This window comes from Melanotaenia boesemani, chromosome 19, assembly GCF_017639745.1.
Source record: "Melanotaenia boesemani isolate fMelBoe1 chromosome 19, fMelBoe1.pri, whole genome shotgun sequence".
Taxonomy (NCBI): Eukaryota; Metazoa; Chordata; class Actinopteri; order Atheriniformes; family Melanotaeniidae; genus Melanotaenia; species Melanotaenia boesemani.
This window is the reverse complement of record NC_055700.1, coordinates 852,704-923,398: the sequence shown is the minus strand read 5'-3', so window position 1 is coordinate 923,398 and position 70,695 is coordinate 852,704. Positions and strand designations below refer to the sequence as shown.

Genomic DNA, 70,695 nt, shown 5'->3' with positions numbered 1-70,695 from the left:
GGAACTGGTTCATTGTGTTGGTGGAACTGGTTCATAGTGTTGGTGGGAACGACTCATCATTTTGGTGGGAACGGTTCATCATGTTGGTGGGAACGGTTCATCGTGTTGGTGGGAACGATTCATTGTGTTGGTGAAACTGGTTCATCGTGTTGGTGGAACTGGTTCATCGTGTTGGTGGAACTGGTTCATCGTGTTGGTAGGAACGGTTCATCGTGTTGGTGGGAACGATTCATCGTTTTGGTGGGAACGGTTCGTCGTGTTGGTGGGAACGATTCATCGTTTTGGTGGGAACGGTTCATCGTGTTGGTGGGAACGATTCATCGTGTTGGTGAAACTGGTTCATCATGTTGGTGGAACTGGTTCATCGTGTTGGTAGGAACGGTTCATCGTGTTGGTGGAACTGGTTCATCGTGTTGGTAGGAACGGTTCATCGTGTTGGTGGGAACGACTCATCATTTTGGTGGGAAAGGTTCATCGTGTTGGTGGGAAAGGTTCATCGTGTTGGTGGGAACAGTTCATCGTGTTGGTGGGAACGATTCATCGTGTTGGTGAAACTGGTTCATCGTGTTGGTGGAACTGGTTCATCGTGTTGGTGGAACTGGTTCATCGTGTTGGTGGGAACGGTTCATCGTGTTGGAGAAACTGGTTCATCGTGTTGGTGGGAACGGTTCATCGTGTTGGAGAAACTGGTTCATCGTGTTGGTGGGAACGATTCATCGTGTTGGTGAAACTGGTTCATCGTGTTGGTGGGAACGGTTCATTGTGTTGGTGGAACTGGTTCATCATGTTTGGTGGAACTGGTTCATCGTGTTGGTGGAACTGGTTCATCGTGTTGGTGGAACTGGTTCATCATGTTGGTGGAATTGGTCCATTGTGTTGGTGGAACTGGTTCATTGTGTTGGTGGGAATGGTTCATCGTGTTGGTGGGAACGATTCATTGTGTTGGTGAAACTGGTTCATCGTGTTGGTGGAACTGGTTTATTGTGTTGGTGGGAACATTTCATCGTGTTGGTGGGAACGATTCATTGTGTTGGTGGGAACGTTTCATAGTGTTGGTGGGAACGTTTCATCGTGTTGGTGGGAACGTTTCATAGTGTTGGTGGGAACGGTTGATCGTTTTGGTGGGAACGTGATGCATTTTTCTGTATTTTTGTTTGCTACATGATTGTATCGTCCGCTGTAATCTGTGGTTTAGGCCTGATTAAATAAACCGATTTTTATTTCTTCTATCAGGGCAGCGCAAAGGAGGAGACGAGCTTCACTGTGCCGGAAGAATCCACTTTTGCTTATGGGCTGACGGAGATACTGTTCCAGGATGAGAAGCTGGGTGAGAATTAACACTGAATTTATTAAGTGTCTGTGTTTCAGAGTATAATTCTTTTCTTTGTGTTTTCTAGAAATCTCATACGAACCCTGGACTAACAAACAAAGCCCTCTGGGTAGGTTGTTGGAAATATGATCTTTTTGTTGATTCCAGTGAAAATCAGATATCTTGTCAAACACAGGATGTGAATCATGAACCAGCCAAATCCTCCAGACATGGACACACAACATCTTTTGTCTGACTGAGAATCTGTTTCCCATTAGTGTGAACATCAGCATTTTTGTTCAAATGAACAAACATGCTTCTCTTAATGCCTCTCAGATTATTTGATGATGTTTCTGTCCTCTTAGTTTCCTTCATTTTCAAAGCAAACATAAGTTTGTTTGACAGAGAGGTTTTCAGGATGTGCACAAGGTCACTCTTATCTTAGAGCTCCCTCTGCTGGAATACAAGACAAACTACTTCTGATACATATAACTAAAGATTTGATGGACGGCATTGTTCTGAGTTGGAACACGTTACTGATGTTTGACGTTCCCAAACACCTGCTGCAGCATCCTCAACAGCTCCAGCTGAAAAAGGTCACGAGATCAGGGTTCTGTGACGGTGTGGGGTCGGATCAGGGTTTTGTGAGGGTATGGGGTCGGATCAGGGTTTTGTGAGGGTATGGGGTGGGATCAGGGTTTTATGATAGTATGGGGTGGGATCAGGGTTTTATGATGGTATGGGGTGTGATCAGGGTTTTGTGATGGTATGGGGTAAGGGTGTGGGGTGGGATCAGGGTTTTGGGAGGGTATGGGGTGAGGGTATGAGGTGGGATCAGGGTTTTGTGGTGGTATGGGGTGGTATCAGGGTTTGGTGAGGGTATGGGGTGGGATCAGGGTTTGGTGAGACTATGGGGTGGGATCAGGGTTTTATGGTGGTATGGGGTGGGATCAGGGTTTGGTGAGGGTATGGGGTGGGATCAGGGTTTGGTGAGGGTATGGGGTGGGATCAGGGTTTTATGGTGGTATGGGGTGGGATCAGGGTTTTGTGATGGTATGGGGTGGTATCAGGGTTTGGTGAGGGTATGGGGTGGGATCAGGGTTTGGTGATGGTATGGGGTGGGATCAGGGTTTTGTGATAGTATGGGGTGGGATCAGGGTTTTGTGGTGGTATGAGGTGGGATCAGGGTTTTGTGAGGGTATGGGTTGGGATCAGGGTTTTGTGATAGTATGGAGTGGGATCAGGGTTTTGTGGTGGTATGGGGTGGGATCAGGGTTTTATGGTGGTATGGGGTGGGATCAGGGTTTTGTGATGGTATGGGGTGGGATCAGGGTTTTGTGAGAGTATGGGGTGGGATCAGGGTTTTGTGAGAGTATGGGGTGGGATCAGGGTTTTGTGATGGTATGGGGTGGGATCAGGGTTTTATGGTGGTATGGGGTGGGATCAGGGTTTTATGGTGGTATGGGGTGGGATCAGGGTTTTGTGATAGTATGGGGTGGGATCAGGGTTTTGTGGTGGTATGAGGTGGGATCAGGGTTTTGTGATGGTATGGGGTGGGATCAGGGTTTTGTGGTGGTATGAGGTGGGATCAGGGTTCTGTGATGGTATGGGGTGGGATCAGGGTTTTATGGTGGTATGAGGTGGGATCAGGGTTTTGTGAGGGTATGGGGTGGGATCAGGGTTTTGTGAGGGTATGGGGTGGGATCAGGGTTTTATGGTGGTATGGGGTGGGATCAGGGTTTGGTGAGGGTATGGGGTGGGATCAGGGTTTTATGGTGGTATGGGGTGGGATCAGGGTTTTGTGATGGTATGGGGTGGGATCAGGGTTTTGTGAGGGTATGGGGTGGGATCAGGGTTTTATGGTGGTATGAGGTGGGATCAGGGTTTTTGTGATAGTATGGGGTGGGATCAGGGTTTTGTGAGGGTATGGGGTGGGATCAGGGTTTTATGGTGGTATGAGGTGGGATCAGGGTTTTGTGATGGTATGGGGTGGGATCAGGGTTTTGTGAGGGTATGGGGTGGGATCAGGGTTTTATGGTGGTATGAGGTGGGATCAGGGTTTTATGGTGGTATGAGGTGGGATCAGGGTTTTATGGTGGTATGAGGTGGGATCAGGGTTTTATGGTGGTATGAGGTGGGATCAGGGTTTTTGTGATAGTATGGGGTGGGATCAGGGTTTTGTGAGGGTATGGGGTGAGATCAGGGTTTTATGGTGGTATGAGGTGGGATCAGGGTTTTGTGATGGTATGGGGTGGGATCAGGGTTTTGTGAGGGTATGGGGTGGGATCAGGGTTTTAGGGTGGTATGAGGTGGGATCAGGGTTTTATGGTGGTATGAGGTGGGATCAGGGTTTTTGTGATAGTATGGGGTGGTATCAGGGTTTGGTGAGGGTATGGGGTGGGATCAGGGTTTGGTGAGACTATGGGGTGGGATCAGGGTTTTATGGTGGTATGGGGTGGGATCAGGGTTTGGTGAGGGTATGGGGTGGGATCAGGGTTTGGTGAGGGTATGGGGTGGGATCAGGGTTTTATGGTGGTATGGGGTGGGATCAGGGTTTTGTGATGGTATGGGGTGGTATCAGGGTATGGTGAGGGTATGGGGTGGGATCAGGGTTTGGTGATGGTATGGGGTGGGATCAGGGTTTTGTGATAGTATGGGCTGGGATCAGGGTTTTGTGGTGGTATGAGGTGGGATCAGGGTTTTGTGAGGGTATGGGTTGGGATCAGGGTTTTGTGATAGTATGGAGTGGGATCAGGGTTTTGTGGTGGTATGGGGTGGGATCAGGGTTTTATGGTATTATGGGGTGGGATCAGGGTTTTGTGATGGTATGGGGTGGGATCAGGGTTTTGTGAGAGTATGGGGTGGGATCAGGGTTTTGTGAGAGTATGGGGTGGGATCAGGGTTTTGTGATGGTATGGGGTGGGATCAGGGTTTTATGGTGGTATGGGGTGGGATCAGGGTTTTATGGTGGTATGGGGTGGGATCAGGGTTTTGTGATAGTATGGGGTGGGATCAGGGTTTTGTGGTGGTATGAGGTGGGATCAGGGTTTTGTGATGGTATGGGGTGGGATCAGGGTTTTGTGGTGGTATGAGGTGGGATCAGGGTTCTGTGATGGTATGGGGTGGGATCAGGGTTTTATGGTGGTATGAGGTGGGATCAGGGTTTTGTGAGGGTATGAGGTGGGATCAGGGTTTTGTGAGGGTATGGGGTGGGATCAGGGTTTTATGGTGGTATGGGGTGGGATCAGGGTTTGGTGAGGGTATGGGGTGGGATCAGGGTTTTATGGTGGTATGGGGTGGGATCAGGGTTTTGTGATGGTATGGGGTGGGATCAGGGTTTTGTGAGGGTATGGGGTGGGATCAGGGTTTTATGGTGGTATGAGGTGGGATCAGGGTTTTTGTGATAGTATAGGGTGGGATCAGGGTTTTGTGAGGGTATGGGGTGGGATCAGGGTTTTATGGTGGTATGAGGTGGGATCAGGGTTTTGTGATGGTATGGGGTGGGATCAGGGTTTTGTGAGGGTATGGGGTGGGATCAGGGTTTTATGGTGGTATGAGGTGGGATCAGGGTTTTATGGTGGTATGAGGTGGGATCAGGGTTTTATGGTGGTATGAGGTGGGATCAGGGTTTTATGGTGGTATGAGGTGGGATCAGGGTTTTTGTGATAGTATGGGGTGGGATCAGGGTTTTTGTGAGGGTATGGGGTGAGATCAGGGTTTTATGGTGGTATGAGGTGGGATCAGGGTTTTGTGATGGTATGGGGTGGGATCAGGGTTTTGTGAGGGTATGGGGTGGGATCAGGGTTTTATGGTGGTATGAGGTGGGATCAGGGTTTTATGGTGGTATGAGGTGGGATCAGGGTTTTTGTGATAGTATGGGGTGGGATCAGGGTTTTGTGAGGGTATGGGGTGGGATCAGGGTTTTATGGTGGTATGAGGTGGGATCAGGGTTTTATGGTGGTATGGGGTGGGATCAGGGTTTTGTGATGGTATGGGGTGGGATCGGGTTTTTGTGATAGTATGGGGTGGGATCAGGGTTTTGTGATAGTATGGGGTGGGATCAGGGTTTTGTGATGGTATGAGGTGGGATCAGGGTTTTGTGAGGGTATGGGGTGGGATCAGGGTTTTATGGTGGTATGAGGTGGGATCAGGGTTTTGTGATGGTATGGGGTGGGATCAGGGTTTTGTGAGGGTATGGGGTTTTTATGGCAACATTTCATGTGGACTTGTTTCTGTGGCAGGACGTCTGCAGGGAAAGATTGTGTTGTTATTAGAATTTAATAATCTTCATATCTTCTCTCAGCTATGTTCATTCATGACAGCGGCGACTCTGAAATCCTTCAGCAGGTGCAAGAAGGTACGTTTTACTTTCTCAGATTAGTTTCCTTCTTCACCAGCACATCATCACCATGTTGCTGCTGTTTCCTGCAGGGATCCAGATGAAGGAAGCCCTTCTGCAGCCGCTGGCAGACCTGCCCGAGTCCAGCCGTCCTGATGTGCTGAAGGCGCTCCGAGCCGTTCTGGAGGACAGGGACGATTTGACTCTGCTAGAGGAAACGGTACTTTCTGCTCTGGATCAGAAACATTGGGTCACATGGAGCAGAGATAATCTGGATGTTGTTCTTCCTCCTTTTCCCCTCAGCTGGAGCAATGCAGCAAAGGATCCTACAACCGTCCTCAGTCTTCAGCCGTTGCTTCCTTCATGGACCTTCTGGATGCCGCCTCCTCAGCCATGAAGGACGCCTTCTACCTGTTGGTCAGCTCAATGGACAGTAAGTTAGCTGATCTGGTCCAGAGAGTCTCAGATGTTCCTCAGCTGGAGCTCAGACTGTCGGCTTTAACGTGTTGTTGCTTTGCAGCGCTGCCAGATGGAATGCCACCACGTCTGATGTCCTGCAGCCCGGAGACACTGAGCGTCCTCAGCCAGCTGGTCGGTGCATTCAATGTCCACCATGATTGATCCAGGAGGCTTTGAGTTTTATCCAGTAAAGTGGGTGTAGCATCGTTAGCAGCCCAGTTGACGTAGGGTTGGGATATACTTTCTGTTAACGCAAGCGTACACGTCAATGTTCTGCTGCGTTTGTGTATATTCTATTCTATTCTATTCTACAGTCATTTAGCAGACGCTTTTATCCAAAGCGACTTACATTTGAGAGTAAGAACAACACAAGCATGAATTCAAACAAGATGGGACGTCATAATTAAGTGATAGTCAGACCGCTTTGAGTCCAGTTGGACCCAGGTGCTGTCATGTAGTGCTAGAGGTAGTGCATATATATATATATATATTTATTTAAATACAAGATCACGATTTCATCACACAATATCAGCTTGGTCGTAAGTGCATGATTTCAACACACAATAACAATAATATATTTGCTGTAAATGACGGAAGCACAACGCCACCAACAACTTCAATACTGGAGGTCACCACTAGGGGCAGTACACAGTACCTGGACTCTGAAATGGTGAAAAGGTCAATCTACCGGTCATCTAGTATTACAGTACATCAACCACTAAAATAATTCTAACCTAATGCCAACTGTTAAGGGTTAAGATTATCACTGTGCAATGGGGAGGAAACATGACGATGCTGATAGATGCAAAAAACTAAAAAAGCAGCAAACCCCCTCAAGGGGACATCAAGACATCCATCCACAGACAAAAAACATCATGGCTCTCTGTCTCCGTCTGTCTCCAGGTGGACGGTCTGAAGCAGGATGGCCAGGCTCAGCTCCCAGAGTCACTGCCCGCCCCCCTGCAGGAGGACGGGGACTTCCGCTGGGCCGCCGACCTCCTCTGTTCCACCAAAGAGATGCTGGCTGAGCTGAACCAGAGCTTGGACAAGCCTTCTGAGGTTCTGCTGGAGGTTCTGGGTCTAACTGTGCAGGGTCTCAACATGATGCAGCCCAGAGATTAAACATGCTTCATCATCAGCTGATCTGTTACCGTGGAGATGGTGTGAAGATGCTTCTGTCTCACTGATGTGATGTCTGTCCACATAGTCCATTAAGACAATAAAAACTCTGTTTTCTCGTCTAGCTAGAACGTCTCTGATTGGATGAAGGTCTGAGATTCAGAACTTCTCTGATTGGTTGAAGGTCTGAGCGTCAGAACATCCATGACTGAGGATGGGTTCTGTCTTCCTGCTTTTTTCTGCCCTCTTCTTGGATTTATTTTGCTATGTGGTCTGACCGGTGTCCTCTTACCTGTTCCTTTGTTCTGGATTTCAGTGGACCTCGTTCTGGTCTCTGGCTTTTGTTGGGTTTTCTTGTTTAGGGAAGCTTGTCGTGTTAATAAAAGTTCCTGATTGTCATTCATATGATGGTCAAGAACCCCCCACCTGATAGAAAAATGGATTGGCCACTAATCAGAATATTTGATTTGAAGTTCAGCACGATCAACATGTCCAAGTCTGCTGCTCAGAAAAAACAAGAAGAAAATGCAGGCTTTAGAGATGTTCTAAACAAATATTTAAAAGGAAAAAAAGTGGTGACAGTGAAGCTGGGGTCTGACCAGGGTGGACCAGAAACCGACCAGAAACCGACCAGAGACTGACAGGAAACCGACCAGAAACCAACCAGAGACCGACCAGAGACTGACCAGAAACCGATCAGAGACTGACCAGAGACCGACCAGAGACTGACCAGAGACCGAGCAGAAACCGACCAGAAACCGACCAGAAACCGACCAGAGACTGACCAGAAACCGACCAGAAACTGACCAGAGACTGACCAGAAACCGAGCAGAAACCGAGCAGAGACCGACCAGAGACCGACCAGAGACCGACCAGAGACCGACCAGAAACCGACCAGAGACCGACCAGAGGCTGACCAGAGGCTGACCAGAGGCTGACCAGAGACCGACCAGAAACCGACCAGAGACCCACCAGAGACTGACCAGAGACCGACCAGAAACCGACCAGAAACCGACCAGAGACCGACCAGAAACCGACCAGAAACCGACCAGAGACTGACCAGAGACCGACCAGAAACCGACCAGAGACTGACCAGAAACCGACCAGAGACTGACCAGAGACCGACCAGAGACCGACCAGAGAGCGACCAGAAACCGACCAGAGACTGACCGGAAACCAACCAGAAACCGACCAGAGACCGACTGGAAAACGACCGGAGACTGACCAGAGAATGACCGGAAATTGACCAGAAACCGACCAGAAACCAACTAGAAAGCAATCAGAGTCTGATCTGATACAGTCTCAGTGATCCTGCATTGCAAGGTGACCAAGCGTCCTCTTTTACCCCGACATGTCCTTGTTTTAAGAACTAAAAATCTCCAAACAGAATCTTAAAATCGTCCAGGATTTTGTTCTGCTGCCTCAAATATGTTACATCAGATTTGTGTTTCACTCCCCACACTGGCTTACTTTATCAACAGGAAGAGAGGGGAGGAGGAAGCAGAGTAACTAGTTATCTGGTCATGACAGCACCTACTCTCAGCTGTTTGGAATTAGAAGAAAACTGGAATGCATCATAACTTTGTGTTTTCAGCACCTCGTCTTCACTGCGTCTCATTAAGCTGTGCAGCAACACTGGAAAAGTGTGCGTGAATCTCCCTGCTCGTGTTGTCTTGGATGGGCCATTCAGACTCTTCCTGGTGAGAGGTTCAACTCCTTCACTTTCTCCGTAGTTTAGACGGACGGCTGAAAAATGACGAAATGAAGATGGATTTCATGTTTTTGGCTGACAGCTTTGACAACTTGAGGAAGAAACTGTTCAGGAGTTTTAGATCTGAGTGTCCAGTATCAGAACCAGAATACTTTAAAAGGAACTCTGACTATCAGCACAAGTTGGTGCTAATATGTTGTTATTGTTCTGTTTGTCTTAATGGTTACTGGCACATGAAAACCTCTAATTACTTTAAAAATCGCATTTGTTTACTACGTTTTTACCTTATGGCGGTCGCCTCTTTTTACCCGTGGAGCACTTTTCAGGATGTGACGTAGACGGATTGTTGGTGAGACGAGACGAAGAAACGGCATCTAGAAAGACTTTCTGTTCTACTTCACTTTAAAAAGTAAAGATACCAAGAAAAAAAAAACACACTTGCTTTTGGCTGTTTTAATCAAGCTAAAGGCAAGAAAAGTGCCGTAAGTTTTCATGTCTTTCCGAAAGACAAAAAGAGACGAGCTGAATGGGAAAAGGCCTGTGGACAGACACAGCTACCTCAGGACCTGTGGTTATGCTCTCAACACTTCTCTCTGATTTGAGTTGTTTTTTCGGCCATTTTTCTCCACAAGCCGCCTAAACGCGGCAGACCAGCGTGAGGAGAGACGTCGGAGACGCAGGAATCTCTCCTGATAAAATCCACACAGCCCGTTCCTTCTGTCACGCCTCCGAGTCTGAAACATCGGACATGGCACGGGACACGCAGGAACCTGCCAATCCGACTCCTCGTGTGTTCCAGTCATCTGTAAACGTCCAGTTTTCACCATCTATGACGGGCGCTGCTACTCAAACAGATGACAGCATATCGGATGCAGTGGTTCAGTGGCCGGAAGACTTCCTTCAGCCTGTAACTATGGATCATGTGTATGCAGGTAAACAGCTGGACAAACAAGAGGAAGACTGTCATTCAGAGGAAATGTTTCCGTCAGATGAGGAATCTAGTGAAGAGAATGAGTCCAGACAATCTGATCCAGAGTATAGTGAAGGTTCATGTGAGTTTTCTCAAAGAAGCCAGGAATCACAAGCATCCACAGATACCTGCACAAAAGACAGAGTTTTTCTAGTCTTTGAGAAACAGCAACACCAGATGCTTTCTTACTGTTGAAAGTGTGGCGTTTTGCTTGTCAAGGAAGACGTCAAAGAGCTGCAAAATGAAGGCTCACAGTTAACGTTAGACTCCAGTGTTTTAATGGCTGTAAATACAGAAGCAGTCTCAGCCGACTGTAGGAGGAACAAAAGGAGCAGCCAACCTTCTTCTGACAGCCTCAGTGTTCTTCAGTGGGATCCACTTTATAAAATTTAGTCAAACATGAACCTCAAAACAATTAGTGAAGATATTCTATGCTGAGGAAGAAGTTTGTCTTTCGTATTATTGAAAAGAAGTGGACCAAAGAACAAAGGGCTTTAATAACCACCAAATAGATAGATAGATAGATAGATAGATAGATAGATAGATAGATAGATAGATAGATAGATAGATAGATAGATAGATAGATAGATAGATAGATAGATAGATAGATACTTTATTGATCCCGAGGGAAATTCAAGCATCCAGTAGCATATACATACATTAAAGGTTAGTACTTGACATTAGGGGTTAGTACTTAAGCATAACTAGACTAATTTAAAATTAAATAAAGGCAACGGTAGATAAAGGAGACAAAATGGTAAAAACTATTGTACACTCATTGTAATGTCTACTCAGCTAGATGTGCTGTGAAGCAAAAACACACTCCGAGTTGGACCGAACAAGAGTCATTATTATGGTCTATGTACATATATACTGTACAGCTGATCAAGTATGTACATATATACTGTACAGCTGATCAAGTATGTATATATACTGACAGTAGTAATCAAACAAGGTGCATGAGTGAAAAAGTGCAGGATGTGCACAGGATCCGCAGGCGAATCTTAATAATCACAGGAAGCTGAAGCAGTGCTTCAGTGTGATTCTCCTGGCTGCTCAACCAAATACTGTACATACACCTTTTTAGATGTGCAGAGTCAAAAGGTAGTGGACTTCAAAATGATTAGCTGCAACCAAGTGTCTAGCTCCAACACAATGGAAGTGAAAGACTTTCAGGAAGCTCTTAAAAGTATAGAGGAGAAAGGAGTGAAGGCGTCAACAATTTCTACTGACAGACATCCACAAACCTTTTTTTTTAACTTGTCCTGTCCAGCATCATAGCAGCAAAATGATAATCTGTTTGCTGTATCGTGCTGAACAAATTTGCTCTGCCAAGGGGAGGCCTATGGGTAAGGCTCCTCTTGATAATGTGATTAATTTATTTATTTATTTACTTTGAATCATGGAATCTATGTAATCTTGCTGGACCTGACCGGAGGGGACAGAAAAAGATGGAAAATAGCAAAAAGATGCAAAAGGGAAAGAAGAAAGGAGACAAAAAGATCACAGACAGAAGGAAACGACCCTTCAATCCACACCATCACCAGACAACAAACTGTTACACCTGTACATGAACACACCAGAACATTTCCTACAACTTCTACAAAAGCAAAAACACACACACACACACAAAAAAAAAATCAGAAACCAGAGCTGCTAGTCATTAAGAGTTTTTAAATAATAAACAAATCAAAAAAACATAAAAGCGACCAGATACTAACTCACAGGAAAAATAAAAAAAAAAATTATCGCTTAGCATAAAAACCCACTGGACAACTCAGTGACTGTCAGCATGCAGAGGATGAGGAAGAGGAGTGATCAGTGAAGAGTGGTGAGTGAGATCATGCAAATGCGAGCATGCCTCCACGAAGGCCAGAGGCAGACCAGGGCCAGAGACCCGGGCCCTCAGCAGCAGCCCCGGAGCACCAACCCAAGCTACCCCACCACGAAGACGACTCCAGCCCCACCCGAAGGGCAGCAGAGGAGAGCCCCAGCAAGAGCCCTCCACAGTCTTGGGGCACAGGTCCCAGTGGGCCAAGATCAGCAGCCACCAGCCCCGCCAGGGACCGGTCACCAAGGGCAGTCCAAGCGAAGGGCCCAGGGCCCCAGGAGCCCAGAGGCGGCCGCCCCGCCCCCCAAAGGCAGAGGGCCCGCAACATGCCTAGAAGGACCAGGCCCCCCCCCCAGACAGCCACCCGGCGTGGGCCAGCACACACCCCGATGTTCCAGCCGCACACCCCGGGAACCAGGGCGCCATCGACCCCCTCCCCCCACCCCCTACCTACTCCAATCTGCACCTTACATAACCCCACACTCAACCCTGAGTTGCCACAGGGTGCAGTTAAGGAAGCCACTTGGGTGGCCACCTCGGCTACACCCTACATGTCATGCACGCCTCCCAAATCCCTACATCCCTACATGTGTGTGTGTGTCTGTGTGTGTATGAGTATGTAAGAGAGAGAGAGAGCAGGAAAGAAGAGGGGTCCGAGGATCTAACTCCGATGGGAAGAGAACCTCCTTCCGGATGGTGAGCTGCCAGCAGCACAAGGCACCCCTGCTCCCCAGGAGGCCCCCCAGGACAAGACAGGCCAGAGGCAGCCGCCCCCCACGACCAGGCAATGCAGCGATTGCAGCCAACGAGCCGCCACCGACCCCAGAAGACACCCACCCACCAGACACCCGGGGGGGAAGTAGAGGAGCGGAAGGGGAATAGCGGGAGAGCCCAGCTCCACAGCGCACCACCCCCAGGACCCCCCACAGGGTCATGTCATCCCTTCACACCCCACCTACTCACCTATGATCTTACACACTCCTACTCATCCTAGCACATGCATATGCACACACACAAACATACCCCCACACACACATCATCCACAGCATAGACACACACAGAACATAGAAACATCCCTGTCTCACACCCCAACACCTCCCCCTATAATCCCCCGAATCCCACTCAGCGCCCCTTCAAACCCCTAAACCCCTCCTGCCCCCGGGCCATACCCTGGGTCCCAGGGCAGCAACCAGACTCCAGGGCATGTACTAACCCACACCATGGCAGCCTATACCCCTGGCACATATGGACCCCACCACCTCGGAGGGAGGGGGGACCACCCCCGGGCACCAGAGCCCAGAACCCCCACCCAGCCCACCCCAGAATAGCCCGGCTGCCTGGCACAGGGCCGACGCCCACCAACCCAGACACCACCAGTGGCCTCACCCCCCCGCCACAAGGTGACCCTAACCCCTGGCCCCACAGCCCCCGACAGGGCCGGACCCAGAGCAGCCCGGTCCCTCACCACGGGAAAACCACAAAGAACCCGCAACCACCAGTCACTCCCGGCCATTTCCCAACCCCCAAAGCAACGAGGTCACAGTCCTCCACCTACACTAAGTGATGGAACTAAGCACAGGGGACCAGAAGGAATGAGATTCAGCTAAATAGTTCTTTGAGGAGGCAGACATTGTCTCACTACTGATGTGGTCAACTAAGAGATTCCTAAACTGCTGAATACACAGATTATTTTTGTTTTTCCAGTTCACAAGGATAGTTTTCTTTGCGAAGCATAATGCTGTGCGTATCATGTGTGCAGAGTTAATTGCAATATTAATGTCACCCAAGTCACCTAGTAGACATAGTGCGGGGATTGTAGGAATATTACATTTAAACCATGTTGACATGTCCACACATACCTGAAGCCAGAACCTGCGGACAGGTGTGCAGGACCACAAGGCATGGAGATAGTTGTCAGGTGTGTTTTCATTGCAGTGTGTGCAGATGTTTGATTGTGACAGACCCATCCTGAACATCCTTTGTCCTGTATAATGAGTTCTATGCAGAATTTTGAATTGTATTAGTTGCATATTTGAATTTTTAGTCATTTTAAAGGTGTTCAAACATATTTGTGACCATTTATCTTTATTAAAGTTACTGGATAAGTCACCCTCCCATTTTGAAGTTGGAAGACAGATTGAGTCTTCTAGTTTAGATAGTAGTCTATATGTTTTTGATAATAGCTTTGGGGCATTGAGATTCATGAATTCTGCCACCCTAATAGGTAGCTGTAAGTTTAATTGATTAATGGTATATTTTTTACATATAATAGATTTAAGCTGGTGATATTCTAAAAATTTTTTGCTACTGATTCCATATTGTGAAGTGATGATTCTGTGACGATTCTGTCGTAACAATGACCTATAAAATCTGTCAGGCTGGCCAAATCCTCCCTGCTGTGCTCCAGAGTGTACCTTTTAAAGACACTATTTTCCAACTTTAAAGAATATTTTGATTAGACTGGCACAAAATACAGTTGAATGAAAGCATAAATGTTTGGGCGCACCTAGTTTGAATCTGCCGTCTCCCCGGAACTACGTCACCTACAGCATTAGCGTCACTTACCTGCCACCAGCGTCACCTGACCAAATCATCCACAAATCATTAAAGAAATAAGAGTCAGTAATCCAGAACAATGCCATGAATTCCATCCCTGGCATGTGGAGGGGCTTTTCCTCCCATGATGGTTCCTCCATCACCACATGATCTGTTTTCCACTGCCTGAGACCTTCACCGAGCACTTCGTCCATTGAGGCCATCTTCCTGATGTATTCAGGGATGTTTCATCCTGGATTGTGGTTCTGACACTCACTAGTCCTCTGCCTCCTTCCTTGTTCTTAGTGTACAGTCTCAGGGTGCTGGATTTTGGGTGGAACCCTCCATGCATGGTCAGGAGCTTTCGTGTTTTCATATCTGTGGTCTGAATTTCTTCCTTTGGCCAGCTTATCATTCCCACAGGGTATCTGATGACCGGCAGGGCATAGCTGTTGATTGCCCGGACCTTGTTCTTGCCATTGTGCTGACACCTTAGGACTTGCCTTACAAGTTGGAGGTATTTGGCTGTGGCTGCTTTTCTTGTGGCCTGTTCGAGGTTGCCATTTGCTTGTGGGATTCCAAGGTACTTGTAGCTGTCCTCAATGTCTGCTATTCTGCCGTCTGGGAGCAAGACCCCTTCTGTATGGACTACCTTCCTTCTCTTTGTCACTATCCGCCCACACTTCTCAAGTCTGAATGACGTTCCGATGTCATTGCTGTAGATCCTGGTTGTGTGGATCAGTGAGTCAATGTCTTGCTCACTCTTGGCGTACAGTTTGATGTCATCCATGTAGAGGAGGTGACTGGTGGTGGACCCATTCCTGAGTCGGTATCCATAGCTAGTCTTGATGATCATTTGGCTGAGGGGATTCAGACCTATGCAGAACAGCACAGGGGACAGGGCATCTCCTTGGTATATGCCACATTTGATGGACACTTGTGCAGTTGGCTTGCAGTTGGCCTCAAGGGTGGTCTTCCACTGCTGCATTGAGTTTACAATGAAGGCTCTTAGAGTCCTGTTGATGTTATACATCTCCAAGCATTCCATGATCCATGTGTGTGGCACTGAATCATAGGCTCTCTTGTAATCAATCCAGGCAGTGCACAGATTGGTATTTCTGGTTCTGCAGTCCTGAGCGACTGTTCTATGTACCAGCAGCTGGTGTTTTGCTCCTCTGGTATTTTTACCAATGCCCTTCTGTGCTGTGCTCATGTATTGATCCATGTGCCCACTTATCTTAACCGCTATGATGCCTGACATGAGCTTCCATGTGGGGGGGAGACAGGTTATTGGCCGATAGTTGGATGAAACTGTTCCCTTCAGGGGATCCTTCTGGATCAGGATTGTCCGGCCTTCAGTTAGCCATTCAGGGTGGATCCCATCCTTTAGCAGCTGGGTCATTAGTGCTGCCAGGAGCTCATGGAGTGCAGTTAGCTTCTTCAGCCAGTACCTCTATAGAGAGAGAGAGAGAGAGAGAGAGAGAGAGAGAGAGAGAGAGAGAGAGAGAGAGAGAGAATATAGAAGAAGAAGAAGATCTCACCAGCCTGATGGATTTCATTGAAGAAAGCTTCCAGCGGATCATGATGGGGAAGTCCAACGCTGTGACGACGAGCTTCAAAAGGGTTCGCCTGGCGGATTCCCCCGAAGTGACCAGCCCAGTTTCTCCAACCGGCAGCGATACAACGGATATCTTAATCTCCATCGACAGGAAGCTACTGTCGATGGAGATTAAGCGACTATCAGAGGAAAATAAAAAAATTAAAGAGTTAGTCCCAGACCTTCAGGCTCGTAGCATGAGAGATAACTTAGTTATGTCAGGGATCCCTGAGCAGATGGAGGAAGCTACAGAGGCAGCTGTTAAAAAATTTATCAGAACCAGCTTGAAACTTCCAGAGGAAAAGGTACAAGCCATCTGCTTTCATCGGGTTCACCGCATAGGAAAAAAAAAACCGGAGGGTAGATCCAGGCCGATAGTAGCTAAATTCGTTCTCCACAAATAAAAAGAAGAGGTGAAGTGTTGCGGCAGAGAGCTTCGATGGGACTGACCTTAGCATGAGCAATCAGTTTCCCAGAGAAATCCTGGAGCATCGCAAGAGCTTGTTCCCCATCAGGAGGAAATTCCTGGATGGAGAAGCCCGGCCTGTCATCTCGGTGGACAAGCTTTACGTTAATGGACAGCTACATCGTGACCATAACACCACTCCCTGATCTACTGACCTCAGATATATATCCACACTCAGTGATATAAATGCTAATCAGACTCATTGGACTTAAGTCACAGAGTTTAATGTTTGTTCACATCAGACAATAATACTGCCAGTCTCTAATGTTCACAAAAATGGACTTATATTTTATAGTTTCTTTTTTTCACCCACTCCCCTCCTTTTTTTGTTGTTTTCCTCCCACTTTTTCTTTTTCTCTCTCTCTGCACTCTTTTTTGTTTTTCTTTTTTTCTAGCTGCCACCTCACGGAACCATATAACACTAATGCTAAGCTGCACAGTACATTTAGTAATACCTGCATATATAACCCAACACTCACATTTATTAATTGAAGTACATTTAATAATGTTCAACACATGCACACAACATTACGCATACATATTCATACACTTACACACACACACACACACATACACATTTATATCAACAAGAAGCATCCAACACTCACTTTTTCACCACAAGCATGACCAAACTTAGATTTATCACTTGGAATGTGCACGGAGCTGGAACCAGAGAGAAGAGACTAAAAATCTTTAATAGATTAAATGATCTGCAGGCAGACATTGTGTTCTTACAGGAGATTCATATGACAAAAACATCAGTTAATGCTCTCTCTACAACCCAGTTTCCTCATGTTTACTCAGCCTGTTTTAACTCCAGACAGAGAGGGGTAGCCATTCTGATAAATAGAAAAGTAACATTCACAGAAATCAGCGTTATCACAGATCCAGAAGGGAGATTCATCATAGTAAAATTATCTATTCAAAATATGAAGTTATGCTTAGCTAACTTATATGGCCCAAATGTTGACGATCCCTCCTTCTTTCACTCTTTCTTCACATCACTTTCTGAACACACGGATAGCACACTGATCACAGGAGGGGATTTTAACATGGTTCTGGGCTCAGCTGATAGGTCTAGTAACACTGTAAATCATCGAAACTGGCAATCCACAAACACTGTTAAACAATATATGGAGGATTCTGGACTTTGCGATATATGGCGGTCTTATCACCCTAATATCAGAGAGTACACCTTCTTTTCCTCAGTTCACCATTCATACTCTAGGCTAGATTATTTTCTGGTTAGCAGCTCTTTGGTGAGATTTCAGAGACCCAGATTCACCCCATCACTATCAGCGACCATGCCCCAGTTTCCTTTACTTTGAGGAACACGAGAATCACACCACCGACTAAAAGCTGGAGATTTAATAGAGCGTTGCTTAACGATCCCGACTTTATCAGCTACTTCACAAAAGAATGGGCTATATACTTAGAAAACAATGACAAACCAGGAGTCTCAGCATGTGTTCTGTGGGAAGCAGGGAAGGCGGTAATGCAAAGCAAAATTATCTCTTTTACATCACATAAAAAAAGGAAGAAAACTCAAAAATATTAGAATTAGAAATAAGAATTAAATCATTAGAAGACGCCTACAGTGCTTCACCAGATGAACCAACAATGAACCAAATAAGGAAGGCTAGACTGGAATTAAATGAAATAATCAACAAGAGAACAGAATTTCTGGTGCAAAGATTACGCTTGGAGACATTTGAACACAGTAATAAATCCGGAAGATTTTTAGCTAACCAGTTAAAAATAAATAAGGAAAAATCTACCATATCAGCTGTTAAAGATTCAGGAGGTAATATTACGCATGACCCAGATGCAATAAAGAACATCTTTAGAGATTTCTATAAAACTCTGTATACATCACACTTAGATCCATCAGACAATGATATCCATCATTTTCTTAACAACATAGATCTTCCAGGTTTACAGCAGGAACAAGTCACGGCCTTAGATTCCCCCTCACAGTGGAGGAGCTACATGAAGCCCTTAAACATATGCCCTGTAAAAAAGCCCCAGGTCCGGATGGCTTCCCAGCAGAGTTCTATAAAGAATTCTGGTCAACACTGGCCCCGACATTTTTCAAAATGGTGACACAAATAAAAGAAAATGGTTACTTACCCCCAAACAAAAACTCTGCCACCATTACTGTACTATTAAAACCAGGTAAAGACCCCACAATACCATCTAGCTACACACCCATATCACTGATAAATGCGGACCTTAAAATAATTTGCAAAGCATTAGCTGGAAAGTTAGAGAAAGTAACTCCTCTCATTATACACCCTGATCAAACAGGCTTTATAAAGGGCAGATATTCCTCTGTTAACATGCGGAGACTAATTAATATAATAGATTATTCTACCATCAATAACCTGGAAACAATAATAGTTTCTTTAGATGCAGAGAAAGCTTTTGGTCATGTTAACTGGAAATATTTACTAGCTACTTTAAACAGATTTGGCTTTGGACCATCTTTCATTAACTGGATTAAAATCTAATACAGTTCTCCTAATGCGAGTGTTAGAACAAATGACCAGACCTCTCCAAGTTTTAATCTACAAAGGGGTACCAGACAAGGTTGTCCACTATCTCCCTCACTTTTTGCTATATTTATTGAACCGCTAGCCGCTGCAATTAGACAAAATAAAGCTATTAAAGGCATTCAGTCCAAAAATATATTTCATAAAATAAGTCTTTATGCTGATGACATTTTACTATTCCTCCAGAACTCACAAACCTCTCTATCTGAAACAATCTCACTAATTAATAAATTCTCATCACTGTCGGACTACTCCGTTAACTGGTCTAAGAGTACAGTTCTACCCATCAATTGTAGCTTTCAAAATCTACCCAGCATCACCTTAAAATCAGGTAACATTAGATACCTGGGTGTAAATATTCCCTCCAGGCTCTCAGAACTAACAAACTTAATCACATTCACCTTCTTAAAACTATAGAAGATGATCTTGCTTGATGGAAATCTCTACCCATTTCACTCATGGGGAGAGTTGCCATTATAAAAATGATGGTTCTACCCAAAATCAACTATTTGTTTTCTATGATTCCTATGAAACCCCCCTCTACCTGGTTTAAATCGCTAGACTCACACATCTCCCAATTTCTCTGGAAAAATAAACCTACCTAACTTCCTAGCTAATAGGATGCAATACATCCTAAAATGGCTCAAACCTGTCAGGTTTGCTCCTGAAGACCTGGAAATTCAGCCACACGTAGAACAAATGGTTTGAACAGAATAAGGTTTATTTAGGGCCAGGGGATGGAGGGAGTGAAACCAGTTTTTGTTAGCTGGCGGAGTCAGGCAATCCCAGGTCTGTGAGTGAGGACTCCTGAAATGAACTTCAGACAGGAAGTTAAGTCCACAAATCCAAAAGAAGTAGTCAGGGCAGGCAATGTTCATTCACAGTGAGGCTCAGTGCAGTACTTATCCAGAGGGACAGGCAATCTCTGTGGTCATCCAGGCAAGGGTCAATATCCAGATGGGCACTTGAAGGGATCCGGCAGGGGTCAGGCAAGAGAATCTCCACAGACGTAACAGGGTTGATCACAAGAAAATCTGGAACAAGAAAATAGCTGGATCTCAACAAGGTTAGTACTGTTGACCATCTGGCAGGGAAGCAGAGAGTGAAGAGTGTATGAGTAGGGCAGGGAGCAGGTGAGGGGGATCACAATCAGGGCAGGTGTAGGAGATCATCCTGATTGCAGCTCTGCAGAGCAGCTCTGCAACCATGACACAAACCTAGTCCACTAGATGACATGTGGATAGACATAGAACAAACATTTTTTTAACAATTTGGAAATTTTGAATCTTCCTTTATTCAGCACAAGTATAAAAAAGCTAAAGTGCTTCAAAAGTGTCAACATCAGCACTTCTCTGACAGCCTGGTGGGAATTTCTCAAAAACACCAACTCCTCAATAAAACCATGTAAACTCACACCCATCTGGAACAATCCTGATATTCTACTAAACAAAAAAAATTGCAAAATTTTAACCAATTGATTAACAAATGAATTAATACTTTCAACATATTATCCATAACAGAAATATTTTATCTTTTAATACACTCTCATCACAATATGGGATTAACAGCAACAGATTCTTAGAATGGGGTTCAGGTTTGGATCAGGTTCAGAAGGATAGGGTTCAGAAAGATCAGGTTCAGATGGATCGGGTTCAAATGGATCAGGTTCAGATGGATCAGGTTCAGATGGATAGGGTTCACATAGATCAGGTTCAGATGGATAGGGTTCACATAGATCAGGTTCAGATGGATCAGGTTCCATTGGACCGGGTTCAGATGAACAGGTTCAGCTAGATCAGGTTCAGATTATCAGGTTCACAGGGACCAGGTTCAGAAGGACAGGGTTCAGATTGACCAGGTTCAGATGGATCAGGTTCAGAAGGATCGGTTTCAGATGGATCAGGTTCAGATGGATCAGGTTCAGAAGGATCGGTTTCAGATGGATCAGGTTCAGATGGACCAGATTCAGATGGATCAGGTTCAGATGGATCAGGTTCAGATGGATAGGGTTCAGAAAGATCAGGTTCAGATGGATCAGGTTCAGAAGGATCAGGTTCAGATGGATCAGGTTCAGAAGGATCAGGTTCAGATGGATCAGGTTCAGATGGACCAGATTCAGATGGATCAGGTTCAGAGGGACCAGGTTCAGATGGATCGGGTTCAGATGTATTAGGCTCAGAATGAGCAGGTTTTGTTGGACCAGGTTTTGCTGTATTAGCTGATTTTAATAATATATTATAATATTTAACTGATTTTTACCATACAAGTGTCATCAGATGTTAAAAAAGGAAAACAGACCATTTATTTTCAATGTTGATGTAGAACATGTAGACATGCATGACATGCTGCATTCACTGACACATCTGATGTTCACCTCCATGAAGGTTAGTTTACACTAAACATTGGTTTTCTGTCCTCATGGTGACAGACAGCTAACAGCCTCAGTGAACCGCAGGCCCAGAGAGGTTTCAGAGGCTTTACACGAGCGTCCGTCCAGCATCTTCTAGTAAAACTAAAAACAAAGTTTTTCTGCCGTCTTACTACATATTCAAAGCAACGGATGTGGTCACTTCCAGTATACGAACAAACCTGCTGCCATCCACGTCGCACATATCCTTGTTTTACATTAAATGCAGCAATTACACTTTAGCTTCCAAAATAAAGTTGAACCACTTTAACAAGAAAAATACAACAAAATAGACGTGCTGACACTGTAAATATCTGACTTTTCGTATCAATCTGTTCATTAATACTCACAAGCACCATTTGCACACAGCTGAACAGCATGCGCTCTGGGTTAGCACGAAGCACTTCCTGTTCCACAAGCCCTCAACTTCCTTTAAAACAGGAACTCAGAGGTGTCTACCAGTAACGACCACTAGGTGGCGTTTCAAGACAAGCACATGTCAGGATGTTAGCGGTTTGTTATCCCACCGTTCCACCCTCTGATGGAGAAATGGATATTTTCTTCATGTTACCCCCAGGTCACTGTCATGATTCAGAATAAATCCTGACTGTGTGCTCATACAGGAAGTAGCTGAAAGACCAGATCACAACCAACCCCGCCTATGTGCATCTCCACCCTTGTGAAGAGCTTGCTACACTGTGGATTTACCTGCAGATAAAAGGATTTCTCTTTTCTGATTTCACACAGATAACTAAACATGATCTTACAAAGGTTTCCTGTTTTAACAGGAAGTCCTTCCTGTTTGCAGACTTATTAACAAGAAGGGAAAAGATACATCAATTTAAGAAAAATGCTTCATGAATAAATTACTCGTACAAAATTCTTTTAAAAGGCTAAAACGTAACTACAAAATATACTTTATTAATTACCTCCATATATAGAGACTTCTATTTTTTCCTGTTAATTAAATTATGAATATAATGATTAATTTGACCTTAGACAGGTATGTATCCCTCTGGTAGACACAACCTGTAACTACACCTTCAAGCCATCATAGAATCACTATACAAGCAGAAAATCAGAGACAACTGTGAATCTGCATTTGATCCAGAAAGTATTTGTTCTGATCAGCTCAACTAGATGATGAAACTCTTTCTATGATGTTGTAAAAGTAAAGTTTAAACTGTCCATAGTTAGAAATTGATTAAATATATCCACATGTACTCCTCCCTGAGCCGCCACCTTATCGTGGTGGAGGAATTTGTGCGTCCTGACGATCCTAGTGGCTATGTTGTCGGGGGCTCATTCACCTGGTAGGGTCACCCATGGCAAACAGGTGTCTACAGTAGGGACCAGACGAAGCGCAGCTCAAAACACCCCTATGATGACAACAAATCATGGACCCAGGTTTCCCTTGCCTGGACGTGGGTCGCCGGGGCCCCCCTCTGGAGCCAGGCCTGGAGGTGGGGCACGGAGGTGAGCGCTTGGTGGCCGGGCCTTTGCCCATGGGGCCCGGACGGGCTCAACCCAAAAGGGTGACATGGGCCTCTCCTCCCGTGGGCTCACCACCTGCAGGAGGGGCCATAGGGGCCTGGTGCAGTGTGAGCTGGGCGGCTGCCAGAGGTGGGGACCCTGGCGGTCTGATGCTCAGCTGCAGAAGCTAGCTCTAGGGACGTGGAATGTTACCTCTCTGGCGGGGAAGGAGCCTAAGCTGGTGTACGAGGTTGAGCGGTTCCAGCTAGATATAGTTGGACTCACCTCGACGCACGGCTTGGGCTCTGGAACCACTGTCCTTGAGAGGGACTGGACCCTCTTCCATTCTGGAGTTGCTCCTGGTGAGAGGCACCAAACAGGTGTGGGCATGCTCATTGCCCTGCGACTTGGCGCCTGTACGTTGGGGTTTACCCCTGTGGACGAAAGGGTACCCTTCCTCTGCCTTCAGGTGGGGGGACGGGTCCTGACCAAAAAGAGTAGCCACCCTTTATTGAGTCCTTGGAGGGGGTGTTGGAAGCACTCCTTCCGGGGACTCCCTCGTTCTGCTGGGGGACTTCAATGCTCACGTGAGCAATGGCAGCGCGACCTGCAGAGGCGTGATTGGGAGGGATAGCCCCCCTGATCTAAATCCGAGTGGTGTTTTGTTGTTGGACTTCTGTGCTCGTCATGGACTGTCCATAACGAACACCTTGTTCAGACATAAGAGTGTCCACATGTGCACTTGGCACCAGGACAATCTAGGCCGCAGTTCGATGATCGACTTTGTAATCGTGTTGTCGGACTTGCGGCCACATGTCCTGGACACTCGGGTGAAGAGAGGGGCGGAGCTGTCAACTGAACACCACCTGGTGGTGAGTTGGCTCAGAAAGTGGGGGAGGTCAGGCCTGGCAGACCCAAGCGTGTTGTGAGGGTCTGCTGGGAACGTCTGGCAGAGTCCCCCGTCAGAAAGAGTTTCAACTCCCATCTCAGGCAGAGCTTCAACCATGTCCCGGGTGAGGAGGGGGACATTGAGTCCAAATGGGCTGTGTTCCGTGGAAGGAGTCCTATCGGGTCTTTTTGGCCTGTGGGACTCCAGAGGCAGCTGATGGGTATCAGCGGGCTAAGCGGAGTGCAGCTTCGGCTGTTGCTAAGCAAAAACTCGGGCATGGGAGGAGTTTGGAGAAGCCATGGAGAATGACTTCCGGACAGCTTCAAGGTGATTCTGTCAGGATTGTGTTTTACTATTATGTTGTCATATGTTCTTTGTGTACCTTGTAAGTCAGAGATCCCACTGGGCATGGTGGTGTTAATTGGAGATTCTCCTCACCTGGCAGTAATGGGAGATGCCACGCACCTGCTGCTGTCTGGCCTTACCAGCCTACTTAAGAGCCAGTTTGCAGTCTACTCGTCGCCAGATCGTTGCCTTACCCTAGTGGTACAACACCGGCCATTAAGTGATTTATTGACTGTTGTATGCAGTTTCGTTCATAACAGTGTTTTTGCCTTGTTTCCCTGCCCTACAGTGGAATGCTGTTTTTTCCAGTTGGAAGGACCTACCACAAGCTCTTCATTCTGGCCTGCTGTCCTGCCACCACCCTCTGCCTCAGTGACTTTCAAGGACTCTGTGACTACTCAAAATAAACTTGTTACTGCCTAACTAAATCCACCATCTGCTCCATCCTGGTTCCTGCCTGTCTTCCCACAAACCCTAACAGAACGATCTGGCCAACAAGACATGGATCCAGGATCTGGCAGTTCAGACAACTCCTGGCAGCAGGCTTTGGCTCAGCAGGGGCGACTCCTCGGACAACATGACCAAGTTCTACAGTCGTTACTGAATTCTAATCAGTCTCTGCTTCAGCAGGTTGCAAAGCTATCCTCTGACCTCTCAGTTATCTCTTCCAGTCTCTCTGCTCCCGCTGCCACTACGACCGATGCCAGCCAACCTGGCCCTGCTCCAGCTCCAGGTCCACCACTGGAATCTTACATGCCCGACCCGGAACCCTTCTTCGGAGACCTGGACAAGTGTAGAGGTTTTTTGTTGCAATGCACCATGGTTTTTCAGCAGCGTCCAAGAACATTCTCTTCTGAGCAATCTAAGATTTTTTACATTATGGGTCTTTTGCGGGGTCGGGCGCTTACCTGGGCAGAGGCTTTTAACGCCCGGACCCCATTGTCATCTCTCACTGTTTCTCAGTTTTTTACGGAATTTAAGACTGTTTTTGATTTGAGTGACCGTGGAAATGAGGTTTCCCAAGGTCTGCTAGGTCTTCGCCAGGGAACCCGGAGTGTGGCAGACTTTTCGGTGGTTTTTCGGACTCTTGCTGCTGACTCTGGCTGGAACGAGGAAGCGCTCCAGGGAGTATTTTTGAGGGCACTGTCCGATCCTGTACGGGACGAACTTGCCTTGCGTGATGCCCCGACCAGTCTTAATAACCTGATTTCTCTTGCCATCAGACTCGATAATAGGATGCGAGAGAGAAGACGTGAAAAGACATCTCGCCCGGTTCCTCCACCCCGGTCACCTTTGGCTGGTCCCTCTCCCGGGCCCTATCGGGAGGGCCGATTGGCATCAGAGGATTCATCGGCTGATCCAGGGGAGGTTCCCATGCAGCTGGGCCGCACCCGTCTTCCCCCCGAGGAGAAATGGAGGCGTCTCCAGGCAGGAGAATGTTTCTACTGTGGACAAACAGGCCATGTGGTGGCAAGTTGTCGAAAGCTCAAGCCATCGCCAAAAGAGAAGGCTCATCAGTGAAACTAGGGGTACTGGTGAGCCAAACCACAGTAGATGAATCCCCTCCCTTGCACTTGACTATTCCTGCAACACTCAGGTACCAACAGCTGTCGGTTTCCACAACCGCCTTTGTTGACTCAGGGGCTGAGGCCAGTTTCATTGATCAGGAGTTTGTGACCAAGTTTAAGATTCCCACTGTGAAGCTGTCCTGTCCTCGTGTTATTAAAGCTCTTGATGGTAGCATTCTAACACAAGTAACTCATTCAACTGCTCTCGTTGATATTGTTTTGTCTGGGAACCACAGTGAACATTTATCTTTTTTTCTTATCTCTTCCCCTTCATCCCCCATGGTCTTGGGTTATCCTTGGTTGAGAGGTCACAATCCACAAATCGATTGGGAGACAGGACGAGTGGTGGGTTGGAGTTTCTCCTGTTACACGTCATGTTTACGGTCAGCCGTTCCCCCCTCGGTTACTGAATCATGCAATCAAGACAAGCCTCCAGATTTATCCCTCGTACCAGAGATCTATCATGATTTGGCTGAGGTTTTCAATAAAGAGAGGGCTTCGGCCTTACCGCCTCATAGACCTTATGACTGCGCTATTGATTTGCTTCCAGGGGCCCCTCTTCCCTCAAGTAAACTGTATAGTCTTTCTCGCCCTGAGCATGCAGCTATGGAAACATATATCAAGGAGTCGCTCGCTGCTGGTATCATCAGGCCTTCGTCCTCGCCCCTTGGTGCTGGTTTTTTCTTTGTGGACAAGAAGGATGGCTCGCTCAGGCCCTGTATTGACTACAGGGGCCTTAATAACATCACAGTGAAGAATAAGTATCCCCTTCCTCTGCTTAGTTCTGCGTTTGAGGTGCTCAATGGAGCACAGATATTTACTAAGCTGGATCTGCGAAACGCTTACCATCTGATAAGGATACGCAAGGGTGACGAATGGAAGACTGCTTTTAAAACGCCCCTAGGTCATTTTGAGTACAGAGTGATGCCTTTTGGGTTAACCAATGCTCCCGGAATTTTTCAGGCGCTCATAAATGACGTGTTGAGGGACTTTCTGAATCTTTTTGTTTTTGTCTATCTAGATGATATTTTGATTTTCTCCCGTGATCTTCAGGAACATAATAGACATGTCAGACTGGTTCTGCAGAGACTTTTGGAAAACAAGCCTTTTGTTAAAGCAGAAAAGTGTCAGTTTCACATGGAGACAGTGAGCTTTCTGGGGTTTGTTGTTCAGAGCGGCAGTCTAAAAGCGGACCCGGATAAAGTGAAGGCAGTCGCAGAGTGGCCAAGACCTGCTAATCGAAAACAACTGCAGAGATTTTTAGGATTTGCAAACTTTTACAGGAAGTTCATTAAGGGTTACAGCACAATCACTAGTCCCCTAAATAAGCTCACTTCCACTTTAACAGCTTTTTCTTGGACTGCCGAAGCAGACAGGGCTTTTGACGAACTAAAGTCCCGTTTTGTTGCTGCCCCAGTCCTCACTCAGCCGGATGCCTCCCTTCAGTTCATTGTGGAGGTGGATGCCTCTGACTCTGGGGTGGGGGCGGTGCTGTCTCAGCGTTCTGAACATGACCAAGAACTTCATCCATGTGCTTTCTACTCCAGACGGTTAACACAGGCAGAACACAATTACGATGTGGGCAACCGCGAACTGCTGGCGATTAAGCTCGCCCTGGAGGAATGGAGACATTGGCTGGAGGGTGCCAAGTATCCATTTATTGTGTGGACTGACCACAAGAATTTATCCTACATCCAGAGTGCCAAGAGACTGAATTCACGTCAGGCCCGATGGTCACTCTTTTTTGGACGGTTTGACTTCACGATTGCCTACCGACCCGGTTCTCGCAATGTTAAACCTGATGCTCTGTCCCATCAGTTTTCAGTTACCGACACTCCTGAAACTGATTCGATCGTGCCTCCATCTTGTGTCGTTGCCACCCTCACATGGGACATTGAAGAGAAGGTACGTCAGTCTCAGGTATCGGAACCAGACCCTGGTACAGGACCTCCAGGTCGCCTGTTTGTCCCAACGGCCATGAGAACTCAAGTGCTGCAGTGGGGACATTCGTCCCATCTTGTTTGTCATCCCGGCATTAATAGGACTCTCTCTTTCCTTCAGAGGACCTTTTGGTGGCCCACAATGACAGCAGATACCCGCTCTTTTGTATTGGCATGTGTGGAGTGCAACAGGTCCAAATCCTCCCATCAACCACCGGCTGGAAGACTACGGCCTCTACCTGTACCTCATCGACCCTGGTCACATATTGCATTGGACTTTGTGACAGGTCTACCTCCTTCTAAAGGTAACACTGTAATACTGACAATTGTGGACCGCTTTTCTAAGGCTGCTCACTTCATAGCGCTTCCTAAGCTTCCTTCTGCCCAGGAGACTGCTCAACTACTGGTGAACCATGTTTTTAGACTTCATGGAATCCCTTCAGACATTGTCAGTGACCGAGGGCCCCAGTTCACCTCTCAGGTATGGCGTGTGTTTTGCCGAGCTCTAGGGGCCACCGTGAGTCTTTCTTCCGGTTTTCACCCTCAAACGAATGGGCAGACGGAACGCCTTAATCAGGAGTTGGAATCCGCTTTACGTTGTGTCATTGGCTCTAACCAGGTTTCTTGGAGCGATCACCTCTCCTGGATTGAGTATGCTCATAATTCTTTAGTGTGTACTGCTACTGGAAAGTCCCCCTTCGAATGTTCCCTGGGCTACCAACCTCCATTATTTCCCTCTCAGGAACACGATTTGGCGGTTCCTTCTGTGCAGGTCCATCTGAGCAGGTGCCGCAAGATCTGGAGGGAGACCCGGGCTGCCCTCCTTCGGATGGTTGGAAGGACTCGCAGTAATGCTGATCGGCGTCGCTCCCAGGAACCACTATATCGCCCAGGTCAAAAAGTTTGGCTGTCGTCCTCTACTATCCCGCTTAGGACTGAATCCAAGAAGCTCTCTCCCCGATTTATTGGGCCATTTGAGATTGTTCGGCTGATCAATCCTACTGCTGTCAGGCTGAAGCTGCCTCTCACTATGCGCATTCACCCAACCTTCCATGTCTCCCAGGTCAAGCCTGTTGTGGAGTCACCTTTGTGCCCTCCTGCCGGGCCCCCTCCGCCCGCCCGGCTTGTGGGTCATGGTCCTGTTTTTTCTGTGCGTCGGCTCCTGGATTCTCGCCGGCGTGGCAGGGGTTTGCAGTATCTGGTGGACTGGGAGGGTTACGGTCCTGAGGAACGTTCCTGGGTGCCCCGTGCTTTTGTTGTGGACCCTGGCCTTATTCGGGACTTTCATCGGGCCCACCCTGGCAAGCCTGGGTCGCCAGGGGGCTCCCGTTGAGGGGGGGGTACTGTCAGGATTGTGTTTTACTATTATGTTGTCATATGTTCTTTGTGTACCTTGTAAGTCAGAGATCCCACTGGGCATGGTGGTGTTAATTGGAGATTCTCCTCACCTGGCAGTAATGGGAGATGCCACGCACCTGCTGCTGTCTGGCCTTACCAGCCTACTTAAGAGCCAGTTTGCAGTCTACTCGTCGCCAGATCGTTGCCTTACCCTAGTGGTACAACACCGGCCATTAAGTGATTTATTGACTGTTGTATGCAGTTTCGTTCATAACAGTGTTTTTGCCTTGTTTCCCTGCCCTACAGTGGAATGCTGTTTTTTCCAGTTGGAAGGACCTACCACAAGCTCTTCATTCTGGCCTGCTGTCCTGCCACCACCCTCTGCCTCAGTGACTTTCAAGGACTCTGTGACTACTCAAAATAAACTTGTTACTGCCTAACTAAATCCACCATCTGCTCCATCCTGGTTCCTGCCTGTCTTCCCACAAACCCTAACAGATTCTGGTCCACCATCCGGAGCCTCAGGAGGGGAAAGCAGTGCTCCGTCAACATTATGTACAGTGGGGATGGGGGCCTGCTGACCTCGACTCGGGACGTTGTGAGGCGGTGGAGGGAATACTTCAAAGACTTTCTCAATCCCACCAACACATCTTCTGATGAGGAAGCAGAGTCTGGGGACCCTGGTGTTGGCTCTCCCATCTCTGGGGCTGAGGTCGCTGAGGTGGTTAAAAGCTCCTCGGTGGCAGGGCCCTGGGGGTGGATGAGGTCCGCCCAGAGTTCCTTTAGGCTCTGGATGCTGTAGGGCTGTCTTGGCTGACACGCCTCTGCAGCATCACATGGACATCGAGGACAGTTCCTTTGCACTGGCAGACTGGGGTGGTGGTCCCCCGCTTCAAAAAGGTCGACCGGAGGGTGTGCTCCAACTACAGGGGGATCACACTCCTCAGCCTCCCCGGTAAGGTCTATTTAGGGGTGCTGGAGAGGAGGGTCCATCGGATAGTCGAACCTTGGATTGAGGAGGAGCAGTGTGGTTTTCGTCCCGTTCGTGGAACAATGGACCAGCTCTACACCCTCTTCAGGGTCTTTGAGGGGGCATGGGAGTTTGCCCAACCAATCTACATGTGCTTTGTGGACTTGGAGAAGGCATTTGACCGTGTCCCTCAGGGACTCTTGTGGGGGGTACTCCGGGAGTATGGAGTGCCGGACCCGCTTGTACGAGGTGTCCTGTCCCTGCACAACCAGTGTCAGAGCTTGGTCCACATCGCCAGCAGTAAATCAGAATCATTTCCAGTGCAGGTTGGACTCCGCCAAGGCTGCCCTTTGTCACTGATTCTGTACATAACTTTTATGGACAGAATTTCTAGGCTCAGCCGAGGTGTAGAGGGGATCCGGTTTGGTGGCCTCAGGATCGGGTCTCTGCTCTTTGCGGATGATGTGGTTCTGTTGGCTTCGTTGGGCCGTGATCTTCAGCTCTCACTGGAGCGATTTGCAGCCGAGTGTGAAGCGGCTGGGATGAGAATCAGCACGTCCAAATCCGAGACCATGGTCCTCAGCTGGAAAAGGGTGGAGTGCTCTCTCTGGGTCTGCAATGAGGTCCTGTCCCAAGTGGAGAAGTTCACGTATCTCGGGATCTTGTTCACGAGTGAGGGAAGGATGGAGAGGGAGATGGACAGGTGGATCGGTGCGTCTGCAGTGATGTGGACTCTGCATCGGTCTGTCGTGGTGAAGAAGGAGCTGAGCCAAAAGGCAAAGCTCTCGATTTACCAGTCGATCTACGTTCCTACCCTCACCTATGGTCACGAGCTGTGGGTAGTGACCAAAAGAATGAGATCGTGAATACAAGCGGCCGAAGTGAGTTTTCTCCGCAGGGTGGCCGGGCTCTCCCTTAGAGATAGGGTGAGAAGCTCGGTGATCCGGGAGGGGCTCAGAGTAGAGTCGCTGCTCCTCCACATCGAGAGGAGCCAGATGAAGTGGCTCGGGCATCTGGTTAGGATGCCTCCTGGACGCCTTCCTGGTGAGGTGTTCTGGGCACGTCTCACAGGAAAGAGGCCCGGGGAAGACCCAGGACACACTGGACGGACTACATCTCTTGGCTGGCCTGGGAAAGCCTCGGGATCCCTCCGGATGAGCTGGTGAATGTGGCTGGGGAGAGGGAAGTCTGGGGATGGATGGATGGATGGATGGATGGATGGATGGATGGATATCAGGCTATCTAGCTAACCATTTTAAAGTGCAGATAAAACCTTTTCCAAGCATAAATCAAAATACATCCAGGTATAACAGGATGAAAATGAATATTTAGCATTGTTCCTTACATTTTCTCCTCAGTAGAAAAACTGTGGACACGAATCAGTTTAAATTAAACTTTCTTTGTAAGAAAGAACATTTAAAAGCGAATTAAGAATTTGAGGCAATCAGGGCCATTCCCAGCCTCCATTGGGCCCTAAGCAAAACTTTAGTTTTGGGGCCTTTGTACTGTCTGTAATGATCAATAATTATTGATTATTCACACGCTTACCGTAAACTTATTTAATTTACTAATCTCCCTTTATGTTTTCACTGATAAAACTAGAAGTGAGAACGTTGTGTTCATGTTAGATTGTAATGGACAGGGATAAAGCTTACAGAAGAAGACAACAGATTTCCAAACTTAAAATCTTACAATTAATATTCAGCAACTCTCCCTGCTGGCCTCATAGAAAGCAGTCCAAAACATCTATACAGTTATAGGAGGTTGGTCACATCACCCTTTTATCAGACAGGTATTTTTCACCCATCTGTTGTTTTTAACCTGAAATGATGATAAACCCAGCTACAAATGTGGCCTAAGAATGATTTACATTTCAAGGATTCAAGGATTCAAGGAACTTTATTGTCATACCAGCTCACTTTTACATGTTTATGGTACGAAATTAGAACTGAGGTCCCGGTTTGAGCCATAAAAAGGAGGGCAATAAGTGAAATAAAATAAGACATGAAAAAAAATAGAAATATAGGCTAAATATAAATAGAATATAAGCTAAATAAAATAGAATATAAACAGCAAAATTTTTTTTAAATAAAAATAACAGTAAACACTAAAGAGCCCAGTTTGCATGTGCAGCCTAGATAAACATGTGCAAGTATGTATGTGCATGAGGTAGTGATAGTCCAAAGTATAACATTTCTGATATTAATATTAATGTTATTGCACTTGTATGGACAGCAGGTAAACATGTGGACAGGAACTGTGGGGGGGGGGGGGGTAAAGTATTTGCAGTGCAGGTCTGTTTGTTGGAGTGGGGGGATGGATTCAGTTGGGGTGGGGATGTGGGTGGGGGCAGGGCAGCAGGGTTTGGGCTGATGTTCAGAGGTGGGGAAGTAGGGTGGGGTAGGGTGGGGAAGTAGGGTGGGGTAGGGTGGGGAAGGGTGGGGAGGAGTCTACAAGGCATGGCAGGAGTTCAGCAGTCTGACAGCTTCAGGGAAGAAGCTGTTCCTGAACCTGGTGGTCTTGCTCCTTATGCATCTCAGCCGCCTGCCTGAGGGGAGGGGTTGGAAAAGTCCATGTGCTGGATGGGTGGAGTCCTTCATGATGTGGAGGGCCCTCCCCCTGCATCGTACTGTGTAGTGGTCTGAGGTGGTGGGAAGGCTGCTCCCCATAGTCCTCTGTGCAGCCTTTACCACCCTCTGCAGAGCCCTCCTCTCAGCGGCGGTGCAGTTGCCATGCCACACGGTGATGCAGGTGCAGAGGACGCTCTCCACCGCGCAGCGGTAGAAGCTCCTCAGGACAGCGCTCCCTAGTCCGGCTCGCCGCAGCTTCCTAAGGAAGTAGAGGAGCTGGTGGGCTTTCCTGACCAGCTGGGAAGTGTTGGTGTTCCAGGTGAGGTCCTCGGTTATGTGCACACCCAGGTACCTGTAGCTGGAGACCACCTCCACAGCTACTCCTCCGATGTGCAGGGGAGGAGTAGGGCGCTTATCCTTCCTGAAGTCCACCACCATCTCCTTGGTCTTCTTCACATTGATGCAGAGGTTGTTTTCTCTGCACCACTGCACCAGGTGTTCCACCTCCTCTCTGTATTCCGACTCATCGTTGTTGTTGATGCGTCCCACAACCACTGTATCATCTGCAAACTTCACTATATGACAGCTGGGATGTCTCGCCGAGCAGTCATATGTCAGCAGAGTGAACAGGAGGGGGCTCAGCACACAGCCCTGAGGAGAGCCGGTGCTGAGGGTGATGGAGGAGGAGGTGGAGTTATGGATCCTGACAGTCTGAGGTCTGTTGGTCAGAAAGTCCATGACCCAGTTCCCCAGTGTGTTACTCAGACCAAGGGTGGAGAGCTTCTGCACCAGTGTCTGTGGGATGATGGTGTTGAAGGCAGAGGAGAAGTCCAGGAAGAGCAGGCGGGCGTATGAGTTTCTGCTCTCCAGGTGGGTGAGGGTTGTGTGGACCACTGATGAGATGGCGTCATCAGTGGAGCGGTTCTTTCTGTATGCATACTGATGTGGGTCCACTGTGACGTTGATGGAGTCTTTGATGTGGGCCATAACCAGCCTCTCGAAGCACTTCATGACTACTGGGGTCAGGGCTATGGGTCGGTAGTCATTCAGGCCTGTCACTCTGGGACACTTTGGGACGGGGACAATGGTTGCAGTCTTTAGACAGGTGGGAACAGATGCCAGTGACAGTGAGGTGTTGAAGATGTCCGTCAGCACCTCAGCCAGCTGGTGTGTGCAGTCTTTCAGTACACGCCCTGGGATGTTGTCTGGGCCAGCAGCTTTGGGGGGTTGATTCCTTTAGGGGGCTTCCTCACATCAGCAGTGGGCACACAGAGGGGCGTGTCACCAGGTGGTGGTGTTAGTCTGTTGCAGGGAGGGGGGGAGTCAGGGTCCTCAAAGAGAGCGTAAAACCTGTTTAGTTCGTCTGGCAGGGAGGGGTCCTTTGGACATTGTGCATCCTTGGTGTTGTAGTCTGTGATGCACTTTATGCCCATCCACATGCTCCGGGGGTCGTTGGAGGTGAGGTGACCCTGAATCTTCTGAGCGTATGCGGCTTTGGCCCTCTTGACGCCCACCGTCAGATCTTTTCTTGCCATTCTTAGTGCTGATGCCTCACCTGCCCTGAATGCAGCATCCCTGGTTTTCAGCAGAGCTCTCACCTCAGCATTCAACCAGGGTTTCTGGTTTGGATAGCAGGTTTGGATAGCAGGTAACTGTCCTGAATTTTATATTCAAAGTGATATTGTACTAACTGGGGTACTGAAAGTTACCAGTAGACCAAAATAAAATGTATTTACTGGAAACACATCAAGAGCTTTATTACTTTTGGTTTTAAATAAATGGTAACAGCAATGTGAAACAATAAAAACCCACAAAAATTAAAATAGAAATTTAAAAATCTATAAATAATTTTGTAAATTAAGAGATGTACACCTGCTTGAACTTTCCACAGTGACTATTTGTCTCCAGGTATAGTGGTGGTGGAAGCTTCAGCCATATTGTTGTGGAGAACATTAAGTTCTTTATAGGCAGTGGCCCTCTGAATACCCGACCAGTCCTTCCTGAGTCTGAGAAGAGAGATAAGCTGGTTAAATGGTTACTCTGCTGGTAAACCAGTCACTAGGCTGGATAAACCAGTCACTCAGCTGGTAAACTGGTTACTCTGCTAGTAAACTGGTACCATCCTCCTATTGTGGTCTGATCCAGGTTTTTCTTCCTGTTCATTAGCTCACTTGGTTTGATTATCTCATTCACTTCACCTGTTCCTTGTTAGTGGCCTTCAGTGTATTTTTACAGCCTGGTTTCTGCCCTTCGTCGGATAATTTGTTGTGTTTCCCGTCATGTCTCCTCTGTTTCATCCGTGTGACTTTGGATTAAAACCTTTATTTCTGTATTCTGCCTCCTGCCTCTGAGTCCTGCATCTGGGACCACTTTCACCGCACCATGACAGAATGATGTAACCAGACATGGACCCAGCAGGCTACCAGCCCTACGAGAGCATTAGCTCAAGCGATCTGGTAGGAATGCTGCTGGGACTGGAAGCAGGGCAGGGCAGCACTCCGGTGGAATTGCCATTCAGGGGGACTAGATTGGCCATACAGATAATGCTGTCTGGGTACTCCAGGTCTTGTGCCTCTGTACATCAACTTTAGTTGAAGTTGATGTGCTTCTGGCTAAGGCTGAGCGATTAAAAAATAAAGCTGATTATGTATGTATCTATGTATGTGTTTACAGTGAAAATGTACTGATGTGTATGTATCTACATTTGTTTATGTATGTATATAACAGCTGTGTTTCCAGCACTGCACAAAACCTAAATCGCAATAAAACACTGGTAATGAAAACACCTACAACCCAAAACAACTTAGTAGCTAAAAGGTTTTTACGCTCTCAGCGGTGGAGTTTCAGACATGTTGAGAAGTAAAAACTGTAATGGAAACACCACTTTCACGTTTCCATGTCCCCGGCTGTGACGTAGGGGGTCAAGTGACCAGTTCATTTCAAGTAAACATGGCGTAGTATGTTTACGGATGGAGGAGAAGACAGACATTTTTTTACAAAAAAATTAAAGTGAAAAGTAAAGCGTCATCCTTGATGGTTCTCCTGTTGGAGGCCATGAGGCTACAACCCCACACTCCTACACAGATGAATGACCTGCGGGGACTGCTGGGGTTTAACCTTACTGCGTCCCAGGACCAGACGCTTCACGTTAGCCTGTTGCTAATGAACATGTAACTGAGGCTAACTGTGTCTTTCCCGGGGTAAAAGACAAGCCGTTGGTCCCAGCCTATGTCCCGTCCATCTTCCTGTTTGTCTGCACTCCTGAAAGAAGACGCTAAAGGAGGATCTGGAAAGTTAGAAAGACGACAGCAAGCAGAAAAGAAAAGAGAAAAAATTACATTGAAGTTTATAAAAATGGTCTCGTTCATTCGTTTAACACTTGAACAGATTCTGGTTCATCAAACTAGAAAAACAGTAACCGGGAGGATGGTCAGACAAGAAGTTTATACTTGAGTCATGTTTTATGTGAAGCAACTAATGAACCAAACATTCTCCAGTTTCTCCCAGTGGAAACGCGACGGCGGTGAAACTGGTTCTACTAATCCAACCGTGGATCACCACGGTGACGGGTGAACGTTCCACTAATCCAACCGTGGATCACCACGGTGACGGGTGGACGTTCCACTAATCCAACCGTGGATCACCACGGTGACAGGTGGACGTTCCACTAATCCAACCGTGGATCACCACGGTGACGGGTGGACGTTCCACTAATCCAACCGTGGATCACCACGGTGACGGGTGAACGTTCCACTAATCCAACCGTGGATCACCACGGTGACGGGTGGACGTTCCACTAATCCAACCGTGGATCACCACGGTGACAGGTGGACGTTCCACTAATCCAACCGTGGATCACCACGGTGACGGGTGGATGTTTTACTAATCCAACAGTTGATTGTCACGATATTGGTGGAAGTTCAACTGATCCAAACTCCACCGCATACCGCGACGGTGACGGGTGTACATTCTACTAGTCAAACTGTGGATCACCACGGTGACGGGTGGATGTTCCTCTAATCCAGCCTCCACTGCGGATTGCCATGGTGACGGGTGGATGTTTTACTAATCCACCCGCGGATCACCAGCTTTATGCTGAATTACCAGAGTCTGGTTGAGAGGAAGTGTAACAAAGATTATTTAGGAAAAAAAACCCCAAATACTTGCAGCAAGAAGAGCAGCATCTGACTCGCATAAAGTCAGAGGAGACTCTGGGAGGCCCGAGGAAAACAAGAGTTCTACATTTCTGTAGAAAGAATCCTCCTTCCAGAAGACCTTGAGTGGACACACAACTCCCAGGACTGGTGTCAAAGCAACTTCATAGCTGTGTCTCCACCAGAACCAGTCTGACTACAGGTCTAAGGAAGGACCAGATAAAGGTCTTCTTACCCTCGTAGTGAACTTTTAACAGAGCATGTATATGAAGAGAAGAAACCGTAAAAGTGAATTAAGGCATGATGAGTAAAATGTAAAAAGTGTAATAAAGTAACAATCAATGAATAAATGCACATAATAAAAGAAAAAATAAATATAAATGGGATAAATTAACCCCAAATGAAGTGAAATAAGAAGTAATAAGGCATAAGTTCAATTTCTTCCTCAAAACAACAGTGTGACGTCACAGAACGGTACACAAGCACACACTCTCTCTCTCTCTCTCTCTCTCTCTCTCTCTCTCTCTCTCTCCTGCTTTTAAACGAGAACCGCAGGTAAGTGACGCTAATGCTGTAGGTGACGTAGTTCCGGGGGAGACGGCAGATTCAAACTAGGCGCCCAAACATTTATACTTTCAATCGATTGTATTTTGTGCCAGCCTAATCAAAATATTCTTTAAAGTAGGACTATAGTGTCTTTAAAAGGTACACTCTGGAGCACAGCGGGGAGGATTTGGCCAGCCTGACAGATTTTATAGATCGTTGTTACGACAGAATCGTCATGGGGAAACCAAACAACACCTCCACCCCCTCCACCTCATCTAAATCCAAGAGACAGCGAAATGAGGATTCACCTGGAGCTATTTCACCACCGGGGAACGACTCAACAGATGTTCTGATCTCTATAGATAAGAAACTCAGTAGTTTTGATGCGCGTTTGAGTCTGGTAGAAATTCTCCACAAGGAGTTCCAGGCGCTACGTGAATCACTAGAATTCAGCCAGAAGCAGGTGGAAAGTCTGGCTGCAGAAAATGCCGGTCTCAGAGAGACGGTAAAATCCCTCACCGAGGGCTTGACCCGTCTCTCAGATGAAAATAAGAAGATTAAGGAAACGGTGATCGATCTGCAGGTTCGGAGCATGAGAGAGAACCTGGTATTTGCAGGGATTCCAGAGCAGACGGAGGAGGACCCCGAGACCACGGTGAAAAACTTCATCAAAACCCACCTGAAGCTCCCGGAGGAAACGGTGAAAAACATCTCCTTTCACAGAGTCCATCGGCTCGGTGGGAGGAAACCCGGGTCCAGCAGACCAAGACCCATAGTAGCGAAGTTCGTCAGCTTCAAACAGAAGGAGCAGGTGAAGAACCAGGGCCGCGAACTGAAGGGGACCAACTTCGGAGTAAACGACCAATATCCGAGAGAGATTCTGGACCGACGGAGAGTCCTGTTTCCCATCAGAAGGAAATCTATGGCTAATGGCGCTCGCGCTGTCATCGCGGTGGATAAACTGTTTATTAATGGACAGCTGTACCGCGACCCGGACATCACTCCGTGGCTCTTCTGATCCCAGGTGCTGTAAGTCAATCTCTCCAAATGATCACTCTTAACTCGCCATTATAGATCACTGACAGTAGAACACACTGCTCGTCTCACCACAGCCTCTACACCTAGATCGATGTATTTTTTTCTGTTTTGTTTTTATATTTCACACAAATACTTTTCTCACTTTTTACTATCTTTCACGCTTTCACTGTTAATTGTAATCCAGCTCGTAATATCAGCAGCGCACGTAGCCGGTCGAACACCGTCAGGACGCACAGCCGCACCATACATGATACATATAAACACTCGCGTTTTATGTATGAGAGAACACGCATTAAGGTAGACTACATATACGGACATTTAACATACGGACAAACGCGCGCAATCAGGCTGCATGCAAACACGCGCGAACACGCAAGAGGGGCGCACAAAGACACACGCGTCAGTAACACGCATGAAGCATTAAACCGTTCACAATAACCATGTTAAAAATCGTCTGTTGGAATGTACATGGAGCCGGTTCCAGGGAGAAGAGGTTGAAGATCTTTAATAAATTACAGGAGCTGCAGGCTGACATTGTCTTACTACAAGAGACTCATCTAACAAACTCAACCATAGATCTTCTTCAAACAGCTCAGTTTCCTCATGTTTACTCAGCCTGTTACAATTCTAGGCAAAGAGGAGTAGCTACTCTTATTAATAAGAGACTAAATTTTGACATAGATAGCACAGTAGTGGATCCGGAAGGCAGATTTCTGATAACTTTATTATCTATTTGTAATATCAAATTATGTATTACCAATGTGTACGGCCCCAATGCAGATGATCCCTCCTTTTTCCACTCCCTGTTTGCTACACTCCAGAATTATTCAGATAACAGAATAGTGCTAGCTGGTGATTTTAATGTAGTCTTGACTGAACAAGATCGCTGCAGCACATCAGCCAGTCATCGAGTCTGGCAGTCGTCAGAAACTATCAACAGTACATGAAGGATTTTGGTCTTTGCGATGCTTGGCGCTCTCACCATCCTAAACTAAGAGAATACACCTTCTTCTCTTCAGTTCACCACTCCTTCTCTAGAATAGATTATATTTTAAATAGTAACTCACTAATGGGCGACATTTCAGAGACTCAGATACATCCAATCAGCATCAGCGATCACGCACCAGTTTCATTCACTCTGAGAAACAAAAATAATAAACCGATTGGTAAAAGCTGGAGATTTAACACCTCTTTATTGAAAGATCCTGAGTTTATTGATTATTTTAAAAAAGAATGGTCAATTTATATAGAAAAAAATGACATGCCTGAAACTTCAGCGTGTCTCCTTTGGGAAGCAGGAAAAGCAGTAATGCGAGGGAAAATAATTTCCTTCTCCTCACATAAGAAGAAGAAGGAAACAGCAAGAGTTTTAGAATTAGAACTCAGGATTAAATCATTGGAGGAGGCTTACCGCATTTCCCCCGAAGAGCACACAATGAATAATATAAGGAAAACTAAATTGCAGCTTAAAGAAATTATAGATAAAAAAACACAGTTTTTAGTGCAAAGACTTCGCTTGGAGAACTTTGAACACAGTAACAAATCTGGAAAGTTTTTAGCAAATCAACTAAAAACAAACAAGGAGAAAACAACAATCTCCTCTGTTAAAGATCAAGACGGAAACATCAGCCATGACCCAGACAAGATAAATGACACGTTTAGAAGCTTCTATAAAACATTATATGAATCACAGATTAATCCAACAGATGAACATATTGAACAATTTTTAAACAACATTAATCTACCAAAACTAAAAAATGAAAATAAAATAACTTTAGATGCACCTATTACTGTAGATGAACTCCACGAAGCTCTCCAACATATGCCCAACAATAAAGCCCCGGGTCCAGATGGTTACTCAGCAGAGTTTTACAAGGAATTCTGGACAACGCTAGCTCCTACATTTTATAATATGTTGTTAGAAATACAGGAAAAACAAAAAAACACCGCAAAATATGAACTTAGCTAATATAACACTATTGCTAAAACCAGGCAAAGACCCCACACTTCCATCCAGTTACCGTCCCATATCTTTAATAAATGTAGACCTGAAAATAATTAGTAAAGCTCTTGCCAGAAGGATAGAAAAAATAACCCCTCTTATAATACATCCGGACCAGACAGGTTTTATAAAAGGTCGACATTCATCTACTAACACACGTAGACTAATTAACCTCATTGATTACTCTACTTTACATAATCTAGAATCCACAATCATTTCTCTAGATGCAGAAAAAGCCTTCGACAGGGTAAACTGGAAGTTTCTATTTGCAACACTAGACAAATTTGGGTTTGGACCTGCTTTCATAGAGTGGATTAAAATATTATATAATAACCCAAATGCATATGTGAAAACCAACGATCAAACTTCTCCAAGCTTCCGCTTACAGAGAGGCACCAGACAGGGCTGCCCACTCTCCCCCTCACTTTTTGCCATTTTCATAGAGCCGTTAGCAGCTGCTATTAGACAAAATATAGAAATTAAAGGAATCCAGGGCAAAAACATAGAACATAAAATAAGTCTTTATGCAGATGATATATTACTTTTCCTTCAGAACTCACAAACATCACTCTCTGAGACAATCACAGTTATTAATAAGTTCTCATCAATATCTGATTATTCTATTAACTGGTCTAAGACTACAGCCATGTCCATCAACTGTGACCTACAAAACATCCCTAATATCAAAATACAGACAGGAAACATTAGATATTTAGGTATAAATATTTCCCCCAGATTATCAGATTTAACAAAATTAAACTATGTTCAGCTACTAAAAACAATAGAAGATGATCTCTTACGGTGGAGGCGCTTACCCATCTCACTAATGGGGAGAGTTGCCACCATTAAGATGATGATTCTACCTAAAGTTAATTATTTATTTTCAATGATACCCACTAAACCCTCCACCAGTTGGTTTAAATCTCTGGACTCTTTCATATCCAAGTTTCTTTGGAAAAACAAGCCGTCACGTATCAGTCTTAAAACCTTACAGCAGACTAAAGATAGAGGAGGACTGGATCTACCAAACTTTAATCACTACTTTATAGCTAACAGGCTGCAGTACATCTCAAAGTGGCTCAAACCCAGTTATCTGGATGAGCCGTGGCTAGATGTGGAGCAGGCTTTGTGTGAGGACTTAGTCATCTCTGACCTGCCGTTCATCAGCTCAACCATTAAACCATATAAGTGCTTTAAAAGCCTTAACATCCGTTTTTCCTTAATGGCTTGGTGGGAATTCTGTAAGATAACCAGATCTTCCCTCTTTCCATGTAGACTTACACCCATCTGGAACAACCCTGACATCCTGCAGAACAAAAAGATGATAAACTTCACTCAATGGAAGACTAAAGGAATACAACAGTTAGGACAGATAATAGAAAATGGAAACTTTGTATCTTTCAACACAATTGTCTCACAGTATGGAATCAGCAATAAATTCTTAGAGTACCATGTGTGTGTGGGTGTGTATGAAGGTCTGGGTGTGTGCGTGTATGTGTGTGTGTGAGTAGTGTGCGGGTGTGTGTGTGGAGGTCTATGTGGGATGTGGGTGTGTGTGAAGGTATGTATATATGAGTGTGTGCACGTGGAGGTCGAGGTGTGTGTGGAGGAGTGAAGGAGTGGGTGGAGGCGTGAGTATGTATGGAGGTGCTTGTGTGTATATGCAGGTATGTATGTGAGTGTGTGTGTAGTGGTGTATGTGTATGGAGGGGTATGAGAGTGTGTGTGTATGTGGGCACCGGTGTGTGTGTTTATAGGTATGTGCGTGACGTGTGTGTGTGGAGGTATGTGCACGTATTGAGGTGTTGGTGTATAGAGGTGTGTGAGAGTGTGTGTGCGTTTGCAGGGGGTTAGGACGTGTCCTCTGGGGGGCGCCCTGGCTGGGTGTTGGGGGCGGGGGCCTGGGGTTCCCTTCCTTCGCCTCGCCCCCCTCCCACTCAGAAAGAGGAAAGTGGCCCCTTGGGCTGGGGGCTGGCCCCTGGGGGGGTTCGTGGCGTGCCTGGGTTGGGGTGCCTGCTCTGGGCCTGTGACGCCCTTCGGGGCCGGCGGGGGACGGGGGCGCCCTAAGCCACTGGCGGGTCGTCTTCCAGGGGGGAGGCTTACCCCCCTCTGGACCTACATCTCCTGACCCCTCCCCTCCCCACTCTTCACTACATACACAGGTAGGGCCGTGGGGGGTGTGCTTGTTGCGCTGGGCGGGGCAGGGGGGTCATCATAGTGGCCCCGTTGCTTCGCCGAGCGGCAGCATGCCTCCCAGCTTTTAATTCCACTTAGTCACTGAGCACAAATAACATTTGCAACATACAAACACGTTTTGGGGGGTGGAACATGCAAGGTCAGGTGGGTGGGACTGCTCAGGTGGCCCCACCCCCTCCTCAATGCAGTTACTGCCCCCCAATTTTAACCCTCTTTTTTTAATTGCAAACAGCACATAATATATTCCCTCACTAGTGGGGGAGGGAGGGGGGATGGGGTCTTCAAGCGCCCCTGTCTCCATGGATGGCCCGGGGGCGGGGCGGGCCGGGTGGCCTGTCGCGTTGGCCCGGGGCGTTTGGCTGCTGGCCCTGGGGGGAAGGTGCTGTTTTGGGGGTGGGGAGTGGGGGACTGGGGCGGGGTGGGGGCCTGGTTCGTGTCTCCTCGCCTCCTGGCTGGGGCTGTCCCCCCGTGGCGTGGGGTGGCAGGAGGATGGTGGTGGGGGGATGGTGTTTGTGTGTGTGTGTGTGGGGGGGAGAGTGGTGTGTGTGTGGGGGGATGGGTGGTGGAGGGATGGTGTGTGTGTGTGGGAGGGTGGGGTGTGTGGAGGTGGATGTGTGGTGTGTGGGAGGGGGGGTGGTGTGGGTGTGGGAGGATGAATGGTGGAGGGATGATGTATGTGGGGGAGGATGGGGTATGTGTGGGAGAATGTATGGTGCAGGGATGGGGAGTGTGTGGGAGGATGGATGGTGGAAGAATGGTGTGTGTGTGTGTGTGTGGGAGGTGTGAAGGTGGAGGATGGTGTATGTGTGGGAGGATGAGTGGTGGAGGGATGATGTGTGTGTGGGAGGATGGGGTAGGTGTGGGAGAGTGTATGGTGGAAGGATGGTGAGTGTGTGGGAGGATGGATGGTGGAAGGATGGTGTGTGTGTGGAAGGATGGATGGTGGAAGGATGGTGTGTGTGTGTGGGAGGACAGAGTATGTGAGGGTTGAATGGTGTATGCGTGGGAGGATGAATGGAGGAGTGGAAGGAGAGTGTGTGTGTTTGTGTGTGTGTGTGTTGGTCTGGGGGGGGGGCAGGACTGGTTCTCGGGGTGTGCGGCTGGGCGCTGGGGTGTGGGGCTGGCCTCTGGCGGTGGCCGTCTGGGCGGGCCGGGTCCCCCCGGGTGGCGTGCTGGCCCTTGGCCTGTGGGGGTGGGGGGTGTCCCCGCGCTCCTGGGCCCGGGCCCTCTGCCCCGTCTGTCCCGGGCGGCCGGTGCCCGGGGGGGTCGGGGACTGCTGGCCTCGGCCTGCCGGGGCCGGTGCCCTGTGTCCGCGGGGCGGCTCCTGCTGGGGTCTCCTGCTGCTGCCTTCCTGGGCGGGCGAGTGGTCGTCTCTGTGGACCGGTCGGGATCTGTTGCCTGCGGGGGGGCTGGTGGCCTGGGTCTCGGGACCGCTGGCCTGACTCTGGCCTCTGTTCAAGTGAGGTGGCATCTGCATGATCACTCTGCATGGTCACTCCTCCCTGAACATCTCCACACAGTCTTTGCGTCGCCGTGTGGCCGAGTTCTCCAGCATATCCACACAGGTTTCTCTGCGCGTGTTCTTGAATACAGCAGTTTCACTTATATCTATTATCATATTTTTTTTTCTTTTTTTTATTATTTCTGTTCTTATTATTATTATTATTACTCTTACTCTTATTATTATTATTGTTACTATTATCAACTAGTTGTGTAATGACCTACTGGCTAGGATGATCGTAGCTATATATGTTGCAAGTAGTATGGATTACATGGTTTTCTGTATAATGTTTAAGTCCCCACCCGCACTCCCCACACCCTTTCTGTCCCTCTCTCTCCCCTCCCTCTTCTCTCTACTTTCTTTTCTATCTCTCTCTCTCTCTGTCCCCTCCGGTCGAGTCCAGCATTAAAGGTCCCATATTATACACTTTATTCCCAATCTGAGACCATTCATTAATATCTAAATGAAATATTTCCGCCATGGTATGGACAAATCGACCCTCAGTTTGAGTGCAGCGGCTTCTCTTCACCTCCCTCTTTTTAGCAGCTTCAGAAATGTGCCGTTTATGGTGGGCGGAACCCTGGTGGAGCAGCTCAGCTGTTGGCTCCGCCCATCGCATCGCCCGTCATGAGGTGATTGACAGGTTAGGCCTTAGCGGTAACTAGACGCTGATTACAGCGTAGTGAAGGATAAACAAACGCCGGAACACCGGAACCCATTCCTGAAGCCCCCATTACCGAACCAAACCGCGACGCACGGAGAACACAGCTAGCTACGCTCATCAATCTGATGCACAATGGCACCGGATACAAACAGTAGAAAAAGTGACTTGGCTACATTTACAACAGTGCTAATATATTTTCAAGCTATCAGACTAATAAGGCCGAAACGATAAAATAACTGCCAGCTCTTACCTCTCCAGCTGTGTCACGGACAGTTGGTATTGAACCTGGCTTCAGCTTCAAACGGTTGGCGAAGCCTGCTTTCCATGCCCCCATGTTGTGGAAACAGTCCTCTTTGAAATGCTGGCCACAGACATGCAAAACCTTTGGAAGTTTTCCAGGTACATTTCCTCCAAAAATAAAATTAATCCACTCAGTCCTCGTGGGTTCAGTGGATGGAAGTAAAAAAACGTTTTCGTGTTCATTTATGCAGCCACAAACAGAACAGTGCTTCTGTCGCTTAGCCATGTCCGCTAACGAGGACTGCCGAAGAGGGAAAAACACTGGGCGCTAGGTGATTTTTAGAGGGCGGGCTTTGAGAGCCGGTAGACGGGTCCATCGCTCTGTGGGGAGTGGTTATTGTCCCTTATGACGTCATAACGTACAGGCTTTCAAACTCGCTCAATTCAGCGCTTACTTCCCTAGAGGTGGAGCAGGGGGGAGAGAGAGCGCCTGAAAGAGTTTCACACTTACGGGTCTCCTACACATGCGGGGGGACCAGTATGACTGTTCCAAAACCATTAAAAAGTGAATTTTGCATAATATGGGACCTTTAAGAGTCTGATTTAATAAAGTTTTTCATGTCATCAAGAGGGACTTTATACATGTAGTATAAATCCCTGCTTGATAGAGTAAAATTGCCCAGCACCAGACAGCAGCCAGACAATCATTCTGTTTGCAACGATGCTGGACAAGACAGGTTAAAAAAAATAAAAAAGATAAACGAGAACCGTGACGTCACCGTAGCCCCTCCCACAGAGGACCAAGCAACCAATAACAATGGAGAACATATGGTCTCCATGGTAACGGTGGATCGTTTGGGGAAGGGCAGCGGTGGTGTGAAGCTGCTGAGAAGAAAGGTGAGTTCCAGATGCTGTTATTTGTTTGTTTGTTTGTTTGTTTTTAATGTTCCTCCAGCAGCTTAGCGCTTAGAGTTCCGCGTTCTCCCCCCTGTTCTCCTCCGCGTTCTCCTCCGCGTTCTCCTCCGCGTTCTCCCCCCTGTTCTCCTCCGTGTTCTCCCCCCGTTCTCCTCCCTGTTCGCCTCCGTGTTCTCCCCCCTGTTCTCCTCCGCGTTCTCCTCCGCGTTCTCCCCCCTGTTCTCCTCCGTGTTCTCCCCCCGTTCTCCTCCCTGTTCGCCTCCGTGTTCTCCCCCCTGTTCTCCTCCGCGTTCTCCTCCGCGTTCTCCTCCCTGTTCGCCTCCGTGTTCTCCTCCGCGTTCTCCTCCGCGTTCTCCCCCCTGTTCTCCTCCCTGTTCTCCTCCCTGTTCGCCTCCGTGTTCTCCCCCCGTTCTCCTCCCTGTTCGCCTCCGTGTTCTTCTCCGCGTTCTCCCCCCTGTTCTCCTCCCTGTTCTCCTCCCTGTTCTCCTCCGCGTTCTGCGTCCTTCGCGTTTTTTTTCGCAATAACAGTAATAATAATAATAATAATAATAATAATAATAATAATAATAATAATAATAATAATGATGATGATGATGATGATGATGATGATGATGTTATCCTGAGAGCAGGAATGAGGGTCTGGTGGTCTGAGAGGAGCTGGTCTGGAAGTGCAGGGGATCCACGCTGAATTATAAACAAAGGAAGAAATTTCCAGTCAGGATCAATAAAACTATTAATTGTCACTCTGTTCCTTCATCCTGCATGAAGTTCTTTACCCTCTAAATCAGTGGTCCCCAACCCTGGTCCTCAAGGCCCACTATCCTGCAGGTCTTCGATGTCTCCCTGTTGCAGCACACCTGATTCAAATGAATGGCTCATTAGCAGATTTGTGCAGAGCTTGTCACAGAACCATTTAATTTGAATCAGGTGTGTTGCAGCAGGGAGACATCGAAGACCTGCAGGATAGTGGGCCTTGAGGACCAGGGTTGGGGACCACTGCTCTAAATAACCTGACAGAGCAGAGGCTCCTTCCTCTGACCAGCAGGGAGTGCTGTTGGAGTTGTGGAACCAGTTCCAGCTGGTTCTGCTGAGGAACCCTGCAGGGATGGAGAGAGTAGCAAAGGTGTTTACAGTTGTTTACAGGTGTCTTCAGGTGTTTACAGGTTTTTACTTGTGTCTGTAGTTATTTACAGATGCCTACAGGTGTTTAAAGGTGTCTACATGTGTCTACAGGTGTTATAGGTGTCTTAATGTGTTTACAGGTGTCTTCTGATGTTTACAGGTGTCTTCAGGTGTTTACAGGTGTCTTCAGGTGTTTACAGTTGTTTACAGGTGTCTTCAGGTGTTTACAGGTTTTTACAGATGTTTACAGGTGTCTTTAGTTGTTTACAGGTTTACAGGTGTTTACAGGTTTACAGGTGTTTACAGGTTTACAGGTGTCTTCAGGTGTTTACAGGTTTTTACTTGTGTCTGTAGTTATTTACAGGTGCCTACAGGTGTTTAAAGGTGTCTACATGTGTCTACAGGTGTTATAGGTGTTATAGGTGTCTTAATGTGTTTACAGGTGTCTTCTGATGTTTACAGGTGTCTTCAGGTGTTTACAGGTGTTTACAGGTGTCTTCAGGTGTTTACAGTTGTTTACAGGTGTCTTCACGTGTTTACAGGTGTTTACAGTTGTTTACAGGTTTACAGGTGTTTACAGGTGTTTACAGGTTTACAGGTGTCTTCAGGTGCTTATAGGTTTACAGGTGTCTTCAGGTGTTTACAGGTGTTTACAGGTTTACAGGTGTCTTCAGGTGCTTATAGGTTTACAGGTGTCTTCGGGTGTTTACAGTTGTTTACAGGTTTACAGGTGTCTTCAGGTGTTTACAGGAGTTATAGGTGCTATAGGTGTCTTCAGGTGTTTACAGGTGTCTTCAGGTGTTTACAGGTGTCTTCAGGTTTACAGGTGTCTTCAGGTGTTTACAGGTGTCTTCAGGTGTTTACAGGTTTTTACTTGTGTCTGTAGTTATTTACAGATGCCTACAGGTGTTTAAAGGTGTCTACATGTGTCTACAGGTGTTATAGGTGTCTTAATGTGTTTACAGGTGTCTTCTGATGTTTACAGGTGTCTTCAGGTGTTTACAGGTGTCTTCAGGTGTTTACAGTTGTTTACAGGTGTCTTCAGGTGTTTACAGGTTTTTACAGATGTTTACAGGTGTCTTTAGTTGTTTACAGGTTTACAGGTGTTTACAGGTTTACAGGTGTTTACAGGTTTACAGGTGTCTTCAGGTGTTTACAGGTTTTTACTTGTGTCTGTAGTTATTTACAGGTGCCTACAGGTGTTTAAAGGTGTCTACATGTGTCTACAGGTGTTATAGGTGTTATAGGTGTCTTAATGTGTTTACAGGTGTCTTCTGATGTTTACAGGTGTCTTCAGGTGTTTACAGGTGTTTACAGGTGTCTTCAGGTGTTTACAGTTGTTTACAGGTGTCTTCACGTGTTTACAGGTGTTTACAGTTGTTTACAGGTTTACAGGTGTTTACAGGTGTTTACAGGTTTACAGGTGTCTTCAGGTGCTTATAGGTTTACAGGTGTCTTCAGGTGTTTACAGGTGTTTACAGGTTTACAGGTGTCTTCAGGTGCTTATAGGTTTACAGGTGTCTTCGGGTGTTTACAGTTGTTTACAGGTTTACAGGTGTCTTCAGGTGTTTACAGGAGTTATAGGTGCTACAGGTGTCTTCACATGTTTACAGGTGTTTACAGTTGTTTACAGGTTTACAGGTGTTTACAGGTATTTACAGGTTTACATGTGTCTTCAGGTGCTTATAGGTTTACAGGTGTCTTCAGGTGTTTACAGGTGTCTTCGGGTGTTTACAGTTGTTTACAGGTTTACAGGTGTCTTCAGGTGTTTACAGGAGTTATAGGTGCTATAGGTATCTTCAGGTGTTTACAGGTGTCTTCAGGTGTTTACAGGTGTCTTCAGGTTTACAGGTGTTTACAGGTGTCTTCAGGTGTTTACAGGTGTTTACAGGTGTCTTCAGGTGTCTTCAGGTGTTTACAGGTTTACAGATTTACAGGTGTCTTCAGGTGTTTACAGTTGTTTACAGGTTTACAGGTGTCTTCAGGTGTTTACAGGTGTCTTCAGGTGTCTTCAGGTGTTTACAGGTTTACAGATTTACAGGTGTCTTCAGGTGTTTACAGTTGTTTACAGGTTTACAGGTGTTTTCAGGTGTTTACAGGTGTCTTCAGTTGTTTACAGGTGTTTACAGGTGTCTTCAGGTGTCTTCAGGTGTGTACAGGTGTTTACAGTTGTTTTCAGGTGTTTACAGTTGTTTACAGGTGTCTTCAGGTGTTTACAGGTTTACAGGTGTTTACATGTGTCTTCAGTTGTTTACAGGTTTACAGGTGTCTTCAGGTGTTTACAGGTTTACAGGTGTATTCAGGTGTTTACAGGTGTTTACAGGTGTCTTCAGGTGTTTACAGGTTTACAGGTGTTTACAGGTGTCTTTAGGTCTTTACAGGTTTACAGGTGTTTACAGGTGTCTTCAGGTGTTTACAGGTGTCTTCAGGTGTTTACAGGTGTTTACAGTTGTTTACAGGTGTTTACAGGTTTCTTCAGGTGTTTACAGGTTTACAGGTGTCTTCAGGTGTTTACAGTTGTTTACAGGTGTTTACAGTTGTTTACAGGTGTTTACAGGTTTACAGGTGTTTACAGGTTTACAGGGGTTTACAGTTGTTTACAGGTGTTTACAGGTTTACACATGTTTACAGGTGTCTTCAGGTGTTTACAGGTGTTTACAGTTGTTTACAGGTGTTTACAGGTTTCTTCAGGTGTTTACATGTGTTTACAGGTTTCTTCAGGTGTTTACAGGTGTTTACAGGTTTACAGGTGTTTACAGTTGTTTACAGATGTCTTCAGGTGTTTACAGTTGTTTACAGGCGTTTACAGGTTTCTTCAGGTGTTTACAGGTTTACAGGTGTTTACAGTTGTTTACAGGTGTTTACAGGTGTCTTCAGGTGTTTACAGGTGTTTACAGGTTTACAGGTGTTTGCAGTTGTTTACAGATGTCTTCAGGTGTTTACAGTTGTTTACAGGCGTTTACAGGTTTCTTCAGGTGTTTACAGGTTTACAGGTGTTTACAGGTGTTTACAGGTGTCTTCAGGTGTTTACAGTTGTTTACAGGTGTTTACAGCTGTCTTCAGGTGTTTACAGTTGTTTACAGCTGTCTTCAGGTGTTTACAGTTGTTTACAGGTGTTTACAGGTGTCTTCAGGTGTTTACAGTTGTTTACAGGTGTTTACCGGTGTCTTCAGGTGTTTACAGGTGTGCAGGCGTTTTTGCTTTCTGATTGGAGCGGCTGAGTCGAGTTTTTCTGCTTTTTCTGACACATTCAGATAGTTTTTCATTGGTTCTGTCTGTCCCAATATTTTCATTTGGGGCCCTGACATTTGCGTCCTCAGGTACCGATGCAGTGCGGCCTGTTCATAGTTCAACACACACACCTGCCATCAATAACACACTTGTACCCTGTGTGTAACGCCAGGGATGGCGGGGACATCAAGGCATGACCGGGAGATGGCCCTGATGGCCCGACGGCAGCTGTCCGAGTGTTCAGATCCTGTGGAGAGACTTCGACTCCAGTGTTTGACTCGAGGCTCGTCTGGAATCAAAGGCCTGGGAAGGTGAGCTCCGCCCACATGACCTTTTTTTTTTTTTAACTTGTTCTGTCCAGCGTCATAGCAGCAAAATGATAATCTGGTTGCTGTATCGTGCTGAACAAAGTTGCTCTGCCAAGGGGAGGCCTATGGGTAAGGCTCCTCTTGATAATCTGATCCATTTATTTATTTACTTTGAATCACGGAATCTATGTAATCTTGCTGGACCTGACCGGAGGGGACAGAAAAAGATGGAAGACAACAAAATGAAACAAAAGGGAAAGAAGAAAGAGAGAAAGAGGAGACAAAAACACCACAGACAGAAGGAAACGACGCTTCAATCCACACCATCACCAGACAACAAACTGCTACACCTGTACATGAACACACCAGAAAATTTCCTACAACTTCTACAAAAAACCAGAGCTGCTGGTCATTAAGAGTTTTAAATAATAACCAAATCAAAAAGACATGTCATGAGTTCCTGTCAGGTCAGATGGACCCCCGATGCTCAGAGGCTGACAGCTGCAAACTCACTGAGCAATGAGTTTTAATAAGAAGCAGAGAAGAAATTATCCTTCCTGAGTTCTCACCTTGTGGAAAAATCATTAAAATCCAGTTTCAGTTGGTTATAAGTAGTTCTTGTTAGTTAGTTTTAGTTATTTCTTGTTAGTTATAGCTTGTTATAGTTCAATCAATCATTCTCATTCTCTGTACCGCTTGGTCCATGACGGGTCGCGGGTGAGCTGGAGCCTATCCCAGTATTAACAGGTGAGAGGCAGGTACACCTGGACAGGTCACCAGTCCATCACAAGGCCGAGACATAGGGACAAACAACCACACACTCCTAGCCATCAATTAGCCTAACATCATGTCTTTGGATGGTGGGAGGAAGCCAGAGTATCCGGAAAGACCCACACATGCAAACTCCACACAGAAAGGCCACCGCCCTCAATGTTCGAAACCTACCCCAGCCAAGATTCGAACCAGCGACCTTTTTGCTGTGAGGCTGCGGTGCTAACCACCACATCACCGTGCAGCCCTATAGCCCCTACCGTGGGCTCACCACCTGCAGGAGGGGCCATAGGGGTCGGGTGTGAGCTGGGCAGCGGGCAGAGGTGGGGACCCTGGCGGTCTGATCCTCGGCTGCAGAAGCTAGCTCTAGCGATTCGTAGCCGAGTGTGAAGCGGCTGGGATGAGAACCAGCACCTCCAAATCTGAGACCACGCACCCGTTGGCGATTGACCTGCCGCGGATATCGAGTAAAAACCACGTCGCCGCACACACACCTGGTGGGGATTGGCCTTAACTCTGCTGTTTACACATCGTTGGTCAGTTTAGTCTCAGGAGTGTAAGACGCCGTCTCTATTCCACGGTTCTTCTGTCCTTCATCTCTCCTTTAATCCACAAAACAATCCAGGAACCTGCATTTTCCTCCTGAGAGGAATGAAAAACAGATCGTCTCCAAGGAAGGACGGCAACTCGCAAAACATGTCTGGCAAGTCAGTAGCTCCTGAAGAAGAAGAAGAAGAAGAAGAAGAAGAAGAAGAAGAAGAAGAAGTCTTCTGTAGGGTTAAAGGGATGGAAGCTATCAGTCATTTTTGTCTTTGTGGATAAAAACATGTTTACATGGATGCAGATATGTGAGAATAAACATGATTCACCTGGTTGTTTACCTGTGGGAATGTGTTTGTTTGCTGAAAGCAGAGAAAAAACAAGGACTTTCCAATGTTTTAATCAGAAGTTTATCTTCTGTAAAAGTACTGCGGTACTCTTCATGAAGTCCTCCAGCAGGATGACTTTATTTACTTGTTTATTAATGTGTGTGAAGGACAGCTTCGCAGGTTTAAACTGCTGCGTCGTGATTTGTCCTGCGTGCAGCTGCAGGCTTGGGGGTCTGGGGAGGGGGGTTACTGCAGAACCAGGACTACGTGTCGGAGTACTTGCGGTTTTCCTGTCGAAGCTTGGCTGAGTCGACGCTGTGGCAGGATGTTTATCTCTGCCGTGTTGTTGCTGCTCTTGTGGTTTTCAGCTGTGGTGTGTATCTGCTGTGTGCAGCTCTTGTAGTACTCACTACTTCAGGACTGTACCAGAGTTCCTTCATGAGCAGCTGCTCCGTGTTTCTCCTCCACTGATCTTAGAAGCAACAGATCCAAGGTCTGCAGCACACTGATGCAGTCAGAACCAGCTCAGCTAAACAAGCTTCTTCCACACATTCACCCGAAAAGCAGCACAAGTACTTCACACAGAAAAGATTTACTCTGTAGTACTTCTTCCTCCAATGACCGAAGAACATCCGAAGGTGGATGTTCTGATCCATCCTGATTCACTATTAATAACCGTCCTGATCAAGTCAGCTGATCAGCGATTATCACAGAACAGTACTGAAAGTACAGCTAGTACTTCTTTACTGTCTCTATGGATACTTTAATACTTCCAGCTGGATTTAAAGGGCAGGTTTATGGATTTTTATGAGGCTGATGTTGGTTTCTGATTGCTGGATTCTGACCAGGTGTGTAACATCCGTACTGAGGTGTGTTTTCTGTTTGTTTTTGCCAGAATCTTCAGAATCATGGACGACAACAACAGCCGCTCCCTGGACTTCCAGGAGTTCCTGAAGGGCCTGAACGACTACGGGCTGATGATCGAGAGGGACGAGGCCACGCTCGTGTTTCAGCACTTCGACCGCGACGGGAGTGGAACCATCGACTTTGACGAGTTCCTCATCACCCTCAGGGTTTGTTATGCCGCAGCCACGTTAGCGGAAAGCATGTGAAGGATGTGTGATCATAACCTGTAGCTGCTCTGAAGAAAGAAGTCCTGCACATTATATCAGATTACTTAATACGTTTTAGTTTTCTTTAGATTACTTCACGTTATATCAGATTAAATCAGACTATGAAATTATCTCATATAATTTTATAGTATTATGTCAGATTACTCAAAACAGATTTCACATTATATCAGAAACCTTTTAACAGATTCTGTCATCTTTTATCAGAAATGTTTTAGATCAAATCAGATTAATTATAAAAACTTTGGTCAGATTATTTATAACAGATTACTTCAGATGAAATCAAATTACTTCAGATTTTACCAACAGATTATTATATACTGTTTCAGGTTAAATCATATGACCTCAGATTAAATATGATTACCTCAGATTATATAATATTACACTGACCGAGGGTTTTTCACGGTTTGAACTCCACCTTCGGTTACCTGCAGCCGCCCATGTCGAATGCCCGGAAGGAGGCGGTCATGCAGGCGTTTCGGAAGTTGGATAAAACTGGAGATGGCGTGGTCACCATCGAGGACCTGCAGGGGGTTTACAATGCCAAGTACCACCCCAAGTATCAGAACGGGGAGTGGACTGAGGAGCAGGTTTTCCAAACGTTCCTGGACAACTTCGACTCTCCGTACGACAAAGACGGGAAGGTAGTGAATTTTGCTCTGAACGTTTTTCCAGATGTTTTCCAGCTGCTTCTCCCGCCTTCAGCCTGCTGATCTGCTGTGTTTCTCTCTGAAGGTGACTCTGGAGGAATTTATGAATTATTACGCTGGAGTGAGCGCCTCCATCGATACAGACGTCTACTTTATTGTGATGATGAGAACCGCCTGGAAGCTCTGAGTTAGCATCGTTCTGGTAAAGAGCTCAGTGGTCCGGTGATGGGAGGAGGTCCTTCTGCTCAGTATCTTGTATGGTTACTTATTTAAACCATCCTCAGAAATGTTTGGACTTTCAGAACCATACAGGATACTCAGTAATATTAGAGTATCTTCTGATTCTGGGTGCTCTTAGTCGCCTGGTCCGACTCCTCACTGGGTTCAGCTTTTTCACTCAGTTTCTGGACGTCAACAAAACCTCAGTTTCCCTTCAGATCCTCAAATCACTGTTAAACTTTATTGGCTTCCTTCCTTCTACTGAACCTCCAAAATCTGAAGTACAGGTGGAAATACTAAGTGAGTTCAGGCTCTCCCTCATACTCAAGCCTTGTTTTTATCTTATCTAAGGAGAGAGTGACAAAAACAGGAGAAAAAGATAGAAAACAACAGCAAACCAGATAAACAGCTGCTACGCCTGTAAAGAAATGTATCAGAAAACATCCTACGGCCTCTGGAAGAAAACAAAGCAGACAATCATCAGGAGCAGCTACAGGAAGACGTGAGCAACAGCAGCAAGTAGAGCAACTGAAACGTATCAACCCTGCAGGACAACAATGTGAATGCTTGGTAGGAAATGAGAGCCCTGCTTTGGTTTTTATTGGATCTAAAAAGCAAGGGGGTGGGACATTAGAGTAAGAGAAAACATCTCATTGGATGGATCAGAGCATGCCCACAAGTGCAAGATGTGTCATTGAGTCCGTTTGCATGGCCATCAAAACCAGATATCTGGGAGTAATCAGATTACTGTAGTAAACTGTACATTAACCAGTCCATTATCTGATTTAGTTCAGAGGTGGTGATGTCACTTCCTGTTATTTTCAAAACATCCGGTCTTTGTTGAACATGGTAGCCCACATAGTTAGCGTTAGCTGATCACATGGCTGCCTGCAGTCTGAGCTGCTAATGTGAGAGACAGTCCTAGCATTAGCTGTTAATGTGTTAGCCCGTGGTCTTAGCGTTAGCTGTTAATGTGTTAGCCCGTGGTCTTAGCGTTAGCTGTTAATGTGTTAGCCCGTGGTCTTAGCGTTAGCTGTTAATGTGTTAGCCCGTGGTCTTAGCGTTAGCTGTTAATGTGTTAGCCCGTGGTCTTAGCGTTAGCTGTTAATGTGTTAGCCCGTGGTCTTAGCGTTAGCTGTTAATGTGTTAGCCCGTGGTCTTAGCGTTAGCTGTTGTTACGGCCCCCAGCCTGCCAGCCTGAGGCCGTATTATTGGGAACAGCTGTGCCTCGTCAGTCGCCTGCAGGAGCTGCCGCCTCGGCTCCGCCCTCCTCCACCGGGATTGGTCGACCGGCATTCCGGACTCGCCCGAGGGACCGTTCGGCTGGGAGGCCTCGCCCATAAATGGTTCATTCCAGCTTCGGTCGTGGCAGCTGTGAGCATTGAGCACAGTCTTGCCGGTTTGGGAACTCTTTGTGACATAGTGGACTTGTGAGAGCTTTCTGTGACAGTGATTTAAGTTTGGTTTGAAGAAAAGACGTTTGTGTTTGAGTTACATTATTAGAGCGATTTTGGCTAACTGTTTTGGTTTGGTTTTTCCCTCAACAGGAGGAGGAATTTGTGTTTGTTCAGCAATTGTTTTGTTTCTTTATTGATTTGTTTGATAGTCCCAGTACGTTAATTGTCTGGTGGACCCTTTTTTTGTTGTAGATATAATTGTTAAAGCACCTACTGTGGACACCTTTTGTTATATTTGGTTATAGCCGGAGGCAGTATTTGTGTTTATATCTCGATATTTGTTTTGTACAATAAATCTTTGATATTGTTTGATTTGACTCCGGCCCGGTTTGTTATCGACCTACACCCTAGATTACCGAGGTCATAACAAAATGGGGGCTCGTCCGGGAGTTTAATTAGTTTATTGTGAGAACAATAGCCTAATTAATACCTGATTGGTAACAGTTATCAGCCGTGAATAGATTGATCAGCGTGTGTGGCTTGGATTGTCTTTCCTGCAAACTTACTGCATTGTGAGGGGCTGTGGCAGCCAGAGAGATGGCTAAATTCGATTTGGATCGGTTCCGTGAGAACCCGACATTGGATTTATTGGCGTTATGTCGTAAGGACGATTTAGCTGTCATTGCTGACTTCTACGAGATCCCGGTGCCAAAACAGGTACTTAAGAGGGAATTGAAGGCGTTGGTTGTGGCTGGTTTGGTGGAACGGCGAGTGCTGACCCTGGAAGGGGGTGGTGCCGAGGGTGTTCCGACTGTGCCTGAGGTAGCAGGTCCGTCTGGTGAGACGGGGCCGTGCAAGCCTGAGAGCGGGGATCTGAGTGATCCTGGAAGTCCGGGAGAGGGGACGGCCGAGGGGGATGACAGGCCCGCGACCCCTGTCACCCTGCCCCGGTTTGATCCCCCCCGCTTTTCTGTGGACGGCTCGAGTCCCTTTCGGGGGGACGTCCGGCTACAGGTCAGGTTGGCCAGGCTACAGCTGGAAGCCCAGGAAAAGGCCCACCAGAGGCAAATGCAGCTTGACATCCGGAGGATGGAGATAGAAGCTGATAAGGTTGTCCGCCTGCGCCGCCTGGAGCTGGAAGCCCAGGCGGCGACCGGTGCCAAGCCAAGCGCTGGGACCCCGCTGGGATCCCACAGCGCCGCCACGTCTTCGGGCCCTTTTGATGTGTCTAAGTTCATTCCGTTTGTGCCGGTGTTTCGGGAAGCAGACATAGACAGTTATTTTCCAGCGTTCGAACGCATCGCGCTGGCTTTAAGGTGGCCACAGGATTGCTGGTCCCTCCTGGTGCAATGCAGGCTGTCGGGGAAAGCTCAGGAGGTGGTGGCAGCACTCCCCCTGTTGGAGAGTCAAAGCTATGACATTGTAAAGGCAACGGTGTTGAAAGCTTATGAGCTGGTACCGGAAGCCTACCGACAGCGATTCCGTGCCTATAAGAAAGAGATTTCCCAAACCTATGTGGAGTTTGCTCGGGAGAAGTGCAACCTGTTTGACCGGTGGTGTTCATCATGTGGGGTCACTTCTCTCGAGGCGTTAAGGGAGCTGATCTTAATGGAGGAATTTAAGAAGCAGCTCCCTGAGCGTCTCGTTGTTCATTTAAATGAACAGCGAGTGAAGGTGTTAGCGTCAGCTGCAGTGGTTGCTGACGAATTTGTGTTAACACATAAAACGGTGTATGACTCTACTGCACAACCTGTCTCTGAATATAGATCGGTAAAAGGCCGATCGAAGGAGGAAAGAGCCTGCTTTTACTGCCAAAAGACGGGTCATTTAATTGCCCAGTGCAGAAAGCACAAGCAGGACAGCCCTTCCTCCCCTTCAAAACAAAAGTCTGTGGGTTTTGTTCAGAATACAGGCAAGGCAGGTAAGGTTGTCAGTACCCTAGAAGGTTCCTCAATAGATCCATGTTTTACTCCATTTTTGATGAAAGGGGCCGTGTCAGTCCCCGGTTGTACCACAGGAGGTAAGCAGGTCGACGTGCTTCGGGACACAGGAGCTTCCCAGTCCCTTATTTTGGCGAGCACCCTTCCCTTTTCGCAGGAAACGCACGCTGGCTACAGCGTGATCCTGCGAGGAGTGGAGATGGGGTATGCGCCCCGTCCTGTGCACCTGGTACACCTAAAAACTGATCTAGTGACGGGGATATTTCCGATGGCGGTATGTACTGAGCTGCCCATTAATCATGTTTCTGTCCTTCTAGGGAACGACATTGCAGGGGGCAGAGTAATCCCCGCATTGGAGGTGCTGGACCATCCGGTGAGGGATGTCACGGGAGAAACATGTGTGGTAACTCGAGCTCAGGCTCGTCAGAATCGATCACTCGATGATGAGATTGATTTATCTGACAGTTTTCTGTGTACACCTTTTTCAGGTGGAGATGGGGAATCGCCACCTGGGAGAGTGGCTGGGAGGGGGGTAAAGGCAGACATAAAAGCTCGACCGGCCCCCTCGTCCCCGGCTACCTCCCGGCTGTCGATGACCCGAAAGCAACTGTGTGAGGCGCAGAGGGGGGACCCCACGCTTCGCAAGTACTTTAACGAGGTGGTGAGTGCTGACAGACTGGAGACTGGAGATAGAGCATTTTTCTTGCAGGATGGAGTATTGATGCGACGTTGGTGTCCGGTAGTGATCCCGGAAGTAGATTGGAATGTCGAAAAGCAAGTAGTAGTGCCAAAACCCTACCGTGAACAGATTCTACTATTGGCGCATGACGATCATTGGTCGGGCCATTTAGGGATAAATAAAACATACCAGCGGATATTAAAACACTTTTACTGGCCGGGTTTGAAAGTTGATGTGGTTAAACATGTCAATGGCTGCCACCTTTGCCAAATCGTAGGCAAACCAAATCAGAAAGTGCCCCGTGCTCCGCTACATCCTGTCCCTGTTATATCCGAACCCTTTGAACGGTTAATAATAGACTGTGTAGGCCCTCTTCCCCGATCTAAGAAAGGAAATGTGTTCCTCCTGACACTTATGTGCTCCTCGACTCGGTACCCGGAAGCAATCCCGTTGCGCCGGATTACCGCTCGCGCAGTGACGACAGCTTTGCTGACCTTCTTTTCAACTTACGGCTTACCTCGAATCATACAAACAGACCAAGGGAGTAATTTCATGTCTAAAATATTCAGGCAGGTGTTAGCCGAGTTAGACATTAAGCATGTAACGTCGACTGCGTACCATCCGGAAAGCCAAGGTGCGTTAGAGAGATGGCATCAAACTGTGAAGGCAATGATGCGAAAATACTGCCAAGTAGAAGGAAATACGTGGGATGAAGGAATTCCCTTCCTTTTATTTGCTGCTAGAGAGGCTCCTCAGGAATCCTTGGGATTCAGTCCCGCCGAACTCATCTTTGGTTACGAGCGGAGGGGACCGCTCAAGGTGTTAAAAGAGAAGATATTGGAGACACCACTGTCTCCCAGTGTTGACGTTTCTGGGTTTGTGTCTTCGTTCCGAGACCGTTTGAAGCGCTCACGAAAATTTGCGGCGGCCTCGTTAGAAATAGCCCAGACTAAAATGAAGAGACGATACGATAAAAAGACGAAAAAACGAGAGTTCAAGGTAGGAGACAAGGTAGTGGCTTTGCTCCCTATATCTGGGACAACTTTGGATGCGAAGTTTGCGGGACCATATACGATTACACAGCGTGTTAGTGAGACGAATTATGTAATCGCTACTCCGGACCACCGGCGAAAGACGCGTAGATGTCACATTAACATGTTGAAGGCTTATGTGTCGCCGAGCGTCAAAATGGACCAGGAAGAGGCTGCGACTCCAGCCTCATTAAGCGCTGCACCGGTGGGGGTGATAGTCGGACAGAAGGGGATTGCTCGGGACGAACCACCAACGGAGGAGAAAGACATCTCTCTCTCGGTCGCGTCCAGACTCACACCGCGTTTAACTAACACTGCGATGCTAGCTGCGCTCCCGTCCACTTTGCACTATCTCTCCGCCGTCCAGCGTACAGAACTTATCCAGCTAATCGAAGAGTACCGTGTTCTATTCAATGATATCCCAACCCGCACGCATGTTGTCAGTCATGATATTGAACTCATCAACACTCGTCCTATCAAGCAACACCCGTATCGCTGTAATCCGACGAAGAGGGAAATAATGAAACGTGAAACTGACTACCTGCTGGAAAACAATTTCGCCAGAGTTAGTAATAGCCCGTGGAGTTCGCCTTGTCTGGTAGAGACCAAGCCAGACGGGACACCGCGTTTCATTACGGATTACAGAAAAGTGAATTCTGTTACCGTGCCAGACGCTTTTCCGTTACCCCGAGTAGATGACTGTGTGGACACGATCGGGTCAGCTCGATTCGTGACAAAACTCGATTTACTGAAAGGTTACTGGCAGGTTCCATTAACTGACCGTGCTTCAGTTATATCCGCATTTGTGACACCAGACCGATTTTTACAATACAATGTAATGCCATTTGGGCTGTGTAACGCCCCGGCTACGTTTCAGCGGTTAGTGAATGAACTGTTTTCGGATCTGCCTAAGTGTACAGCATATCTGGATGACGTGGTTGTGTACGCGGCTACCTGGGAGGAACACACCTCTGCCTTGGAGAGGGTATTTTCGCGACTAGCTGAGGCTTCATTAACCCTAAACCTAGCGAAATGTGAGTTTGGTCGTGCTACGGTCACATATCTAGGTCGACAGGTAGGACAAGGGGTGGTGCGCCCGATTGAAGCTAAGGTGACAGCCATCACCGAATACCCGGCTCCCGACAGCAGAAAATCCTTAAGACGTTTCCTAGGTATGGCTGGTTATTACCGCAACTTCTGTAGGAACTATGCCACAGTGGTGGAACCGTTAACCTCGCTCATGAGTCCCAAGAAGGATTTCATTTGGACCTCAGCCTGTCAGCACGCGTTCGACAGTGCAAAGGCGCTTCTTAAAAGCTCGCCCGTTTTAGCTGCCCCAGAGATGGCTAAACCCTTTAAATTGGAGGTTGATGCCAGCGCGGTAGGGGTTGGCGCTGTACTTCTCCAGACTGGTGACGACGGAATTGATCACCCCGTCTGCTACTACTCCCGGAAGTTCAGCCGGCACCAACTGCACTATTCCACAATTGAAAAGGAAACGCTGTCCCTTCTGTTGGCTCTACAACACTTCGATGCGTACGTGGGGTCCTCGCCAGTGCCCATACAGGTATACACAGATCATAACCCGCTAACATTCCTTGCTCGGATGTACAACAGCAACCAGCGACTCATGAGGTGGGCGCTCGTAGTACAAGAGTACCAGCTGAGGATATCCCATAAGAAAGGGACTGACAACCAGTTTGCTGATGCCTTGTCTCGAGCGTGACAAAGTGATTTATTGTGAACATTGTGTGTGTGTGTGTGTAAACAGAAAGACCGAAATGAAGGATAACCATGAGCTTGTGTGCTCGTGATAGCTTTTGACACTGGCATGTTTACGTGATTATTTTTTTTTTTGAAAAGGGTTCCTTACTTGGCGTGGTGGCCAAGTTTTAGGGAGGGGGGTGTTACGGCCCCCAGCCTGCCAGCCTGAGGCCGTATTATTGGGAACAGCTGTGCCTCGTCAGTCGCCTGCAGGAGCTGCCGCCTCGGCTCCGCCCTCCTCCACCGGGATTGGTCGACCGGCATTCCGGACTCGCCCGAGGGACCGTTCGGCTGGGAGGCCTCGCCCATAAATGGTTCATTCCAGCTTCGGTCGTGGCAGCTGTGAGCATTGAGCACAGTCTTGCCGGTTTGGGAACTCTTTGTGACATAGTGGACTTGTGAGAGCTTTCTGTGACAGTGATTTAAGTTTGGTTTGAAGAAAAGACGTTTGTGTTTGAGTTACATTATTAGAGCGATTTTGGCTAACTGTTTTGGTTTGGTTTTTCCCTCAACAGGAGGAGGAATTTGTGTTTGTTCAGCAATTGTTTTGTTTCTTTATTGATTTGTTTGATAGTCCCAGTACGTTAATTGTCTGGTGGACCCTTTTTTTGTTGTAGATATAATTGTTAAAGCACCTACTGTGGACACCTTTTGTTATATTTGGTTATAGCCGGAGGCAGTATTTGTGTTTATATCTCGATATTTGTTTTGTACAATAAATCTTTGATATTGTTTGATTTGACTCCGGCCCGGTTTGTTATCGACCTACACCCTAGATTACCGAGGTCATAACAGCTGTTAATGTGTTAGCCCGTGGTCTTAGCGTTAGCTGTTAATGTGTTAGCCCGTGGTCTTAGCGTTAGCTGTTAATGTGTTAGCCCGTGGTCTTAGCGTTAGCTGTTAATGTGTTAGCCCGTGGTCTTAGCGTTAGCTGCCAATGTAGGAAACCATGGATTTAGCTTTAGCTGCTAATGTGAGAGGTAATACACTACTTAACAGTTTACAGGCAAATATTTTACTTTGTTTATACTCTGAATTCCTGCTGCGGAACGCTATCCTGTTTTTCTTGTATGTTCCGTTCACGTTGTGACTGCGGTGCTTCTGCCTTTTATCAGAGGACGTTGAAAAGATGGAAGCTACACAGCTTTGTGGACATGCACAGATTTGAGACAAAGACATTGGAGAATTAGGGAGAAATCTATGTGTGTTAGTCAGATCTCTAATAATCCGATAATGGCAGCTACCACATAAAGGATAAAAATCACAAAGTGCTTCCCAATACAGCAGAAAACAGCGGTTGCATCAATCAGTCAGATGTTCTCTGGAGAAAAAAAGCTCGCTGAACGGAAATAAGATGAGGATGTAAAATAGTGATGAGGGTTTTGGTGCTCAGTACCGTCCAAGGATTTAGAATTAATCTTGGTAGTGTCATGTGACTACGTGCCAGTTATGCTGCTGCATCCAAGGTCATCACTTCGTCTCAATGAGGTGAACCTGAACGCATCACCTCTAATTTACACAGATTCTCCATCAACCTCATGGACTGACTGCAGATCTACAGAGTTCATTTCTACAGACTGACATCGTCATGAGATTAACCATCAGGTGTTTCTCCTGACCTGCAGGTGACCAAGGAGGAGTTCATCAACTATTACTGCGGCGTTAGCGCCTCCATCGACAGCGACGTCTACTTTATTCTAATGATGAGGAACGCCTGGAAGCTCTGAGCTGAAGAAACACCTGTTACACCAGCAGGACTCCTCTGGACCGGGTCCTGGATCAGATCTGGATTTACCTCCAGTCAGTCGTCTGAATTTCTGTGTTTTCATAGTTTAGAAACATTTTGAACTTTTTGTGATTGGGATTTGATGAAATCAAGAAAACCTTCTCAAACATTTTATATTTTATTGTACACAGACAGACATTTGGGTTAAATAATAAAAATAATGTGCAATGAAAAAATAAAGTATGACATGACAAGTCCGAGTGCATTAATACAGACGAGTCAGATCTTATTTAGACGAGTTAGAGCCGAGTTAGACGAGTCAGAGTCAAGTTACACAGATCAGGTCCTGGTTAGACGAGTCAGATCTGAGTTAAACAACTTAGGTCCTAGTTAAAATAGCCAGATTCTACTGAGCCAAATCAGATTAGAGTTAGACAAGTCAGAGCAAAGTTACACAGGTCAGGTGCAGGTTAGACAAGTCAGATCTGAGTTAGACACGTTAGGTCCTAGTTAGAAGAGTCAGAGCCAAGTTAAATGAGTCAGATCCAAATTAGTCGAGTCAGATCCTAGTCATTCAGACAAGTTGGGTCCTAGTTAGAAGAGTCAGAGCCGGGTTAGACAAAGCAGGTCTTAGTTATGGAAGTCAGATCCGAGTTAGCCGAGTCAGATCTTAGTTAGGCGAGTCAGACGAGTCTGGTCTACATGAGACGAATGAATCAGGAAACTGAAGCGTACATTCTGGGTGTGTTGCTGTGTGAGGTGAAGGTTGTGTTGGGTATTTAAGCAGCAATATCATTTTTTTTCATCTCCAGGACTTTTATCTCCTCACAGACAGACAGTCGGATCAGGTTGCCATAGTAACATATCCACAGCGACTCCACAGGCTAGCAGAGACGCCATGGCAAGAGTTTTAGTTCTCTAACAGATGAGATGGGTTTAGGTACGAGCAGCTTTCAGAGGACATCACCAGAGTTTTGTTTCAGAGGAATCAATTAAAGTCATATTTGCCTGGTCACAGAGGAAAGGAGAACCATTAGAACATCCACCTTCTCCGCCTTGGAGTGGACGAGTTCGTCTCATCATCTGGCCCTACAGGACTTTCTTTTTAATCTATAGGTTACTTAAGAGGTTCTAGGCATCTCCTGGTATTTCAGAGGTCTTTCAGGAGTTTCCAGGGATAAATTAGATCCTTTAGGTGATTCTCGGGATTATTTGTATGGGTCATGGATATTCTAGGTTTCTTTAAGTATTTATGGTTCTCCAGGTGGTTCTATACTAATTAATCAGGAAAGAGACGTTCTGGTGATCATTTGGATTACTTTCAAAAGTTCTGGTGATCTGATTGATCTCAGTATCAGACAGTAGGTGGTCCTGGTTGTCACGGTTGGTGGTCTAGTTTGTAGTTCTCCTTGGTAGTGATCCTGTTTCCAGTGTTGAAAGAAAGAAGGTCCTCAACAGAGGACTGGAATGGATGTTTGGGTTGAGAAGATTTTTGTGGTTAATAATGATGTAAAGGAGACGTTCAGATGGGTCCTGCCATGAGTTTGGAGGTTCTCATGATCTAATGATGGTTCTGGTTTTCCGTTGGTGCTAAGCGGAGGTGTGCCAGGAGTCACTTCAGTTCTTACTGGTTCCTCTGGGCTCTGAGCTTCAAAGGAGATTAATGGGGATCATGGAGTTGTTTGTGTTTTGGAAGGTTCTGTTGGACGTTTAAGGATTCCCTCAGGTGTTTATTTTCTTTTTTATTTATTTTTGGGACTTGGGATTGCAGAGGAATCACTCAGAGTGCCGAACTCTTCAGCTCTTCAACAGGCTGCAGTGTCGAGACGACTTGAGTTCCTGTGAAGGTTGAACACCTTCCAGAAAGCCAACAGAAGCAGCAATCACCTGCTCTAAAGTAGATCCTCCTCTCTGATTGGCTGTCCCCACTGTGATCATGGGAACAATGAGATCATTGCTTTTACTCACCACTTAGCTCTAACTTAGTGTGAATGTGAGCAGTGAAAAAGAAAAGGCCTCTCAGGTCTGGTTGGTTGGGGGTCCAGTGGAGGAAAAGGTCAACGTTCCTCTGGTCATTTAGCAACTCGGAGAAACAGTAAAGTAATCAGATTACACCTGAGGAAAAGTAATGGATAAGCATTAGGATGTCAAGCTGATGTCGATGCACGAGAAGTCAAACATCAGAGGAAGACACCCGGTGGATGCTTAGATAAGTCCCAGGATGATTCGATGTCCATCCAGGAACCCTGAAGACTTTGCAGTTCTGCACACCAACATGTCCAAGAACCTCCAAAGTTCAGAAGAAGATCCATGTTGGAGAGTTAAAGAAGGTTCTGGTGGTTCTGGAGCATCTTGTGGTGTTCTGGTCCTGTCAGTCCAGATCTGCTTCACCTACTTGATCTGGTAGAAGCTGGACATGGTGACGTAGGCCTCCTCCTGCTTGTTAACTCCAAACTCCACCTCGTTTCCTCCGTTTTCAGGCTCAGGCATGTGTGAGCGCTCTTCCCACGGCAGGATGTTGTCGGGGGATGGACTGGCGCTCGGGAGGCTGTCCTGGCCATCGGAGGAACTCCTGCTCAGCAGGGCGGAGAGCTCCAGCTCCTCGGTGCTGACGCTGGTGGTGCTCCTGCAGTCGGAGCTCTGGGTGGAGCTGGAACAGGAACCGGCAGCAGCAGGACTGATTGAAGGCTCCACTTCCTCACAAGATGGTGTCTCCAGCGGGAAGACTTTGAGATGACTGAACACCTCAGGGTTAAAGTTCAGCAGAAGACCCTGGAGAACATCAGATGGTTGAAACATCAGCAGAAGCCAGCAGAGTAAACAGGAAGTCAGCGGCCTACCTTATTTGGCTTGCAGACCTGAACCAGAGTCTGTTTGGGATGTGGGATGCTCGGCCACATATAGGTGAAGATTCTGGGGAGGAGGAGTAAAGTGTTAAACACAAGAAGACATGTGAAGACAGGCCTTCTGACAGGAAGCAGAGGCGTACCGCTTCTTCCAGAAGGCCACAACGCTGGAGGTCACCACCAGCACGAAGATGATGCACACGATCAGCATGTACATGATTTCCTGCTGCTCCTGCATCTGGTCCTGGTTCTGGACTGAATGACAGAGAAAATGGGCCATTATGGTCCTCAGAGTTCTGCAGAACCTGCTGCAGAACTGTGTCATTGTTCTTACCTGCAGGAAGAACGAAGCTGAAGGTGTTGCTCCACTCGCTCCAGCTGCCCTGGAAATGCTTCTGAGGGATCGCCCTCACCTTCACACGATACTCCGAGTGTTTGTGGAGGTGCTGCATGTCGATCTTAAGGAAATTCTGGGAAGAGAAGTTCTGAGTCTGGATGAGAAGAGAGAAAAAACAGATTACAGCTGAGGAACAGCGCAGCATCAGCTGAGAGAAAAGACATCTCCATGGTAACAGAAGTTTCCTCCTGCTGTTGATTGTACCGTCTCAACTCCTGGGGTGATGTGCAACTGGAACAGCTGGTTCTCCAGCGTCAGGTAGTCCTTGCTACTGTATTTAGTCCTGATGTAAATCACAGCCTGCCTGCCCTCCTGGTCAAAGGTGACGTTCCACACCTGAGGACTTCTGGGTTTAACTGCAACACAAAGAGGAACCTGAGAACATCCTGAACAACAGAATTAAACCAGCTTGTGACCATGCTGGATGTTCTCTGTGAGCAGATGTTTACCGATCTTCTTCAGGTCAACTGTGGCTGAACTCTGGTCTCCGCTCTTTAAGTGGACCTTCAGATTCCACACCGGCACAGGATGCAGGTCTTTGGACCTGATGGTGTCTCCGGGAGACTCCAGACACTTGGTTTCCCCGTTCTTAGGGCCCCCTTTTACATAACTGAGCAGAGAAACAGAGTTCTGTGGGTAGCTGAAGCTGCTGTGAGCTGCAGGACACGGCAACATGCTGGACATATTTACCACAGAGTCATGTGATCGATGCGGTTGCCTTCATCATCCTCATCATCCTCGTTGTCGACTCCAGTCAGCTGACAGGTCAGACTGTTCTCTATGTAGGCGATGTGAGAGCTGCAGCTGATTCTGGGCTCTGACAGGAAACACATGTAAAAGTTTTCATCCGGTCTCATTTTATCTCCAGTAGCAGATAAAAACATGTCAGATGAAACAGACGTTTCACCATGAGATGAAAACATGAGCTGATGGAATCTGATGGAAAAGTTGGAACAGGAGCAACAAAAGGTACAAACCAGAAACACCTGGAGGAGCATTGGACAACTAACCAGGTTACCTGGCAACAGGTCAGTAACATGACTGGGTATAAAAGGAGCATTTCAGAGAGGCAGAGTCTCTCAGATGGAAAGATCATCCTGCATCCATCACAGCAGCACGCCTGCAGTCCAGACCTCTCACCATCAATCAGCTGATCTCCTGGTGAAACGTCGCTGTTTCATCCTCTGATTGTTGATCTTCATTCTGGTTTCTGGTTTATTCACAGTTTACACAGACCTGAGTTTATGGAGTTCACGTTGTAGAAAACCGATCGGTTATAAATGTGCGTTTGTTACTGAAATTGTCTGCAAACTTGATTGTGAGCCCAGCTGGTTCTGAGGAGACCCGGCCGGGATCATTATGTCAGACCTCTGGTTCTGCAGGAGAACCCGGGCAGTCAGTGACATGTGAAAACAGCTGACAGGAGGCGGAGTTTAACTCCAGAAGGCGGTCTGGTTCCGTCTGCAGGTTGGAGGATGGAGAGGAAGAACAGTGGAACCTGCATCTTTCGGGACCAGAGGTTTGCTTCTGATAACCTGCCAAAAACCTTGAAGATGTGGATCAGAAAGCTGAGCCGGCCAGGTTCTGGTCCAAGTCGGGTTCAGATTTAATCTTTTCTCACAACCTGGTTTCTGGAAATAAACTGTAATGTTTTCTAGTCAGAAATGATAAGCTGGACTTTTCTTCTTGACTTACAGAAGCACCAGGTTCAGTTTTAGTTCCAGCCTGGAAAATGAGGAAGGATCTGATGAGGCTGCGCTGCCGGACTTTCATATGACCTGAGAGTGAACCAGGTTCTTTTCTCTGGGAGAATATCACCTCCATAAGAGAAGAAGAAGAGTTCAGATCAGAGGGAGGTGAAGAAAAGAGGAGGAACTGGTGGTTGTTCAAGCAGTTTTGTGAGAAATGGAGGATCCTGACATTAGGCGGGAAGGTAAACCCGACGTCATCTGCATAGAAACAAATATGGGATGTATGAATGAAGCTGGACCAATCAGAACGGACTCTGGACTGAAGCTGGCCCAATCAGAACGGACTCTGGACTGAAGCTGGACCAATCGGAACGGACTCGGACTGAAGCTGGACCAATCAGAACGGACTCTGGACTGAAGCTGGACCAATCGGAACGGACTCGGACTGAAGCTGGACCAATCAGAACGGACTCTGGACTGAAGCTGGACTAATCAGAACGGACTCTGGACTGAAGCTGGACCAATCAGAACGGACTCTGGACTGAAGCTGGACCAATCAGAACGGACTCGGACTGAAGCTGGACCAATCAGAACGGACTCGGACTGGGGCTTGTGGAGGAGTTTCTGTTCCTGAAGCTGCAACCGGAGATCAGATCCCATCATCTCGCCGTCCAGACCAGCTGCAGGTTTCACTTCAAGTCAACTCTTCTAACAAGGATGGTTTTCAGGATAAATCAGCACCTCTCTGCTGCTCACGGACTCCTCTCCTGTTTCACTGCTGGCTTTCTATCATTCCTGGAGCGCAGTGAGTGATGAGTTCTGATGTCGTCTACATTTCTAGTTGTCCTTCACAGAGAGAAATACTGGATCTTCTCACCTGTGTCGGCGTCTCCGTCTCCGCTCTGAGCTTCGCCTGCAGCCACCACCAGCAGCAGCAGCAGGGCAATCCTCCACCCAGTCTGCATCCTCTCAACAGATCTCTGTCAGCTGCACACAAACTCACCTGCTTCAGCTCTGCACGGCACTAACCCCGGCAGCCGCGAGCAGCTCTAGTCAGCGGCAGGAGGAGGAGTGGCCAGTGGAGGAGGGGGAGCTCACAGGATGTTCTGCAAACCAGAAAACACCAGAGGCAGATTATTCTGCCATCATGGGGTTTTCTGCAGGCTGGGAGAAGCCAGAACCGCCCAGCTGGGTTGTGGATTGGTGTGAATCTGGCAAGACGACTTATTTCTCTCAGAAATCCAGATTTCTGAGAGTCCAGACTCGGTTCTGACAGGTTAAATATAAAAAGCTGTTTTGTTTTTGATGCTTTTCTGCCTGTCTTGCTCTGAATCAGTTTATTTAAAAAAAACAAAACTGGTTAAACCAGCTTTGTCCCCATTCCGGTCCAAAGGGGAGACTGCATCAGTCTGAATGAATCTGGCTGCTTTAATCCAGTCGTCTCTAAACTAGCAGGAATGGTGGTGTGGTCATGTGACCAGATCTTCATGCAGAACAGGACGACTTTATTCTGTCACACAGCAACATGAGGCTGAGTCTAACCTCCAAGCCACTTCCTGTTTACTCAGGTGGTTTGTTTTTAAATGAGGCCAACACTAGCTGGGTCTGGTTTACTGAGCCTCAGCCTGCAGGTCTGGACGGAGGTCCGGCACCTGGAGCAGCAGGAAGATCAGCTGTTAGTTAGCAGCCGGAGGCCTCAGAGCGGTCATGTCTGCTTCCTCCTGTCAGCCAGAGGAAGGTTTCATGTCATGCAGCAATGCATGCTGGGAAACGGTGCTGCAGTACCTGCTTCTCCTGTGTGAAGAGGAAGGCAGCAGGTGGAGGAAGAGAGAAGCCAGCGTGGTCACATGACTCCTGTCGGCCAATCAGAACTGCTCATTCACATCCTGCAAATAGAGTAACCATAAGATCCCCCCCAAACACACACACACACACACACACCCAACCCTCCGCTGTCAGCTTCTGTTTTCTACCAGTTGTGTGACAGATTAACTGGTTAAACTGGTCTGTCAGCATCACAGCAGGAAGGAGAAACAAGACCATTAAATACAAACTTTATAAGAAATAAAAGAGATTAAATAAAAACAGAAAGAAAAACCTAAAACATAAAATTGATCCATAAAACAGAAATAAAGTTCCAGTGTGAAGAATTAACAGCTGTTCTGATAAAAGGCAGTAAATAGAAAAGTTTTAACTCTGATGTAAAACTGCTGAGTCAGCAGACCTGCAGGTTTCTGGGAGTTTGTTCCACATGTAAGGAGCATAAAGCTGAACGCTGCCTCTCCATGTTTAGTTCTGACTCTGGGAACAGAAAGTAGACCTGACCCTGATGACCTGATGGATCTGGTTCATAACCAACCAGAAGATCCTGAATGGATTCTGGTCCTAAACCATTCAGGCCTTTGTAAACTAAGAGCAGGAAGCCAGTGTAAAGATCTGAGGACTGGAGTTCTAGGATCTACTTTCCTGCTCCCAGGTCTGAGTCCAGGACTACTCTGAGGTCTGAGACCAGGACTACTCTGAGGTCTGAGTCCAGGACTACACTGAGGTCTGAGACCAGGACTACTCCCAGGTCTGAGTCCAGGACTACTCCCAGGTCTGAGTCCAGGGCTTCTCCCAGGTTGAGTCCAGGACTACTCCCAGGTCTGAGTCCAGGGCTTCTCCCAGGTTTGAGTCCAGGACTGCTCCCAGGTTCGAGTCCAGGACTACTCTCAGGTTTCTGTCTTGGTTGGTAGTTTTGAACTTTGCTGTTTGAAGTTGAGAACTGACTTTTAATTTTTCTTCTTTGGCTCCAAAAACTAATATTTCAGTTTAGTCTTCATGTAACTGAAGGAAGTTCTGGCCCATCCGATCTTTAATTTGATCCATGCAGGTGATCAGCGTCTGGATCGGACTGTGGTCTCCTGGTAAGATGGTTATGTAGATGTGTGTGTCATCAGCATAACTGTGGTAACATGTTTAGTTGTTTCCATAATGTGAGCGAGTGGCAGCATGTAGATGTTGAACAGCAGTGGCTCCAGGATGGAGCCTTGGGGAACTCCACAGGTTATTTTGGTTCGCTCAGATTTATAGTTACCTATAGACACAAAGTAGTCCCTGTCTTTTAAACATAACTCAAACCAGTTAACTGCAGAGCCAGAAAGTCCGAACCCAGTTTTCCAGCCGGTCTAGTGAGATTTTCTGGTGGACCGAGTCAAATGCAGCACTGAGATCCAGCAGCACCAGGACTGAGATGTCCCTGCTATCTGTGCTCAGGCGGATGTCATTAAAGACCTGAACT

General features: G+C 47.1%; 3 protein-coding genes across 5 annotated transcripts in view; 2 read left to right on the top strand and 1 right to left on the bottom strand.

The window, feature by feature from the left end:
* LOC121630023 overlaps positions 1 to 7,358 on the top strand; it is a 9,371-nt gene extending 2,013 nt beyond the window's left edge. Inside the window, exons 5-11 of the mRNA XM_041970053.1 lie at positions 1,234 to 1,327; positions 1,398 to 1,439; positions 5,613 to 5,666; positions 5,741 to 5,868; positions 5,952 to 6,081; positions 6,169 to 6,239; positions 7,011 to 7,358. Of these exons, the coding sequence (XP_041825987.1) occupies positions 1,234 to 1,327; positions 1,398 to 1,439; positions 5,613 to 5,666; positions 5,741 to 5,868; positions 5,952 to 6,081; positions 6,169 to 6,239; positions 7,011 to 7,229 (738 nt within the window). The 3' untranslated portion in view covers positions 7,230 to 7,358. The remainder of the gene's footprint in view (positions 1 to 1,233; positions 1,328 to 1,397; positions 1,440 to 5,612; positions 5,667 to 5,740; positions 5,869 to 5,951; positions 6,082 to 6,168; positions 6,240 to 7,010) is intronic.
* Positions 7,359 to 45,519: 38,161 nt separating this feature from the next.
* capslb (calcyphosine-like b) lies at positions 45,520 to 62,667 on the top strand. Of its 3 annotated transcripts, none has more exons than XM_041970076.1 (6): positions 45,520 to 45,626; positions 50,170 to 50,308; positions 52,841 to 53,018; positions 53,510 to 53,719; positions 53,811 to 53,912; positions 62,381 to 62,667. In XM_041970076.1, exons 2-5 carry the CDS (start codon positions 50,172 to 50,174, stop codon positions 53,910 to 53,912), a joined length of 627 nt encoding a protein of 208 aa, XP_041826010.1. In that variant the 5' UTR covers positions 45,520 to 45,626; positions 50,170 to 50,171; the 3' UTR covers positions 62,381 to 62,667. The 3 variants fall into 3 exon arrangements, with proteins under 3 accessions (XP_041826010.1, XP_041826009.1, XP_041826008.1); XM_041970075.1 differs by having other exon boundaries at positions 53,811 to 53,927; XM_041970074.1 differs by lacking the exon at positions 53,811 to 53,912.
* il7r (interleukin 7 receptor) lies at positions 62,647 to 69,204 on the bottom strand. The gene is made up of 9 exons (XM_041970056.1): positions 69,068 to 69,204; positions 68,293 to 68,521; positions 66,415 to 66,541; positions 66,174 to 66,334; positions 65,929 to 66,080; positions 65,662 to 65,818; positions 65,471 to 65,582; positions 65,322 to 65,394; positions 62,647 to 65,253 (listed from the first exon to the last, which is right to left on the bottom strand). The coding sequence occupies exons 2-9, from the start codon at positions 68,378 to 68,380 to the stop codon at positions 64,873 to 64,875; spliced, it is 1,251 nt and encodes a 416-aa protein (XP_041825990.1). The 5' UTR covers positions 68,381 to 68,521; positions 69,068 to 69,204; the 3' UTR covers positions 62,647 to 64,872.
* Positions 69,205 to 70,695: the final 1,491 nt, after the last annotated feature.

Coding starts and splice junctions, on each gene's coding strand:
- il7r (XM_041970056.1), bottom strand. CDS start 68,380: ATGCAGACTGGGTGGAGGATTGCCCTGCTGCTGCTGCTGGTGGTGGCT. Junction 65,819..65,928: donor TCACCCCAGGAGTTGAGACG/GTACAATCAACA, acceptor CTTCTCATCCAG/ACTCAGAACTTCTCTTCCCA. Junction 65,395..65,470: donor GTGGCCTTCTGGAAGAAGCG/GTACGCCTCTGC, acceptor CCTCCTCCCCAG/AATCTTCACCTATATGTGGC.
- capslb (XM_041970074.1), top strand. CDS start 50,172: ATGGCGGGGACATCAAGGCATGACCGGGAGATGGCCCTGATGGCCCGA. Junction 50,309..52,840: donor GGAATCAAAGGCCTGGGAAG/GTGAGCTCCGCC, acceptor TGTTTTTGCCAG/AATCTTCAGAATCATGGACG. Junction 53,720..62,380: donor CGTACGACAAAGACGGGAAG/GTAGTGAATTTT, acceptor CCTGACCTGCAG/GTGACCAAGGAGGAGTTCAT.